This window comes from Toxotes jaculatrix, chromosome 7, assembly GCF_017976425.1.
Source record: "Toxotes jaculatrix isolate fToxJac2 chromosome 7, fToxJac2.pri, whole genome shotgun sequence".
NCBI lineage: Eukaryota > Metazoa > Chordata > Actinopteri > Toxotidae > Toxotes > Toxotes jaculatrix.
In genome coordinates, this window is record NC_054400.1 from 16,239,578 (window position 1) to 16,310,818 (window position 71,241).

The 71,241-nt window shown below is 41.3% G+C and overlaps 2 protein-coding genes across 6 annotated transcripts; one reads left to right on the forward strand and one right to left on the reverse strand.

The window, feature by feature from the left end:
- Nucleotides 1-8,875: 8,875 nt before the first annotated feature.
- On the forward strand, nt 8,876-33,451 carry LOC121184465 (ras GTPase-activating protein 1-like). The gene is made up of 25 exons (XM_041042125.1): nt 8,876-10,217; nt 21,602-21,754; nt 23,875-24,010; nt 24,949-25,019; nt 25,669-25,786; nt 25,985-26,016; nt 26,710-26,762; nt 26,936-27,086; nt 27,242-27,320; nt 27,740-27,863; nt 28,024-28,180; nt 28,343-28,430; nt 28,701-28,781; nt 29,438-29,595; nt 29,750-29,826; nt 29,973-30,145; nt 30,250-30,409; nt 30,585-30,727; nt 30,858-30,973; nt 31,105-31,191; nt 31,333-31,400; nt 31,498-31,586; nt 31,711-31,788; nt 32,159-32,293; nt 32,390-33,451. The coding sequence occupies exons 1-25, from the start codon at nt 9,679-9,681 to the stop codon at nt 32,471-32,473; spliced, it is 3,150 nt and encodes a 1,049-aa protein (XP_040898059.1). The 5' UTR covers nt 8,876-9,678; the 3' UTR covers nt 32,474-33,451.
- Nucleotides 33,452-33,581: 130 nt separating this feature from the next.
- Nucleotides 33,582-38,410, reverse strand: ccnh (cyclin H). Of its 5 annotated transcripts, none has more exons than XM_041042126.1 (10): nt 38,273-38,410; nt 38,025-38,149; nt 37,785-37,907; nt 37,616-37,689; nt 37,207-37,420; nt 36,904-37,067; nt 36,515-36,585; nt 36,277-36,382; nt 33,947-34,010; nt 33,582-33,819 (listed from the first exon to the last, which is right to left on the reverse strand). In XM_041042126.1, the coding sequence occupies exons 2-10, from the start codon at nt 38,139-38,141 to the stop codon at nt 33,793-33,795; spliced, it is 960 nt and encodes a 319-aa protein (XP_040898060.1). In that variant the 5' UTR covers nt 38,142-38,149; nt 38,273-38,410; the 3' UTR covers nt 33,582-33,792. The 5 variants fall into 5 exon arrangements, with proteins under 5 accessions (XP_040898060.1, XP_040898064.1, XP_040898065.1 ...); XM_041042130.1 differs by having other exon boundaries at nt 33,936-34,010; XM_041042131.1 differs by having other exon boundaries at nt 33,932-34,010.
- Between the last annotated feature and the right edge of the window lie 32,831 nt (nt 38,411-71,241).

Sequence of the window (71,241 nt, forward strand, 5' to 3'; positions counted from 1 at the left end):
ATATTTATTTATGTGTATCGTGTTGAGTACAAAATGTCTGAGAAGTGAAATGTGGCACATCAACACAGTACGTGTTTATGCATGCCAGGAGCGCCACTGTAACGACACTTACTGTTCCCCATATGTATAAAAATAATGTTATGAGCATGACATATGTGTTGGACAGGCGCAGAAACACAGACTGTTTTCCTGTCCCTTCCATGGGAGCACATGGTGCGCTGCTGTGACAGTCAGCATTGAACGTGTCTTTGGGGATGCTCTATTATTTACACTGTGCCTTCATGTGGCCCCGATGAGACACGACAGGAGCCACAGGAAGCTCATGAATTAAACAGAGGGGCCTAAAAGCACAGGGGGAGGGTACAGGGTGATGGGGAGGCCTGAGGAGACAGCAGAGCATTAGGGCTGCAGATTGCAACGCACATGTTGTCGTGGCCTGAGGGGCTGAGGAGAGGTGAGGCAGGGTGGAAGGGACATGCAGTGAAAGAAGGAGATGAGAGAGCAGAGGAAAAAAAGATTTTGTAGAAGAAGTAGAACGAAGATGCGACAGAGAAGGAGACACAGACAAGAGTTGAAAACAGCATACAGGAGTGACAGAAATTCTCTTAGGAGTTTGTAATGAAACCGACCCTGAGGAAGGAAATAGCTAAAAGAGCAGCAGCAGTCTTAATTTAGCTGGAGGGACATTAATCCCTTACTGATGCATATAAAATACAGGAGTGAAGATGATGTCATGCATTCAGTGGACAGTTAGTGGGGTGTGTGATGTCTCAGCTGTTGCTCAAATAGGCTGGGCAGCGAGTAGCTTCTGGTGTCAGCATGTCTGCATGTCCGGATAGATGGAATAACCTCATTTGGGCTGTGACTCATCACCTGATGCAGCAAACCAATACACACTAGCTGCGGGCAATAAAAGATTTAGGCAATACCCTTCTTGTTTTAGTGAAGTGATAAAATTTGACTAATGGGTTTTGAGGTCACATAATGTTGAATTCTGATGGAAGATGAATGTCCTGTTTGCTGTATATGTTTTTATCAGAATAGGGCGCATGTTGCATGTTTATAATCACGCTAAATGTTTCCATTTGTCTCAGGATTAACCCTATATGTGGATTAGCATGAGCTCCTGTAATATCTCAAATACAAAGGCTATTTGTAGGATAAGACCATGCTTTTATGTTTCTCTCTGTCTCTCTCTCTCTCTCTCTCTCTCTCTCTCTCTCTCTCTAACACACACGCTCACACACACTTGTGCATTTTATGAGTCTGATATTTGTAAGTAACTTTTTACAGGAAGTGCCTTTAATGACAAACCCTTTCATTGGCCCCCAAGGAGCTCCTGTCCATCTCTCATGGCAACCCCAGACGGGAAAAGGAACCGCCCAGTCCATTGGTGCCAGGGTGATATCATCTGATCATCAACCTCAAACATGGGCTCTGAGCCACACAGAGCATTTTCATATAGTGGAAGGTCTTCATCCTTCACTTTCCCCTTTTATATTCAGGGCATTTTATTCTGCAAATATTGATCCTGCAGAACAAGTGAAATTAGCTTGTCATATAAAATGGGAAGTTGTGGGCGTTATATATCAGAATGGGAGCCAAGTAAATTAGGCTTATTAACTTGAATCAGTAAAATCTTCTTTTTTTTTTTAAACCTCAAGCTGAATGTAGCTCCTCTTATTGATGCAGTCCATTAGTTGCAATAGTAGTCTGTCTGTGGAGTATCAGTTGTCATTCTACTTGTGCTTGAGTGCTCTTAATTCCCTCCAGAGCCCATCTGGACGAGCATTTTTTCAAAGACTATGACAAGGCACTACAATGCAAAATTCAGAGGCGACAGAGGCAGGCTGGGCATTTACACAATCATTTCAATAGTCTTCAGTTGACATCTATATTCACAAACATGTTGCAGCATTATTAGTCTAAGTAGTGAAGCAATGACATGCCAGCGCATTTACGTGAAGAAGTTTAATGACATAGATCGATAGAGTGTAAAATAATTAAAGAATCAAGTCTAAATACAGAAATGAACAGCAAAGGACTTGTGAGCTTTACCAAAACATGAACTGATATGTTCCATTTGATCCCTTTTTCTTTTCTAACACAGAGTCATAAAGAAACTAAACAAACTATGTGCTACAGGCTGCAGGGGAACACACTGGATTATGTATTCGCCATTCTCTTATCTAGCTGTCTGAAAAAAAAAACTGTGTATGTGAGAGTGAGAGAAAGACCGACACAAAAATAGACTGTGAATTTCTTTGTTGCATCTTTGTTCTATATATATTTTCAGAAGTGTTGACAGTTATTGAAGCAAGAAATAAAAGCTGTGACCACATCTCACCTCCTATTAAACACCAAGCCCTGGTGCAACACAGCTCTCCAGAGACAAGTTATGTTGTCTTTATTAGAAGACAAATAATGAGCAAGCGCGGTAGCACCAGAGTTAATTTTCCAGAAATATTACTGTGTCTAGAGCCCAGCTCATGTTCACATAGCTCAAGTAGTCAACTGTGGTGTTTATCACATTGCAAATTCTGCTCTCACTTCTTTTTTTCTCGTCTTTTTTTTAGTCAAAGCTGTCTTCACATCAGAAATTGAAAAACTGTGCATACAGAGAGCTTCTTCTCTCTAAACGTGTGACTGAGGGGGCCATGTGCTTGCCCCCTCCCTCATCTCACCACCACTCTGCCCATATGTGCATTCGAGTGGCAGCTGCAAACTCCCCCGCTTGCCCTCTGAAAAAAGAAAGTGAAAAACAGCCCTCTACACCACAGCAAAAGTAGGAGAGCTTTTCTGGTCAGACCGTGTCTGGCTTCCACTGGGAGTGAGAGCAGAAAAACAGGAAGAAAACAAAAAGAAAAGGAAAGAGAAAATGCTTTTTTTATTTGTAAGGGCTCTGCTGTCTGTATTTATTTGTAAAGACAGGAAGTCTCTTTTTTTGTATTTTCACTCTGTTTTGTAATTAAGTAAATGCATGAATCGCGTGCATGTGTGCACACACCATCACACGCACAACCTGCAGTTATCCGCTAATAAAGCGCCACAGTGGCCTCCCCATCTGCCTCCTCCAACTCCCTTTGGGAACTGCAGGAGGTGTACAGCAGCAGACTGTGCCTTATCCTGCTCAACACATTAGTAACTCACTGACACACGGAGACTGGGGGAGCACATATTGCACACATTGAGGCAACGCCACCGGAAGTCTCATTCAGCACCAATTAGAGTATTAGACGACAGGCAGGGTAACAAACCCAAGAGTGTGCTGCACACCCAGACACAAATATACAGCAGGCCTCATACCTCTGTCTCTTTCACACTCTCTCTTTTACATGCGCCACAACACTCAATGAAATGTCACCTCACACACACACACACACCAAATGTGCTCAGCAACAGAAGGACCTGCTGTCTCCTGCAGCATAATACCCATCTTGTGCGAAGGAGGAACTGATGTCATGTGGACTGTTAGTGTACAGAGAAAAGTATCTTAAAATCTTTGTCATAGCTCACAAAATTGGAACTAGAGACCGAAAGTTAAAACCAACGATATCATGGTGCACTCATAACATGAAACTTAAATAGTACAGATAAATTATACAAAACGTATTCCCAAACATAACTTATAATCAGCACAGTGTCTTGTGTGGGTTTGCTTGAATCATTACATGCAGCTTTAATGCACAAAATAGATTTTAACGTGAGCTAATGTACGTGTTGCACCACAGTATATTCTGGCATGATCTGAGACATGTTCTCAGAAACACACTTATCTTTTTCGAACGACTGCTTAAAGCTGAAATTCACATTGGTAATTCGCATATGACATTAAACTTTAAGCATCTGGTTAACATTGGACATGGCATGGGAAGGTTTCATAAATCCCATGAAAGTAGTGCTGCAGCACCAGGCCCCTGCTCCCGAGGACCTCTGCTCACGCTATCCATCCATGTGTCACTCACTCCCTCTTTTAAACTTTTATGTTAATCCGGTGAATTATTCACACAAGTCCTAATGTGCCTATGAGTATTCTCTGATTGAGTTGAGGAAGAGATGTGGGCTTGTGTGCTGATCCAGGAACTTGGAATATACTTGTTAATGTGTGTACTTCACCTCAGACACTCACCACTTTACCAGTTAAATTAGACACCAAGGGGTTATTTGGCTGACACACATTATGAACATTTTTCTGTAGAAGGTGTACGTATGATTGTGTGTGTGTGTGTGGTCTGACAGAAAGACAGACTGTAAGAGGAAGTCTACGTGCATTTGTAGCCTGCCACAGTCACTGACATGTTACAGTTTATATCTAATGTATGACTCTTACCTTCCACATCCTACCCACACAGGATGAAAGACGATTGCTACATACTCAAGCCGTGGTTGCTGAAGTCCCACCATGCCCACTCCATTCTCTCATAAATGGCTATGGGGATAAAAAAAATGTCTTGTTACTCAAACTAATGCAGACAAGAACCTATGACTACTTCATGACCAATTCACTCACATTTAGCAATGTAGGGTGGTTGTTTCCCTCACATTTCCAATAGCAAGGGAGCTTATTTTATGAATTACATTAAAAGGCATGATGTTTTTGCCTTACATCACAAGAAACATGTCAGGAAATGCAAAAAAAAAAAAAAGTAATTGTCTTCAAAGGCGTAGGAGGGTGGAGATCTTCCCATGTGCTGTCTTTGAGGGCAATGAAGTGTTATGATAATATGACAATGAATATGGATGAGAGCCCACAGTCAACACCCAGTCAGGCTCCCGTGGTACTCAAATCAGTGCCCATCCTCATATCTGACAACGCAGTTATGGTGAAACAGAGCAGAACAGCCAGGCTGCCCTGCCGTTCTCCTTCACACACTCTTCCTCCCCTCAGCAGTCTGTCAGCCCCCCCCCACCCTCCTGTGACACACATGCAGAGCTACAGAGCTGAAGACAAAGACATGAAGGTGTACAGACAAAATCACTGAATACACATGCTCATATGGATTGAATTCTTGAGGTTAGATTTTGGACGTGATCATTTAACCTATATGAAATCTCCTTTTTCATTCTATCACACGTTTACAGAGTCAGAGGTTGAGGTCAAACAGTGTACAGGATGGTCTCTCCACCTCTCAGCAGGTATGAAATTGGCCCTATCATATCTACTGTCTGCCTGGGAAAGAACGATTAGCCACATCCTGTCTACAATCTCATTAAACTCAGTCTGAGAGGATCCACAGGACACAGTCACACTGCCACACAGAGACAGAGAGATGCTTCCAGTCCTCGAGATTAGACCACCATGTAAGGCCAAACAAGGACTTGAGACTACTGGACCTAGCAGCAACGAGGCCTACTGCTCGCGGTACATGTTTGTGTGCATGTTTGTAACTGAATATTTGTGCATTTCATGTGGAGCGCCTCTTATGGCTGTATGTCAAGTCAATGTCAGCACTGAGATTTCACAGTTCACTGACCTTCTGTGTCACAGGACTTAAAGGAAGCCTGTGCTTTAGGGAAGAACAGAGGGATGGGCTCCCTGAGCGACCCATGGGAATGCAAGGTGTGCCTCCTCCTGAGTGGCAGTGTTGTGTTTTCACACCCTGGCCCATCCTCCTCTGTCACAATGCGTGTCGGGAGCCATTCGTCATGAGAGGAGCACTCAGAAAACAGTAAGAGTGAAGGAGAGGGCACTGATGGGCTGTCACTCACATTATATCAGAGGACACTGCCAATCAGCAAAGATTTGTATAAACCAAGGGGGACTGACAGCAGATGTGGTGCAGTTGTGCTTTGGCATCCTCATCTATCTATCTATCTATCTATCTATCTATCTATCTATCTATCTATCTATCTATCTATCTATCTATCTATCTATCTATCTGTCTCTCTGTCTCTCTGTCTGTCTGTGAAAAGAGACAAAGAGAACCCAGAGCTAAAGGTTAATAAATTTACTTTACTTTAGATAGAAAGTAAAACTCCAGTGAGCAAATGGAAGAGACATCCAGACATCCTTTTTTACAGTGCCAGTTGCTGTGAGGCGGATCAGTGTGGAGGTGGAGTGGCGATGGCAGCTGCCCCGAGGGCATGACTGGAGATGGTAGGCGGAGAACAGTGGCCCGCCGCTGTAGCTGCTCAATACCATGTAAGCTCTATCAGGTCAAGGTTAGCCTGTGGCTGACTTACTGGAGCTTACAAATCAGCTTCTCAGCCTGCGAAACGACATATGAATGTTTAAAGGGATATTTAAAGCTGACCCATCACAATTTACATAAAGGGGCAATTTCACTGCGCTCTGTCTAGATGCCACTGGTGTGATTTATCTTTGCTGAGTTTGCTGATGTCAACATGGCCTTTCACTTTTCACCTTTGCATCCCTTCCATTTTCTTTTAAAAAGATCATGTGTTCAAAGTTTAACTTTTTTCTTAAAAGCTGTTATCAAACTGTGTTCCAAAGGAAATATATAAAATGTGAAAATATGAACAAAACAAGTACTTAATATAATATGTGAAAAGCATATTATATTATGCATATTATATTATCACTGGGCCAGTAAATGTGAAGGCCCAGTGATAATATATATTTGTTTATGCATGACCGTGTGTCCACATTTTCTCTCATTGTTTAAGGATAGATTAGCTGAAAGCTGGAGCACACTTTTGTGTCACACTTATTTTGTTGTTCCTAAAACCAAGTCTACTAACGAAAGACATTAGCAGACATTTGCTATTGCCCCTCATGATGCTCTGCCAGGTCTGCACTGCAGCCATCTACACTTCTTGCTTGTTTCAGGATGTATTTTTGTCCTCAGTCTGGCCATTAGTTGTATTGTGGCCATATGTCTGACTTGGCCAGTCAAGCATTTCACTGTTTCGCTATAAAAAAAACCCTTCTTGGTTGCCTTGTCTGGACATTTAGGATCATTGTCCTGCTGCACTATTCTACGATTAGGCAACTATGTACTCAAATAAATACAGTCCCACAGTGTTCTCCCAAAATGAAGGTAAACCCCCCAAACAATCAACAACATATCACTGTCCTATTCTTTTCTGACTGCCTTGTAAGTGGCCTCTCAGTATCTGTGCCAGTCTGTATAACAGGATTCAATGGCTAAATGAGTTAAATTAAAATGAAATGCTCAGCGTAGCTGAAATTAACAGACAGACATTCTGTCACAGAGCCAGAGCTATATTCACACTGCTTCAGCAGTGTGTCAAAGTGGTAATTAAAAACTCCCACTAGACCATATGCATATTTCATTTAGTCATTTGCAGTCAGAAACAAAGAATGAATATTATGCAAACTGCCCAGCTGGGAAGACCGAATCATGCCAGTCCAGTAGATAGACAAACTTTATGCACATCACCCAAAGGGGAGCATCCTTGGATTATAGTAGAATAAGCAGCACAATAAGCCAAATTTTGATTTGTAACCTCTTGGATTAAAAAAAAACCACATTGCAAGTGAACCCTCTAACCTAATCATTTCTTCAGCTCCTATTTTCTTTTAATGTTAAAGTCATTACTCATTACTCAGACAACCATGGTTAGTTGCTTAAAAACAACAAATCAAAGGTGTCCAGATTTACTGTGAGTAGTATAGGTGTAGAAATATGCTAATAGTCCAGGTTGACTATCAAGGAGTGTGGTTTAGACAAACATCTGAAAGCCTATCTGTTGCAGGTCTGACCTACTGATAAAAATAAGCAGAACGCTGTATTTTATTTAATCTATCTTAAAATTAATCAGTATACAAGTCCATAGACTGTATAAAACATGGACGTACCACCCGTGACGTCACCCATTGGTTTCGGGGAGTCAGTTTTGTGACCAAACCATGGGCATTTGAGCTGCGCCATCTTGGATTTTAGTGGGAGTGTACTTTCCATATTTGGCGAAGAGGCGGTTACTCTACGGGTCAGCCGGCCGAGAACCCAGCCACTTAGCTCGGAGCAACCGAGTTAGCCTAAGGTTAATCAGCTAGGCTAACAAGCTAAGCGGCAGCTACACAGAGGTACATCCACCACAGGACAGTCCCTGAGTCCGACCCGACTAGCTCGACCCCGTGTAACTGCGACACACAGCGTACAACAGAGATCATAATGTTGCTGCTGTGTTTTAAACATGACTGTTTCAGATAGAGAGGTTTTAGGTGGAGCTGCAGGGTTTGGTGGAGTTGTGGGGTGAAGTTTATTTCTAGCCTCTTATTTAACTATAAAGTTAAAAGTCATAAGCCAGCGGCAAAATATGCTAATACATGCTAATTAGTGCAAACATCCAGGTAAAATAGTGAGAAATTTACTTACCGAAAAAACTGCAACACAGACTCCTTCGACGGTCGGTTAGTACAGTCTACATTACAACAAGCCATATAGTCACAAAAACCTATCCGAAAATTGGCAAACAAACACGGACACTGCAGCTCCTGTCAACCGTTGGAGGTAGCCGGAGGTTTCTGGATGTAGCCGCCTAGCCCAGCCGATGCTTTAGCAAAGAGCTAACTGCCAGTGCCTGTCTATGGGCTGTCACTCAACGTAACCACGCCCTAATTTATGTAAGAATTTTAAGCCTAAATAATACTAAAACGGTTGTGGTACAAAAAAATTCACCCCCCCCCCCCCCCACACACACACACACACACACACACCCACAGTGTTCATGGAAGTGGAAACTATCAATAGAGACCAAAAACAAAAAATGCACCAGCTTGTAAATATGTTTTTTTTTAGGCTGTAAATTTGGCTATTTTAACATGGGGGTCATTGCTCACTCCTTGAGCCAGCCCCCAGCGGCAGCCGAGGAACTGTAGCTTTTTGAACGCGGAAGTGATCCTCACTGCTGAAACCTACAACTCCCCCCTTGTACAAGTCCCATTTCTCAGAGTAGTGATTGAAGATGTCATGGATTGAACTAGTGCGGTGCCGCTCTGTGTTCACTTGGCTGTGTCTGCTCGGTGACTGGAGAGGAGTGGGAGAGGGAGGGGAGAAAGAGCAGAGCAGCAGCGGGCAAGCCACCAGCTCTGAAACCCAGAAAAAAACGCGAACTTAGCTTGTATACGCAAGAAAAATTTACTTTGGTTTACGAGATGGTCCGCACAGAGGAACGCACCGCTCCGGGGGTTTAGGCAGTACGTCTGGGTCGTGTGTGGACTCTACTCGAGACGACTGGAAACTCATAAGGAAAGAAAACAACAACACTGGAAAAAAGACGGGGATTACACACAACAGTGACAATAAAACAACACTCCCCGACAAGTGGTCTGTCTGGTGCCGAGGGTGAAGTCCGAACAAAAAACAGGAAATATTGGTGAATTGATTTTCTGTTTGAAACATTTTTGAATGCTAGTTTCCATATAACCTTTCTATGTGAACTTTAAACTCAGGAAACAATGAAGACATAGCAAGCAAGAACTCATCAAGTGTCTCGAAGCTGCTAGCCATCTCGCTAGCGTTAGCGTGGCTATCTTGCAGCGAGCGAATGCGAAGTAAAGCTAACGCCCGCTAGTGCAGCTAAGTAAGCTAAGTTAGCTTGTCGGCTAACGTTAGCTGGCTAGCTAAACGCGTTCTTGAGAAACTTTTGGTGTTGTTTCCCCAGAGCTCAAACACTGAAGGAGAATTGTAAGAACAGAGGGGAAGGGCAGGTTCCCTTCTGGACTTTTTCCCCTCTACGTATTTTCCGAATATGATGGCTGCGGAGGTCAGCAGTGAGGATACGGGCTCGGTCACGACAGGGACAGGGGTTGCAGGCGGAGGAGGCCCGGAGACGGCCGCTTTCCCCTTCTATCCCAAGCCAAGTAGAGTGCGAGTCACAGATTTGGGACAAGGACCCACTCCAACCCTCCGCCAACATTCAAACACATCGCCGGAGTCACTTCCCGACATGAGTATGATCTATCCCTTGTCTAGTGGGGGTAGTGGGGATATGACAGTGTTGTCCGCAACAGGGAGTGGCGGAGCAGGAGGTGGACATTCAGTTTTCCAAGGAACAAGCTCAGGGACCGTGGGCGGCTTGTGCTGCTCTCCCACTTCGGAGGGTCCAGCTAGTCGGATTTCACCCACATCAACCGGCCCGGATGGGCCCGCTGTCTTTCCCCCACTGCCACCACCTCCTCCTCCCCCTCCTGGCTGTGGGGGGCTCGGCGGCACTATGGATGAAAGCGACATGCAGGATTACGAGGAAGAAGAGGTGGTGTTCCCCCTCTCTGCACCTCCCACGAACCAGTGAGTATACTACCAGTAAAATAACATACGTATTGTTCGTTGACATCTAGAAATCAACATTTTCAAGCATCCTGTGCCGTGTGTTGGCTTCACTTCCTTCCTGCTGGTATACATTTGAGGTCTGATTGTCTAATGTTGACTCGTGCAGGTTCAATAGTAACTTGTTCTACTCAGAGCTATCATCAGTTATGAGCTACATTTACAGCCCACAAGCACTGCTCCATGTACCGTGGATTCTTAAAACCTAATAACGGAGCAGTTGTGGCCATGAAATAATCCCAGTTTAACAAAATTACTTGCTAGGATTCTTTTTTTAACAGTTGAAAAATTGTGATACAGTTTGGAAGAACCACAGTTACTCAGACACAGTTACTCAGAGTTGTATTGGTGGCAGAATGCAAATTTTGATCATACATTGAGTCTTTGCTTAAACAGTCAAAGTAAAATCAAGTTGTTGTTGAATTGAATTGAATTGTTAAACCCCTGTTCAAAATGACACTAGCAGGACAGTATCAATGCTTGTGCTATCAACACTGTAAACCCTAAAATGAGAAGTGATTCATTTAGAGTATGTGTGGCACTTTTTTCTTAACTGTATGTCTGTCACTTTATCCAACAATAATTGATCAAATGCAAAAAGTTTGTTGGATGTACAGAAGTGCATCTTAATCTACGTGGGAAGCAGTGTTTAAACAACTGACATGAGATGCAGCATGACCCAAGTAGTTAATCAGTATGGAAATAATAAACATAATGCTTTATTTGATGATTCCGTATTGAAAAAGCAAAACAGACCCATCCAACAAAATTTCTTCTCCAGCTCCTGGTGCTGTTATCATAATAGTAGCGGACAGCACAAATGCTCTAACAAAATTGAAAAGACTCAACATAAAAATTGCATGTATTTGCAATTCTTGTTGCAGTTCTTTTATTTGTTTTGCACAACTTAGAGGAGACCAAAGATACACGGCGCTCAGAACAGAGCCTAATTCATTGTAAATCTTGTGTCACCAAGAAGCTGTAGCATACAAATTCCTACATCATGTAGAAAAACCGAATGGGCTGTTGCATTCTCCTTAAGTGTTGCAGTTTTTTTTTCCAAGAATATGAGCATAGTCATCACCTTGTAGGGGGTTAATTAGTCTTTTCACCATAATAGAATTGGCCGATCAGTTTCATGGGGGAAAAAATTCTGCATGCCAGTTTTGCCATAACGGAATGCTCAGAGGAAGCAGGTAAAGTGATCTGTTTTGACGAAGAGTTGCAGATGACAGATGCTTATTTCGGTTTGGGTGAGGTCAGTTTGTGTCATCTGGACAAGCAGCATCTTTATCTGTGCCTTTCCTCTTGTATCAAAACCTGTTTGTGTCATTCCTGCATCATGGCCCTAATCACAATTACTCATGACTGTTTGGAGTTGAGCTTGAATCAAGGCACTGGGAAGCACCTGTTTAGAAAGGCCTGATATTTAGAGGGATTCAGAAATACTACTCTGCAAGGTAAGCAGGTGCTCTGGATTACATTTGTAACATAGAGCAAGGTTCATCATTTCTTTTATAGCTAACTTGTGACTGATAGTGTCACTCGGCAGCCCTATAAATTACCTGTTCATATATCACTGCATTAGTAACCTAATTATTTTCAGTGCACAATTGTTGTCTATCATGTAACATGGCTAATAGAAATGGGTTACAAAACAAATGTGATGGTTCTGATTTGCTGCACAATTTCATACTTACCACAACAAATTTATGATCCTTGGAATTAATCGTCATTATGTGTTAGAAAAATAATATTTTGTTTGTCATTAATGTGAAACAATGCTCAACGAGGGTATTTGTAAACCTTGTTTGACTGCAGCATGGAAAATGCATCCTAAGCATTGTATCTTAGAATTGCATCTCTAATTATAGGCATTTTTCTGAATTTATCAGGCATGCACACAAGCACATGTCCAAACCCGTGTGTGTGTGTGCTGGTGTTGTAATAACCTAAATACAGCCCTCCCATTTGTTACAGTCTCATTAGGGAACTGCTGAGCTTTGTCATTTCTGGCCCTCATACTGTGAGATATGGAAGTGACTGGGCCTGGAGTGTGGATTCAGCTCTTATTTTAGCAGCCACCCTATATCTCCCTGTCAGATTACAGGCGAAGGGGAAGGCCAGCATTTCACCAGTCTTGCCTGTACTGGTAATGAACAAGCCTAAATGGAATTAACTTCACTCGAATCCAAGTTCTTACATGTAGTACTTCTGTGGAAGTAGACGTTTTGCCAAGAGAATGTGGACTTCCTCATAGGTTGGCACTGCCATACCAGTTTATCAACTTGCAGGGTTGCCAGTGAGGCAGTGGAACAGTTGTCACTTGTGCATGAATGGCATTGATTTTCTTTGGTCTTGCTTGTTTCACAATGAGTGACTTGTAGTTAAATGTGTATTTGCCACATTCACTAACACACAACTTTACACACTGGTGAGAGTCAAAATGAATCACTCTCTCAGGCCTACTCTGATATTTTTTTTTATTTTACTAAGTTGTGCAAGAACGCAACACATGCTATATCCCCCTGTATTGGTTTGTGGTTTTGTGTGAATTGCTTGCAGTGGTGATGAATTCACCAGAAAGCCGGACCGCATTTCTTAAAAGTTTCTGGTTATTATTAGCCTGCAGTTTCCCAACAGCGTTGTGAAGCGTGTGACGGTGTATATCAAAATGAGATGTGCCCTTATGGCCTTTATGGACACAAATGTAGGAGGATATTGACACGTTTTTAAATTTACAACCATCAAAGATATGTACCTAGCACACATCTGGTTCAAAAAAAAAGACTGAGGTCAAATGTTGAATGTACATACTGTATATTTGTGTGCTTATTGTGAGAACACCTGCCTTTGGCAATATAAGCAATGCCTTAAACAGGCTCTCATAAGAGTTAGGCACACAGCCTTCATTCATCTTTTGTGTGGCAGTGGGTGACTTTAGAACAGACAAGCTACAAGGTGCAGGGGTATGTCACTCCTTCAGAATGTGTCACTGATCCACTGTGATAGACGGTGCTGTTATGTGGACCCTCTGCAAGGTTTCTGTCTTATCCAGTGGCGCTGTCCTGTAGATGATGCCTAATCTAATACACAGGGATTGAGGCAAAATGCATCACAGTCATGGACATAGCTGAATTTCTGGCCTGCAGACAAAATAGTGAACGAAATGGCCATAATTCATGACATAAAATTAGCTCATCTTGTGTCATGCCATTTATGTGAACATGCAGCCAATGTGTAATATAAGACATACATACGTTTTTTGGTTTTTTGTTTTAACTTTTTATTTCCACTGTGGTTATATAGCATTTGCCAGAGGCAGTAGTGGGTGTTCCATTCACAGCTGACTACCCACACCATCCTGAGTGATTCTGAATCTCACCCTGCCCTCTCAGCTCTGTAGCTAGCTGTGTATGCCTTCTGTAATCGGGCTCCAAGACTGATCTTGTATTCCTCTGAGTTATGTTAGCAGCCGGCAACGTGCATATTGGAAGAGTGATGGTGGATAACTTCCACACTGTTGAAAATGATCCCAGTGTGTTTTGCACAGTTACTGTGAAAGCTAAACGCAGCACGTTTGCAGAGTGCAGTAGAGTGAAAATGTCTGAGTAAGAGAGAGAGAGACACAATCAGCATTCACATTCATTCACACCTCTGTACGCCAGTGTGCCATTCATAAACAATGGCTCCACCCCTGCGATAAGGTTTCACATTGATGATAGCTTAACGAAGAGACAAGAGCAAAGATATCGGGTGGCTCCCACAGTGCACGTTCCTGCTGTCTTTAGAAGCCTGCGGCCCAATGCTTGAGCTTAAACAAACAGCTCGTTGGGAAATGAGTCGTTGATTTTGAGTTTCCACGAAGATTAGAGAGGATTTTAAGTCATAAAGGGTTTCCCTGAGGAGGTGGTGGTAGGAGGAAGGAGAAAAAAGGGAAAGAAAAGTTGGATTTGAAGATCAGTGGCTGAGTGAATGAGTTTACCAGATTTAGCAGTTGGCTGTGGAAACGTCACTGTAGCTGCAGTGTTAATTGAGCACCCATACTACATAATTTCCCCCTGTGTAGGGTGGCAGAGACAGTGGAATTCTGAAATGGCACAGGGATCATGTCACATAGCTTAACTAGGTTATTACCCGATGGAGCCCATTCCTTCCAGCCAAAATGTTACAGCACTTTTATAACAAAGCAGGGTTTTATTAATGGGATTGGATCAGTCATTAAACAGTTTTGATGACTGGTGAGCCCAGCAATTAGTATTAAGCCTGTAATTTCCTGTTGTACGTTTTGGGAAATTACTGAAACATTCCTTGCTTGAAAGCTATATAGACAATTGTAGCTTATATTAAACCACGTCTGCACCTTGTCACAAAGGATGCACATGCGTAGGTTTGGCTTACTAGACCCACATTGATCGAAATACCAGTCCCACTTTTATTAGTGTAAGATCTGTGTTGTGCATTGATAAGGGAAAGCCTATGGTTTCCATGCATTTTCAGTGTGTTACGCAATGTCCTGTCATGCCCTTCCAATACCCACACTGCCCTGCCTTTTCTCTGCTACATCCTGTTTTCAAGACTTCTGAGCCATTCATTGTGGCATTAACAGGATCCTCAGAAGCGTTTCAGTTGTGTTAGACAATACCAAGGATCTTTGATTTGAATGACTTTTCACATTAGCAAGGTGTGGTGAATGATAGGTTGGGGACCTATCATTGTTGTGTTGCAGTGCCAGGTTAGGCTTAAGTACTTTAAGTACTACAGATATGACTTCCTGCACAGCAAGTATAATCAAGGTATTTCTTTTATCAGCAATGTTACTGCATTGTTATTCGTCTGTGTAGGTTCTCATTCATCCAGGTCATCGTGTGCATTGTTACTCGTACAAAAGAACATTGCATTGAACATTGGTTGGTTAGCATTCAGACTGAGCAAGGATGAAGATGCATGGATTGCCCTTCCCCATCTCTCCATCTGTATGGTTTAGGTCTGCCCTTGTGTGCTGTCACTATCCTACCCTGACTTAGGGTAACAAGCTGTGGCACTCTACCATGTGTAATGCAAAACAAAACAAAACCAATTCACAGCTGCTGTCAGCCCTCCACAGCTCTCCACCTACTTTGTCTTTCCACTGTGGAAACTTGAGCATGCAAAAGTAAATGGTTATGGGATCACAATTTGCATAATAGTTGTTTGGCCAGTTGGTTAGTGCATAAACCCATACAGTATACATTAAAAGCTGAGGCGTTTGTTCAGTTACTGCTTGGTGTTTGGGTTGAAACCAGTTCGACATTTTCAGGGTGAACAATCTTTTGCATGTTTTGATCTTGAAGCATGGTTGAATTCAGGTGTATATAAAATATAAACTCTCTAAGGCCAGCACAGGTCACAAGGTTGTGTGGTTCGTTTCCACTAAGGCATGTTTGTGTATCTGAGTGTTGATGGGTAGCACATAAAGGTCCGTGTGTGTGCAGAGATGCCACTCCCTACCCTTGCTGTCCCACTGCTTCAAAAACCAATAGGCAGCATGCTCATGATGAGTGGCTTTATGAGAGAGAAAGAGCACAGAGTAAGAGAAGTAGAACGTCAGGAGGATGAAGTGGGAGCAAAGCCTACAGGGCTACAGTCTGCCTCAGTCTCTGAAAGATCAACTTGTGTAATTCTTCAGAAGAGAATAACAGATCCAGACATGGTCATTCAATTTTCTTGAAATTAGTTAGCACAACTAAATGCATGTGGGGTAACAGTCTGCATCTCCGGGTCCTCCTGTTCATCTTGCTTCAGTGGATGTTGCTCGTTGACCCTAGTGACGGGAGATGACTGTACCAGGGCGGCAGCAGGGTCTCATCATCATGCCTTGTATGGATTTAGAGCTTCCTTTGCTCTGCTTTCCACATTGGAGCTCACAGTTTTTGTCTGGCCAGCAGCAGTATCAGTGGAGTGGGTGCACCTTGTGAGACCACGGGACACAGGAGGGAGATGCAGCAGAGGGCGAACTCAGCGTAAGTGGGGCATCAAATCACCCCGCAACTTATACCTCGCCTCCTCAATAATGGCATGGCAACATGGCAACAACTCCACCTCATCAACAGTTTTTTTTTGTTTGGGGAATCCAATTTTATTGTAGATGTTTCAAAGTCTTGTTTGTCAAAAAGATAAATCACGTGCATTTGAATGTGTGCACTTTATTCTTGGAATATGATGCAGGAGGGTTTCTTCTGTGTGAGATCTTTCAGCCCATTGTGTTCATCTGACTTTATTGCGGGAAGTTCATTATAGATCTTTTTATGTTCTTGCTGTTTTGCTTGGAAAAGTGTTTACTGGATAGTCATATACTTCAGGAAATCAGAAAAGGTCATAGTACATGTTTAACTACATGGTAATATTTGATGTCAAGACACTCAATGGAGTACATTGAGTCTGTCTGAGAACGTTAGCAGGGTATTTACCGGGCATTCAGTCCGTGTGTAGAAAACATGCTGCACTCAGTAACCCCTATAGAAAGTTGGCAGCTCCACTGAGGCGCATAGCTAATGTACAGTAATGCAATGTTTCATTACTTTTTGATACTGATGAAGGCTGACAGTACGTCTGCGGAGATGTTTGAGTACAGCCACATCCATCAAGACAGAAGAAGATGGAGAGACATAAGCTGGAGAGAGCGAGCTCACAACAGAGCTTAATGAGAGACAGACTGACAGAGAGATGAGGTCCAACTCACTCAAGTCGCAGCAAGCTGTTTGTCAGATTTTTCTAGGATGTGGTAACACTAAAGCACGAAGTGCAGATTGGAGAATCACTGCTTACCTGAAACTGAATTTTAATATCAGCAAAAATGAATAATGTACTGTTTCAGCAGTCCATTAACTGAGGCTTATTAAATGGTTACGTCCTTGCAAAAATAGTCTGGGTTTCATTACTTTGTAAAAATAGTTATGCTTGAATGATTTAGGTCAGTGGAGTATATGGTGTCCTCATTTTGAGCACAAATTTTTTTTTGAAGGCTTGGTGTCCCTTTCAAACATTAGCTTGTCTCTGCTTCAGCATATGCGCTATTTTATAGCAATAATTCCACAGTGGGGTGACACACATCACCACAGAAAATTTAAATATCCTTTATTTTCCATACAGGATATAGACAAGACTTTTTCTTTATTTAGATCAGTCAGTTGAATGTTAATGTCAGTCATTTTCTTTATCCATTTATAGGTAATTGCCTAATTCCTCCTGTCAGGAGTATACAACATACTACCGTGTCTTTAAGTGTTCTCTAAAATACCCTAATCATGAGTTGAGTGCAGATTAATGGACCAAACAATGTGAACACTGTATGCTTTTTAGTCTCGAGTTCATTTATATTGCTGTGTAAAAACATGGCTGTTTGCAACAGCTGTTGCCCATTTAATTAAAAAGTCAATTGCGTTCATGTGTGAGATGTACTCATATTTTCTTACTGCAGTTACTGCACAAATTAGGCTAGTTGCGTTTCATTTGATTTGAACCACACTAACGAATTGCAGACTTAAAAAAAAAGCAACCATAAATATATAGATATTCAGGGATCCATGTAAAGTATTTTACTTTATTATTTTGTCTGAAAAATAGTCTCATTACATTCTAACTTGTATGCTCACAGGAACAGCTTGAAGGATTGTATTTGTCTCATGATGAAACAATTGAATTGGTGAACAGTAACTTTGTGGGTGACACATCTTACTCAGGCACGCAGCAGTTTCAAACATATTTTGATGTGGTGCCGCAAGTACTTTTGACTTGGTTAGTGTAGTAGCCATAGCCCTATGCTATGTATGTAAGTTGCCACAACACCATGCACTAGGATCAGTGGACTGTTAATTTATAAGTTTGTATTAGTAAGCCTGTTTTAGTTGACCGTGAAGGAACTGTATGCAGAGAGATAAATGCCTTATCCTGAGTTGACTGTCAGTAGAGCAGAGAACTAAAACGTCACTGTGCTGCTCGCTGGTCATGTACCGACATGACTGGGCATTCCTCAAACTGATAGTAGAACTGTATCCTATCACCACTGTTATAGCTTACGCTCATAGTTTGTTTATCATTGCACCCTTTCTTTCTGGTTTGCTCGGTCACATCATGGGCAGTGTTATTTAATGCAGATGACCTCAAGGCACTGTACAACAACAAATCCACATGGCTGAGGTTTCTATGGCAATGTAGAAATCATAGTGTACAGCTGTGAAGTAAATCAGGAACAGCAACATTACCCAAAAATATAGCAGAATACAGCAGTCTTGCCCAACATGTAACTAGGGATGGGAATTGATAAGATTTTTTCGATATCGGTGCTATTATCGATTCTACTTATTGGTCAGATTTTTTTGCACTTTAAATATTAATGTACTAAAGTTAACACGCAGATGTTAGACTTGGTGTCTTGGTTAGACTGTGTGGTGGATAGCTGTCTTAGTTTTACAGTAAACTTTGTATGTTACTATTTTTGTACTTTCTTATACTTTCATTTCTCATTCTTACTGTTACATGCAGCATATCAACATATGTGGTGTAACTGTTGTGAGATGTGTTGTGAGACACCACAAGCCCAGAGTGACATACAATGGATGTAATAAAAAACCCCTAGATTTGTAACTTGCACATCTGCTTGTATATACAGTATAAGCTGCTGTTTCCCGTACGTGTGTTGGTATTAGTAGGTGCTGTTGTTGTTGATGGGCCATATGTCTGTTTTCATAAGGAAAGCATGTAAGTTCGAAGCATGCCATCACAGGCTCCCAGAGTTCACTATGAAAGCACCACAAAGCTGCCAGCCTGACTTCATCTCCATGTCACAAGTTTGCTTTGGACTGGGTAGAGTGAGCAGACAGGGAACAAGGAAGGAGAGGGAGGCCGTTGTTACAAACTGCATCTTCCTGTCGATCATGATCCATGCTGTGTTTGTTGTGCCTTGCTTGTTTCCCAGTTGAAGGCTTGATTGGTTGCTCCCTCTGTTTAGTAGTTAAGAATAGCTTAAAGCCATGGAAACAGAAACTGGCCCTCACTGTGTTTTTTTTTTTTTTTTTTTTTTATGTTGTATTGCAGCTAGTTTGACCAAATGTTGCTTTTGTAGACGTTGTGGTTTGAGTAATTTAGTTCTACGACCTAGGGTCTCTCTCAGTCTCGTTCAGGATTATTTGCAGTGGGCGTTTGTATCCCAAATATCTTTTATTTGCTTTTAATGTCATTATACACAGGATATAATGGCTGCTGTGTGTTATGTGTTGGTGGGAGCCTAAACTACTTAAATCCTAGCTAGTTTGGCTTGTAGGATGGTGTGCCCATCCCTGCTGTCTGCCACTCCTCTTTTAGCAGTCATGTATCGTTCCCTCTGTTCTATTCCCCTTCAGTATTATTTCCCCCAGCTTCCACAGCCCCTTAAGAGCGGCTTGGCCTCTCCAGCTGCTCTCCATCACCCTCTTCAATTCTCTTATCACCCAAATCCCCCGAAAGCCCCCTCACAGACACTTAACTCTCCCTCTCCTCTTCAGCAGACCTTCTCCAGCTTTCTTTGTGATAGCAGACTTGATCATTTTTTCTTTGCAAGTAGAAACCTCTGCTCACCTAAACCAGATGGGAGCCCTTTAGGTCTCCTGTGAAAAGTGCTACTGCAGGACCTCATTCATCTTCTCACCGCTGGATGTTTTTCCAGTCACTGCCCTCCATTCTGAGAGGCACCAGTGGCCTAAATTTGGAAAAGCGTGTTAATTTTTTACCCCAGCTGGCAAGGCCCTGTCAAGTTCAGCCTCACCTGCTGAAATTTTAACCAGTGTTGTTCTTAAGGCTTCTGTTTAATTCAGAAAGAAGCCAGACTTTAATGGTGTGCTGGAAAATCAAAAATGAAAGCTTCTAGATTTAAGCTTTTAGGAGCCTTCCCTGTTCCATCTGTTTTAGAATACATGACCTGCTCATCCTGTCTGAGTTGTACTCTCATGAAAGTAGGTAGTAAAATTTGATGAAGCTTCATGTCTAATATTGATTTTGTTATCAATCAGTCTATCAATAATTAACATGCATTGTATTACATTACATCAGTGGCGTGCTGTGTCTTTTACAGATATAGATTAGAAAAATGGACTAGAGTAAAACATACCTTTTCATGACAGTAGTAGGAGCAAATTTCCCTGAAATTCAGGACCTGTCCTATCTCATGATTTTATCCTGCTTCTCTCTACTGCATCTTGCTGCACTCTGTCTACCAGGACATCTTCATCTTTCTGCATTTAACTTGACAGTGAACATATCAAATGTGCAGTATAGAGGGCAAATATCTAAGAAAAAAATCCCTTCTGTGTATTTTCTTGCCTCAAAATACTGTGTCAAACTTCTTAAACTTACTGCGCATCTTGCACAGAGAACCTTACACCTTGGTTAATGGAAAGGAAAAGCTATTAATATCATAACTGAAAAGCAGAGCAGAATAAAAAGCCCTGGGTATGATGTTACATGGTAAATATGTAAATTAAATGAATGTCTGTGAAAGCTTTCCTTGCAAAAGGAGTTATTAAAAGATGCTCCAGGATCCACACTAACCCTTTGTTGCCATGCATTTTGACTGAGATGATTAGTAAGACAACATACGGACAGCACAAGAACGCTGTTCCGAGATGGAAGGAGAGACGTTGCTTCGCTTTGGTATTGTTCTAATTGATATCTGTTTTTAGCTTTAACTGGTCAAGCACTGCTTGTTCTGCTTGTCCTGGCAGCACACCACTGCATTACATACATTTACTTGTTTACTTAACAAGTTAAGATCATGGCTAAAGTGGCAATTTTTTAAGTACAACACATGGCATCAAGTAAACTGATGAAGTCTCAGTTTTATACAGGTTTTTATTGGTTGTTGGTGATTGTTCTTTTAAAACTGGACTGTGAAGAACTCGGTGTTCTCCATTACAAAGGTTTTGTTGAGAGAGGCAATGTGTCTTCAAAGTGTTAAGTCATTCTCTTCAAAGTATCATCTGTTAGGCTCATTTATTCTGATTCATTAACTCACATCTTTCTCACATTATGTTTTACCTCAGGAGGCTGTTGGTTTTCTTGCCACAGTTCTTGCATTAGTTGAAAATGGTCTCTTTTTACTCTGAAACTTTGTGTAAACATCATGGTGCATTTACTGCTCTTCACTTTACATAACTTATCTAACAGTTCCTTTCAATTACTTCTAATAATTCAATTAGGTCTAAAGATTTAATAGAATTTCTATACATTAAGGTACCATTTGTGTACTTACTGAGGGGCCAAATGCAGTATCCACTTTTCTCCCCCTCCTAATTATTTCCTGCTTGTCTGTTTGTCTGCTTGTCTTTCTCCAGGTGGTACCATGGCAAGCTAGACCGAACCATTGCTGAGGAGCGGCTGCGCCAGGCCCGGACCCCTGGCAGCTACCTCATCAGGGAGAGTGACCGCCGGCCCGGTTCCTTTGTCCTGTCTTTCCTCAGCATGACCAACGTGGTCAACCACTTCAGGTACGACAGAGCACATGCAACAAGCAGAAATAACTTAATTAATCTCAGTGATAGGCCAATTCTGAAGCTGCATCAAGATCCTGCTTAAATGCCTTAGGGAGAAGTATGTTTTTGCATCAACATGTTCAGGTGGTTCATGTTTGAATTAGCTATTTTCAGAGGTATATCCTGAAAAGACCTGACTTTGCCTACACAAGGCCAGTAAAATTGTCCAGTTATCCATCGCTGCCATAATTTACAAGGAAACAACATGGGAGGGTCCTCTGTCTTATTTGTGTTCACCATACCACAGAAGTTACACAGACTTTGCTAATTTGTCTAGTGCGGTATTACTAACAGCCTACAGAGAGAGTGTTGTGGGTGGAAGTCTGGTGTGACATGAACGGTTTCACGTCTGTTCCCTATAGTCCTGTTAGTAGGTGAAATATACCATAACCTGTCATCTCACAATAAGCAGACAGCGTGCCACCCTCAATTAGAAAATAAGGATAGGGGAATTACAGAAGTTATTCATTATCTGCCAACCGAAAGGACAGAAAGCCACAAACATCAAAGGGCAACCTCAGAGATGACTGATACTGAAGTGAGAATGTTTAGGTTTGAAAAGTGGTTTCCGGTTGTCTGTTTTGCCATTACAGAAAGTTTCACTCTTTTTGTGTCACAGTAATTCAAACAAACAGTATGTCTGAGAACAATGTTTTTTATAGTGCGTATCAACTTGCACACTTAAATGTCTTCTGAAACCCGTGACTCTGTGTCTGTCTGTGCGTGTGACGCAGAAGACTTATCTTTCGTGCAATCTGAGTGGGTGGACCTGAAGTAAAAGAAAGAGGACAACATACTTGTCTAACAGCAATACCATGGGGTGTTTTACAACGTTACAGTCAATAAAACAAGACAGATGAGGCGTTACAATCTGTCCTCCCCCTCAGTGGATATGTTATATTCAGTATGAAGATACATAACCCTGCAGCTCACATAGAAAAGGTGAAGATATTCTCTTTCACAATAAGGTCAAAAATGTGGCAGTATGGCACTTCAAAAAACTAAACAAACTTTATTAGAGTGGCTTACTTTAAGATGGTGATATGATAAATAAGAGATCAGTCAGCAGTTTCCTGAAACAGCATTTTGCATTTACAAGCAGCACCAAAGTTTCAGCATTCCCTGTAGTGTTAACACTAACTGTAAGTGCTTAAAGACATTCGATGACTGTGTGGTAAAAGTCAGTGTATATCTGTCCAAAGGATTTTTGCTGATTTTGGCCACACTCTGCCACCCCTTTTCTCAAGTACACTGTCCCTCATTGACAAGCGGATATTTCTAAGGCTTGGTTTTCTTTTTAATGCACCTTCAAGTAAACTGGAATCTGTGCATTTTATAGCATTTCCTTCTGCTGCTCTACTGCTCACATTTGACCTGCTAGTCCTAATTTTAAAAGAAAAGGGTTTGTGCTCTGGGAAACTGCAGACATTTACTCCAGAAATGCATTTTATTTAATGAAGTGACAATGACATCATCCCTTTCACTCACATTGGTTTAGTGTGGACCCATGATGTCATTGATGCTGGAAGGAGGGAGCCTTTCTGTAAGGGAATTATGAACGTAAGGTTAATTGCGTGACACCTACACTTCAAAAGACTGATGACCTTAGATTGTGCTTGCAGCAAATGAGTAATAGCATAGTGCATTTGTTATAAACCCTCAATCAACTGATGAGCAGAGAATTAGGATTAGTCACTGTGCAACTGGATATGGTTCAGAGTCATAGTGATTTTCAGTTTTTTTTTTGTTTTTTTTTATCAAAGTCAGAAATGACAAATATCACAGTCCTGATAGTTGGATTCAACAGGACAGTCTCTTCTTCTCAGTGTCTGAAATCCTTGTTAGAGTGATGTTGGATTGTGGTGCAGATATTTATGAAACTAATTTTTTCATAGTTTATATGAGCTATGTTTCTTCTGCATTGTAGGCGCACTGATGAAAAACAGTGTGGTCCAAAATAGAAAATTTTACTGTCAGCAGAATAACATTTTCTGTTGCCTTCACTGCACAGTGATTTCCGTGTATTTAAAAATAACAGTGCTGTCATTTATCATCGTTGTATTTTCTCTCAAAAGGATAATCGCCATGTGTGGGGACTATTACATTGGTGGGCGGCGGTTCTCTTCTCTATCAGACCTGATTGGTTACTACAGCTATGTGTCTTGCCTGCTAAAAGGAGAGAAACTGCTATCGCCAGTGGCGCCCCCAGAGGTGAGACTGACTCCATGACTGGGAGCATACAGTAGATTCCAAATACTATGTTTTACGGGTCAGTTCCAGCATATTTGAAATTTTACAGCATTCCCCAGCAGTTTTACATTATTCTAGACTCCTTCAGTTGCTTGTGTGACATATTACTTAATATTTGCATTTTTTCCCCTTAGTTGTTCCTCAAAATAAATATTGTGAAATACACCTTGTATAAACACTATGAGATACTCCCAGTGGGTTAAGGGTGTTAGATTTGAGCTGAAATTGTGTAATATTAAAAATTATCTTTTTGTGTAATGTTTAAGACTATAAGTAGTGCGAGAAGCTTCTTGTTTTGATTTGTTTTTTTCTGCAGGTGGTACTGGGTTGTGACTGACTGATTGTGATTGCTTCTTTTAAAGTAGAAATCTTTATAGCTTGATAGTTGCATTTTGATGCAAAATGTGAAAGAATTTTACCCAGAGTTCTGGCAAAACTGAATTTGACCATTTTTAAATGTGGCAAAAGCATGCAAAATGTCTGATAATCAACAGGAAGGTATGCAAAGTGAAAACTGTTGTTTAGTAAAAGTACCTTTATGTATAGAATGTGAGGGTTGAAAAATAGTTGGGAAAAATAATAATCTTTTTGATTTAACTTGAAGTCAGCCTTGATTCTTTTATTCAGCCACTTGCTCTGTGTTCAAGGGAGTATTTTTCACGTCTTCCTTTCCCCCCTTTTTTCTTTTTCCCCGAGGCAGTATTCAGAACTGTTTAAGGCAAAGCTCAAGCTAATGCTCATTATTTTTTTTTTTTTTTAGCCGAGTGTGATATCTCCCAGAGGGAGTTGTAGTAGAATACTTGATTTTGTGAAATAATTGGGGGATTTAACATCAATGTGGTTTTGCAAGGTCGAGGCTAAGAATGAGATTTTTATTCTTTGCTTGCATGTTTCCACAGCCTGTAGAAGACAGGAGAAGAGTCAGGGCCATACTTCCATACACCAAAGTGCCAGATACTGATGAGATCAGGTGAGTATCTGTATATCTGTGCAAAAGAGACTTTTCTCATATGTGTAGTAAAGCGTTATAGTATCTGACCAGCTGCTTTCCTAAGTGTTCTCATAAATATGATCAGATCAGACAAGCACTGATGATTTCTGGACTTAAAATAAAGTATTTGACTGTATTGCTCCAAAAGAGCTGTCTAGTTTCCCTGGTATTTATTTATTTTTTTGGGCATGTCATAGGCCTGGTCTTCCCTTCACAGCAGCCCGGAAAGCACATCATCTGACTTGTTAATGAAAAACAGTCTTGTCCCTGTTATTAAGCTGCAGTAGGCACACTTAAAGATGATCCCAGCTATCCCTGATTTCCTGAATCTGATAAACATCTGTCTGAAGTCAGCCTCAACCCTGTGTCTGCTAGCTAGCCACAGGCTTAATAGAGTAGATCGACATGCAGTTCTTACCTCCAATGTTATAATTCAGAGGGGACCCCTGCTGGTAATGCTTTGGTACTGCAATCAAGACTGAATAACATTTGACAATTTCTGCAGTAGGAAAATGTTTAGATAATATAGCTTTAGATCCACTGCACATCATCAAGATGGCAGTGCCTTGACAGAGCTTACAGTGCATTTTACCCATTTCTTTTTTGCCTTTACTTAATGTGCCCTCAGCTTCCTAAAAGGGGACATGTTTATTGTTCACAATGAACTGGATGATGGCTGGATGTGGGTGACCAACGTTCGCACAGAGGAGCAAGGCCTCATTGTGGAGGATCTGGTGGAAGAGGTGGTAAGTACAGCACAAGATGGAAAGACTGTGTCAGGTTTTTAGATGTGTTCAAAGTTGATCTGGAATCTTTGAACTCTCTGTGTTGTGGATAAAAAAAAAAGGACCTGATATGAGGTGAAATGTTGTGACAGAGAAACTGCAGTCATTGATGCATTACACTTGGTGCCTTGACAGATTTCTGCTTCTGTTATTTTTCAGGGGCGGGAGGAGGATCCACATGAGGGAAAAGTGTAAGTTGCATTGCACTGACCTCTCTAATGTCTGATCAGTGGGGACATTTCAAAACATGATATCGTTCACATGCATAAAGATGAACCTCAGTTACAATTCACTATGGTACCGTGTAGTATATTACATATTTATTGTGTCAAAATGGTTACTTGGTTCCTTGATACTTTCATACAACATATCATTACAGGATGATATTCACCCTTATAGCCAGCTACTTTGCTTACCCCCATGCACACAGACTAGATTGCTCTGTCCTTAAGAGATCAATTTTGTTTTTATATTTACTTTCCAAAACAGAAAAGCATGACAGCACAGTGTAAACCATATGAATCATGATTGTCTCCTTACTGTCCTTCAGCATTGGCAAATTTTCAAGTTTGACTTAATAACTTTATCATGAGAAAGAAAAGTGAGCATGCCAAATGTCCAGGACCCTCTGTAAGAAGAAGTCATAAATTAAATTATGGAGCACATATGATACATCTGCATACAGCTGTGATTAATTTTACAAACACTGCATAGTCATTTTGCTCTGACGAATGTCCCCAGCAGAGATGTCATTTATTAAAGATTTCAGCGTTGGAAGATGGTGGTGTTGTAGCAGGCGCTGTTGAACATCTGCATTTTGTGGCTTGAGCTAATTCAGTTGGGTTTCTCTTTTGCTTCTGTTTCCCTTGTTGGATCTCCTACAGCTGGTATCACGGAAAGATCACCAAGCAAGAGGCCTACAACCTGCTGATGACAGGTACCATCCCTCTTTGCCTTTCATTAGGCCAAAGTTATTAATCATACGTGACGTTATTGTGGGGTTTTTTTTTTGTCAGAAATAAGTTCTGAACGTCAGAATCCATTTATCACAGTACAATGCTGAGCATGCATTAAACCTTTCTCCCTCTCTCCATCCCTCTCGTTTTATAGTCGGCCAGGTGTGCAGTTTTCTTGTCCGGCCATCAGACAACACACCTGGAGACTACTCCCTCTTTTTTCGCACCAGTGAGAACATTCAAAGGTTTAAAATCTCCCCCACCCCCAACAATCAGTACATGATGGGGGGGAGGTACTACAACAGGTATGCTGTGGCAGTTGATACAACAGAATAACACAAGGCAAAAAACATTATATTAAAGAGTTGTTGCATTTTTAAAGTTGTAACCAGCACGTATTGTGTATTTAGAGTTACAGTCACTGACGTGCTGCGTCTCGTTTGCTCTCGCTCTCTCTCAGTGTTGATGACATAATCGACCATTACAAGAAGGAACAGATTGTTGAGGGCTACAACCTGAAAGAACCAGTTTCAGTGCAGGTATGTACGGTTTTATAGTAGCATTGTTGAGCCTGTGAGATTCTGTATTTTTGCTTTAATGAGATCACAATTTAAGGGGTTTGAGAAGATTTAATTGTTCACATTGCTCATACCCTTACTGGCAAAGTATCCAAACGTTGTTGTCAAACGTTGTGTCAACACTTACCAGTTCGGACAAAGAGGAAAAGCTGGAGCAAATGCTGCTGATTTATACCTTGAGGAAAATATATCGCGCTAGACATTTTCTTTTTTGTTTTCTTCAAAATCAAGACATTCTAAAATGCCTCTGGCGCAGCAGATATATTAAAAAAAATAAATTTAGTTTAAGGTAGCCCCTTGAGTGTAATTGATTTTGCTTTTGTGGGTATGAGGGCGTTTTTTTTTTTTAATTCATTTATATTATTTATTTATTTTTTTAGCACCAGGAACAAGTACTTACTGACACAGTGGATGGGAGAGAAATTTATAACACTATCAGACGGAAAACAAAAGACGCTTTCTACAAAAACATTGTCAAGAAAGGCTACCTCCTGTTCAACAAAGGTACATGTAACATCTATCTTGAAACACATTTATTTTCATTAAAATCTTTCAGTAGCCTCTTTTAATATCGTGAATTATCTGATCTCAGTCTTTTCTTGTGGTCAGGTCGGTCAGGATCTACCATTATAACAAACTTTTTTCTGGTGCATCTCACCTTCAGGTAAAGGCAAACGGTGGAAGAACCTTTACTTTATCCTGGAAGGTAACGACGCCCAGCTCATCTACTTTGAGAGCGAGAAGAGAGCCACCAAACCAAAAGGGCTGATCGACCTAAGTGTGTGCTCCGTGTATGGTGTGCACGACAGTCTGTTTGGCAGGTGAGATGTCAAAATATTGTTCCTCATCTTATTTAGTTAAGTCGGCGGGACGAACTGTCACTGAGCTCACTTAAGCGGACACCACATGGAAGAAAGTTATTTTAATGAGGTATCATATGGTACAAGCCATTTAAAATCTCTTGTTCTCTTTTACTTTTTCAGGCCAAACTGTTTCCAGATTGTTGTCCAGCACTTTAGTGAGGAACAATACATATTTTACTTTGCGGGAGAGGTCCCAGAGCATGCACAGGTAATAGGAGAGTCAGCGCTTCCTTATCACTGATAACTGTCTCATCAAACAGGGTAGAAGCATATGCATATCTATTTTGTCCAGATGCTGAGTCAAAAAAAACCCCCAAAAAACTAAAACTGCATGTTCTGTCTCCAATATTCATATAATAAAATATAATAAAAACATGTTTACTAACTGGTTCTTTATCGGATACAGAGGACTTTTGGGTAGACAGAGCTGATGTCAACTGTGTCTTACAAATGCTCTGACCGTGCTCTGTTTTCACAGGACTGGATGAAATGCCTTCAAACCTTCTGCAGTAACTTAAGGAAAACCACTCAGACCACCTCCAACAAGAGGCTTAGACAGGTACATATATCATCAGCCAGGGTGTGTTCATGTAGACAGAGTTAAGCAGTAGATGATCACATCCAACAAGCCAGTAAAAGGATATTTAAGCACTCAGGTGTAAGACTACAATTATTGACTAATTGTGAAATTAAAATTTGAAGTTCAGAACAGATTAGAATTAAGCATAAATGTAATAGATGGCTGCATGATTAGAAAGACATTCTCAGGTTCATTATGGGAAAAAGCTAAGTTCATTTATCAAAAAGTGACATCTTATCCCAGCTGGCTTGACACACATTTAGCACTACAGTTGTTAAGCCTTGTTACAGCATAATAATACCATAAGAACCCACACTTGGCTTGACTCAAATTTTTGTTTTGACGCCTTCATGCCTAGCCATCCTGCATCTTTAATTTTAGATGGGTTGTGTAGTCAGTTACATGAATTTTATTTTACTTTTTAAGGCTTATTTTTAGTTGACATCTTCCATAGGCAGCTTTTTAACCAAACCAGTAATTATTAGCATTTGTCAGGTAAGGAAAAAAAATATATGTAAAGGCTGTGCTTATATTATTTTTGAAATGTTTTTAAGTTAAGAACATTGTTTGTTTTGTGTTTACAACCCATCCCTGCATATGATTTGTGGGCTGAAAATCCCTTCATTTTCTGTCAGGTGAGCAGCCTAGTGCTGTATGTGGAGGAGGCCCACAAGCTGCCGGTGAAGTATTTCACCAACCCTTACTGTAACATCTACCTGAACAGCGTCCAGGTGGCTAAGACGCACCCTAGGGAGGGGCTGAACCCCGTCTTCACTGAGGAGTTCATCTTTGAGTGAGTGCTTGCATATTTTCTTCTGTTTGATTCTTCCACTGTTCTCCCTCTCTGTTTGAACCAGTGTACATTTCCAGCTACCTATCTTTGCTCAGAATTAATAGTCTCTCTACTTGTTTACAGATTTATAAAATGTATTTATTTGTTGTTTCAGTGACTTGTCAAGTGAAATCAACAGATTTGAAATCAGCCTGAGCAACAAAACAAAAAAGAGCAAAGAGAGTGACATCTGTAAGTACTTCTGTAAAATTGAAAGCAATTATAGTCTCTCTGAGTCTCTGCGTTCATCTCATCTCTTTTTGTTTCATTTCAAAACTCACATCCCTCACACCTTTTCTCCTTGTCTTCCTCCACACCTCAATCTCTCTCCCTCTCAGTGTTCATGCGTTGCCAGCTCAGCCGTCTGCAAAAGGGCCAGATGATTGATGAGTGGTTCCCTCTCAGCTCCCACGTGCCTCTGAAGGGCATCGAGCCGGGCTCCTTACGTGTACGCGCCCGCTACTCCATGGAAAAGATCATGCCCGAAGAGGAGTACAGCGAGTTCAAAGAGGTCCGATACACCAAAAAGTGGTTTTATTTGTGGCGTCCATTAACTTTTCTGCTCCGTTGTTCACTTAAAATGACAATGATGTCATTGTTGTGTGTCCTCTGCAGATGATCTTGCAGAAAGAGTTCCACGTCATCTACGCTCTGGCCCACGTGTGTGGTCAGGACCGCACCTTACTGGCAAGCCTCCTCCTGCGGATCTTCAGACACGAGAACGCCGAAGCACCCCTACTCAGGACACTCAATGACAGAGAGATTAGCATGGAGGGTAAAAAAAAAAAAAAAACATACACAAAAGAAAGGCCTCGTAATATGAAGAAGGTGTATGACTGACAGCCCTACTGCATAGCAGCACCTCAGCCTACAGTGCTTTGCAAGGCTCGGTGAACTGTACAACCCTGTGCTCATTTGACTAACCTCCTCTGCTTGTGCACTGTTACCAGATGAGGCCACAACATTGTTCAGAGCGACCACGCTGGCCAGCACTCTGATGGAGCAGTACATGAAGGCCACAGCCACACCCTTCGTCCACCATGCTCTCAAAGACACCATCCTCAGGATCATGGAGAGCAAACAGTCCTGTGAGGTAAAGACCTACAAAGGCCTTCCCCATCTCATGCTCACAGCACAGCACCGTCTTTAAGCTATGAATCCATCCTCATGTTTATCTGTTTTCCATCCTCTCTCTGTCTCTTTCCATCTGTCCTTGTTTAAAGTTAAACCCTTCCAAACTGGAAAAGAATGAGGATGTGAACCTGAATCTGACTCATCTCCTCAACATCCTGTCTGAGCTGGTGGAGAAGATCTTCATGGCTGCTGAGATCCTACCACCGTAAGCATATATACCCAGCTGTCCAGTTTTGTCAGTAAATCATTTGAGTTAGTGCTTAAAACAGAAATACAACTCTAAACTCCAAAAGACCCAAATAATCCATCATTGTCTCTCTGCGACGACCCATCCAGGACGCTGAGGTTCATCTACGGTTGTCTGCAGAAGTCTGTGCAGCAGAAATGGCCCACCAACACCACCATGCGGACAAGAGTTGTAAGGTAAACAAACACCTAAGAACAATGTGGGGCACACGACTTTTCTTTTGAGAGTTTAAAAGCACTTGGTATATCTTTGTCCTGCATTTAATTTTTGCATGTTAAACATTGTTTTTTTCTTAACCGTGTCTGTTCTTTTTCCAGTGGCTTTGTCTTTCTAAGACTGATCTGTCCTGCCATCCTCAACCCCAGAATGTTCAACATCATTGCTGGTGAGCATCCATTGAAAACTACACACGAAACACACAAATCCCGTTTGCCATGTGAAAAGTTACAATTTGTAATTTACACTGCGATCTCTTCTCGCAGACCCTCCGTCTTCAACAGCAGGCAGGACCCTCACACTGGTGGCTAAGTCTGTCCAAAACCTGGCCAACCTTGTTGAATTTGGTGCTAAGGTCTGAATTCCCTCCTGAAAACAGTAGTTTTCAGTAGAAAGCTTTGTTTTCATAGTGGAGCTGTTAGCAAAGCACTTTTTGAGCGCTGCTGGTGTTTCACAGCTGTCTCTCTGTACTCAAACAGGAACCCTACATGGAGGGCGTGAACCCTTTCATCAAAAACAACAAACTTAGGATGATCATGTTTCTGGATGAGTTAGGGGTGAGTCACATTTGTAGCTTTTTGGTTGAATTATGTAGAGCTGAAAAGATTAGTTGATTAATGGACTGACAGAAAATGAACCGTAACCATTTTGATAGTGGTTTCAGTAACTTTACAAGAAATAATACAAAACTTAATGTAGTTTTATCTTCTTAAAAGTGGGGATTTTGTCCTTTTGCTTGTCATTAAAGAGGATTGTCATTACAGTGGATTCTCGATAGCAAATTACTGTTTTCTTACATTTTGCAACATTAATCAAGAAAATAATAAGCTATTTAATGGATAATCGTAATTGCTAGTTGCAGCTATAAGACCCTAACTGCTGATTCTGTTTCACAAGCTTAGAAAAATCATGTGCCTCTGTTACTAGAATGTCCCTGAACTCCCTGAAGCCACAGAGCACTTTAGGACAGACCTGTCCCGGGACCTGGCTGCACTGCACGAGCTCTGTGCCACACACTCAGACGAGCTCCGGACGCTGAGCAATGAGAGGGGAGCACAGCAGGTCAGAGGCCGATGATGTCACAGCTGAGCACGCTCAGAAACATTTATGCTGTCGTGTTTCAGAAGATTGATCTGATTCCTCTTTCCTCTCCTGCAGCATGTGTTGAAAAAGCTGCTGGCCATCACAGAGCTCCTCCAGCAGAAGCAGGCTCAGTATGCCATGTCCAACAGCAACAGGTAGTACTGCACTCCTCCCCTCCACCCATCTTCCCATCCTTCCGTCAAGTCTCCTCCATCCACCGGAGTGCAGCGCAGAGGAGACCTAGCATGCTCTACCCTCATCACCATGGCAACCCCTCCACCCTCCACTTTCCATCATGTCCTCCCTCTGATAGTCCCGCCCATCCCCACCCACCCGCCCATCTTGTCCCGTTCACCACAAGAGAGCTATGCAACAACAGCGGCTGAGTACAACAAGTGATGCCGTACTTAAAAAAACAAAAAGAAAAAAAAAAACTTGCGCCAGTGACTGACAGCTGTATGCACAGGAAAAAAATATTTTTCCTTCATAAACTGTGTTCATGATTCTGACTTGGGTACATTTCATTCCCTTCACCATGAGGGCCAAATATAAAGATTTCAAGAGGTTTCTTTGTACCCACTATGTGTTTTGATAGCACAGGTTGCCAAAGTGTACCCCCACCCCCCGTTCTGGCTCTATATGAGGAAACTGACATGAAGAAGCTAGTTCTCTCAGTCCCCTTTTTCTGGTAACTGGATTATGAGCGATAATGCTTTTTATACTGTAATTAGTGACTGATTTATTTTAAGGTTGTGACAATATCCGCAAAGTGCTGAAACTAGCATTTCTGTCCATTTGTTTTGTTTTGTTTTTTTCTCTTATCTCTTTCTATGGTTTCTAGATTGGAACAAAGTCTTTCAGAAAAGTATGGTTATTTTATATTAAGAATAAATTCTCTTGCTGGAATCATGAGTATATAAGAGAGATGAGCTGAATTTTTGTTTTCTTCCGATTGTACCAGCTATATTTTTTTGATTATTTGGTTAAGTCTTTTTTTTGAAACTTCTGGATGCCAGACAAGACACATAATCAGAGAAACCAAGTAAAATGAAAGTGTTTACAGCAGTAAATTTTTTTGGAATAGTACAGACTGTATCAGACATGCATGCACTTATTAAACAGTTTTTGTAAAGTAGATTATGGAGTCTTTCATTGTCCCCTGAAAAGGTGGAGAAATGTATGATCGTAGCATTATGTGGCTTTGTAACTATTAAGGAGTATTTCACCATTCTATCTTTAATCCACAGAGACATGAAAACACAATATGTAGAAAAATATCTTTATTCTTACTGCAGAACAAAGGCAACTCCAAGACTGACTGCAGTGTCATGTAGAAAATTAAATATGACAAGCACACTTGCTAGCTGTTTATGACACACTGTTGTGTTTTCTGGAAAGGCTTGGTCACTGACGGTTCAATACTGGAATTAAGTAGTATAATAACTTAAAACTTGACTGATTCCACAACCACATAGTGCTCATATCAGGTCTTCATCTGTCCATTCCTGGAATTAAACAAGAGTTTAGAGGATTTAGTATGGATTTATATATAATATAAATATATATTTAAAAAAAAACAAAAAGTTGACAAAAGTTTGCCTGAATGTCAGCCTGTACCTACTAGAGTCTCACCTCTTCTGCCAAACGTGGCTCTTTTGCTACATGGCCATCTTCTTCATATCCTCGCTTCCGTTTGCTGCAATGCAAAGATATTTTTACTATGAGAAGTTGAATGTAAAATTAGCTTTGTAAAGAAATCTGTGAATCACAAGTTGTCTTTGCAAGCCGTAATTGTTGGTGAACTCTGTTCCATATCCTCAGTGTTTATGTAACCCAACCCTTTGAAATCCATTACCAGCACTCACTTAGTTAATGAGTGTGACATGTAGTATCCGCTACACCTTCATGACCACCATTGGTAGTTGTAGTTTCCTGTGTCTCATCATTTTTAAATCGCTGTGACTTCATTTAGACTAGTTTACACCATGTGGGAATAGTTACATACAGACTGATAGTCCTGGAGTCAGAAGCATTTTAATAAACTGAGTGATTTGTAAGCATGTGCCTTTCACAAACAATTTCACTTTATCTTACAGGACAGAGTGCACCATCATGTCACTGGCTGCTGCCATCCAGGTAATGTGAGTTTTACGGATTTCCACCTGAGAATCAAAGTGTGGTAGTCGGACCACACAGCCAGCCAGCCAAAGTGAGGCCTCATCCCGTGAGGTGCACGACCGAAGACTAAAGTCAGTTTGTATTTATAAGCATGTGGCCTAGATTCCTAGCAGTTCAAACGCAATATGGCTGTTCTCCATGGGAAAACCACTTGCTGCATATCTGAATACTGTCCTTCCAAAGCCCTTCCCAAAATGCTTCAGACGCTGACAGCGTTTTGAACTGATAAAACTTTTGGCAAGACGCCTTTTCACGAAAGACCTGGAAGAGATGATTTCTATGAAGATGGACCTGAGATACAGTCAACCGCAGAGATGTCTAAACTTCTTTTATCCTGGTTACGCCTGCCTCTCCCTCAGAAGTTTGAACCGGTAACGGTTGGTGACTGACACGGAGCCAGGGTAATGGCTGCACTCTGATCAGCCACTGCTATCCTTGGACAAAACTTGCGAGGACATTAAAAAGGGCAGGCAATCCAAAGCAGTGAAGTAGCGTTTTCTGCCGTCATCAGGGAATTTAAACATAGCACCTCTCTCCAAGACGACACAAGCCTTAATTCCCTCTCTTCACGTCATCCTCTCGCTCACGTCACCTGAGTTTACCAGAAGCTCTTCCTTCAAACCATTTCCACCATCTTTGTGTATGAACTACCACGCAGCACTGGAACCACTTGTTACATTTTTATATGCTGCTTTGTTTGTTGATATATACTTAGGCTTGCATAGAAGTAAAAGGTGTTTGTGTATGACATAGCTGAACAGAGCTGAGGGATAGTCTAAGAGTTTGTAGGAGATATATCTGTAACCTTTCCTGTGCATGTGTTAACCTTGAACGGATCCTGCTGTAGCGTGTGGGCCTACATATATGCTGCTCTAACAAATATCACCTGAACTCCCCTCTTTGCCTTGGGATGTGAACGAAAGCTTTCATGCATTTGCAGTCTCTCTTGCTCTCCCGCCGTCACGGGTGGTGTTCCAGTGCACCTCTGCACCGACTGTTTTCATGTAGATTCATCCTTAGCAGTCATGCCATGCACAGATTGATCAACTTCTAGGTCGCAGGGGTTGGCCTTGCGTGCCTCCTGATGATTCAAGCAGCTGCAAAGTCTGAATCTGTGCCTGTCATAGCTCAAGAGTTTACCAGACTGTTTACTGTAGCTGCACTTAAGATACCACGGACCTCACCAACCTCACCAAGTGTTAACGGACAACTGGCGACAGATTGCGCGACAACGAACGAGCCTACAAGTCTCCTTATCAGCTATGCGTCATGGTATGGATGATGTAGGTAGGAATTTGGCATGCTGTTGTACTTCCTCTCTGTATTTCATACAGCTGATGATGATGTGTTCCTTTTTATTTTTCTACCTGATACTGAACCTTGAACCTTTTGCATCTTAGATACGACAACCTGGCTAAAATAAAACTGTTACTACATATGACAGTGGAATCCTGGAGTTGATCACTTGGGTGTGGGGTGTAAAAAAATTAAATCTATGATTTTAAAAGTAACAGCAAAATTTATATTATCACACTGAAACTTGTAAAATGTACCTAAAAATTACATCACCAGTTACATCTAAATATGAGGCGTAGATAAAGGCCTTATGGTGATCATCTGTTTATGGTTTTAAGTGTAAGATTTCTGAGCTCCACAATAAAGTCACATATTCTGACTTTTAATATGACAATTTATAGTGTTACAATATATCATGTGTTCTGATTATCAGAAATCTCTTAAGTATCCCGTAAAACAAACAGGAGCAGGTCACTTCATCTCCTTACTTGCTCGAACTGGCAAATTCAACATGAATCCTCTCCAGCCTCTGTTTGTAAACATTCACTTCCTCCGGTTTGGGCAGTTCATACTTCTTCAGGAGGGTTTTCATCCCTGGATGGACAGAGACAGCATTTATTTAAATCTCACATAAAACCCTTACTGTGTATCATAAAGCAGTGAAAGGCAAGACGGAACTCAATATCACCATCCTGTGGCCTCAGACTGAAGGTGCAATTTACTCACTTCTCATGGAGTCGTACATCTTTGAGAGAGCCTCTCTGTCCTCTTTCAGTCCCAGGCATTCAGTCAGGTAGCTGGGAATTCGAAAACAACAAAGGGGATTGTTTTCCACTGACACATTTCTTTTTGCTTTGATTTAAAGGCTGTACATATAAATGAAGCCAGTTCTCTAAACAGCAAGCCAATTCTTGCGAGTCTTTGCCTTTCCACACATAAAATTTCCATTTCAAAATATCACTGACACTTTGGTGTAATATAAAGACAAAATACTTCCTTATATATTATTATAGTACATACTACATAATAATAGATATCACAGTATTTCAAAATCTACCTTTTTAAATTCAAACTGACCACTGTTACATGTTTTCACTTGAGAACAAATGACCCACCTCTCCATGCTGAGACCGGCCCTCGAAGCACTGTTCAGAATAGCTGTCAGAGCGATCTGAGAGGGGGGAAACAGCAACCCTGCATCAGTCATAGCCGCCTGTGTCAGAAAGTCATCTGCACTCTTCCTCAGTGACTCTGGGTTCTCCAGGGTGGGGTATCTAGTCTGAGGGATGAAATTCATTAAAAGGCATTAATTCATTGAGACAAGACAAATATTCTGAAGCTGTACGTGAGCTAGATTAGCGCCCCAACAGTGTATGCATTAAAGAGTAACATTTAAAGCTCTTCAGGGGTCTGCAAACCTTGAGGTCAATAAGCAGGCCCTCCATGGGTCTGTAAGGATTGTGGACCACCAGGTGGAAATTGAGCTGTTGGATTAGCAGCAGTTCATACTCCAGGATTTGCTCCAGAACCCTTTCCTGTCCTGCTGGGGTCTCCTGCAGAAGGTTGCCCACAAACTGGGTGCTGGACACATTGAACTCATCCACCTTACAGGACAGGTATGCACAAGTGAGCCTGAAAGGAGAAGGTGACTTTAAAATAGGTTGTATAGACTGTTAAGAAAAAAGCCAGAACAACATATTTTTTCAGCCTTTATGGATATGTACACATACCGTATGCAGCAGTCTGATTGTAAAGGATGTAAAGCAAAATCAATCTTTTCTAATCTCTGTCCACTGTCCACTTCTTACCGCTATCAGTGCAACTCACATGATAATCCGAGGGTGGTACTCCATAATAGAGTTGTTCAGGTAGAATCTTCTTAAGTACATAATGGCTGTACCCTGCAACAGGTGAGATACAGATGGTTCTCACGTACTCAGGCACTAAGCTCATATTGTTCTGATGAGCATGAAAAGAAAGCACATTCTGTACATACCACCACAGACTTGGGCATCACAGGCTTAAAAGCATTGCAGAAATCCAGCAGCCTCCTCTCATAGTGTCTAAATAAAACGTCCTCCTCGTGACGCTCCAGGAAGATGGACTCGCTCACTCCAGGCTGAACAGCACACACACAGAGAGAGAGAGAGACAGGAGGAGAAGGAGGTGAAGTAAACTGTCACACAGTGACCTGTCGTCCTTCTTTGCTATTAGTTTTTATGTGCTATGTACTCACCCTCCCACCTTCCAGTATCTTGTTACGAAATTTCTGATTGGCCTTGAATCTCATGTGCTCAACTTCATCTTCGCTTTTAAAAATCCAGTATTTTCTCTGTGAGCTGTTGTGGAACATGACTGCTTCTGTAAGAAAGGGGCAGAAATTTGTCCAACACAAGGCGGACAAACAAGAACAACGACAGAAAAAATAAGACTTGGTTTGTGGCTCACAGTGTAACCGATTCGCGTTAACATCAATTAACTTACTTTTTGTGTCTAAATATACGTTAGTCCATCCACGACAGTGAGCTAAGTGATTTCTAAAGACATAAAAACTAGCAATAACAAAGTTGTTGGTGCGCGTCGCCACTTTTCTACGTCACCGTCGCCCCCTTCTGATGATTACCGTAATTTGAGGTAAAATGCGCAAAAGAAACGTACTTGACGGTAAGGCTCTCTCTCTCTCTCTCTCTCTCACACACACACACACACACAATGCCTGAAAAACCAGAGCACGTTTTAGTTTGTCATCTCATAATTATTAAGCTTTAAAATAAATGATATCTCACTTTTGCCCGTGATCTTACGTTAATTTTTGAATAGGTAGCTAGCCCCAACACTATTACAGCCTATAGACATTATTGCAGATTTTTGCACAACAAATTTAAGTGATATTTACCTGATACTTCATGTATTTACTTTTTATTGAAATGTGTCACCGTGGACCATCCCACTAAACATTAGACGTCTGATGGACGTGCAGATCGTGTCTATATTGCGTCCGTCGGTCCATGACCAGTTCTGGACATTTACACGACGTGCAAACTAGGTCCGATATTTGGACGTCTAACCACGACCCCACTTGGACGTCAATATGCAGTGCAACATTTGTGCGTCGGACTCGGTAACTTTTTTTGGACATCACGTGTACGTTTAAGACAGGTGCAGGAAATTGACATTATTAATCAATGTATTTTTTTTAATATCAACATTGTTGTTATCAACATGATTAATGAATATGATTATAGATTATTTGTGATTAAACATTATTTGTTTGTAATTATTTATTTATTATTTGTTTATGTTTTTATTCATATATTTATTTGGAAATGCAACTTGTTGGAAATTAGGCTTCAGAAAATAAATTCATGGTACACGAGCCTTGATTTTATAACTCTAATGATTTCAACCAGTTAGCGCCACTCTGATTGGCTGAGGCAGAACGTCGTCATAAGCCAACCAGTAAACGGCACCCTGATTGGCCGAGGCAACACGCCAAGCTTTTGGCGCGATTCTTCGAATTTCATCAACCGTCTTTCCGTCTCTGATTTCATCTCTGTGGAAGTAAGTGGCCGTTCGTCCCTGTTCAGCGTACACCAAAACCACCGTTTTCCACTAAGTTGAAAGTAAGTTGGTCATGTTTGTTCATTTTATGTTAATTTATGTATTCATAGTGTTAGCTGTTCTAGCTTTGTTGTTTTAAACTACCTAAAACTGCTGTGGCTACAATTGGCATTGCATGTCATCGTATCAGCTAACGTTAGCTAAACATTGGCCATAGTTTAAATGGAATTGGAATTACTTTTGAAAACGACTGTGCCTAAAAATATTCACGTTAGCTGAAGCATTAACGTAAACAAGCACTGTTAAGTCGCTAAGTCACTGCTCACTAACCAGAGCTAGGCTGGTAGCTAGCCTAAGCTAAATTCGCTAAGCTAGCGAAAAGAACAAGCTGCGAACTTTATATCTAGCGGCTCTCTCATGGCAGGGAATATGCTTTTTACATGCTAGCGAGCCACGAAGATATAGGCAGGTGGTGATAGATGTATTTATCTAATATTGGTAGTGGATGCACAGGCAACATATTTTTGCTTACAAATATGGGGACTTGGTGTACGTGTGCTGTCTTTAAAGGTTAAAAGTAATATTTAAAGTTCATAAGTTAAAAGTGTTAAAAAGTATAAAAATGTAAAATGTGTATTTTCCTTTGGTTCATGGAAATTGTATCAGAGTGAGTGTTCTGTACTTTTCTTAGTTCTGGGAAACGGCGACAGAGTGAACGCTCTTTCTGTTAATGTTACACTTTGCATCTTGGCCGCTTCTTCCGTTTCTTCAGTCAGTAAGTTTGGTCAGTAACACAGAGATGGGCTCGTAAAGTTGAATGTGGTTGCACACGTTTCAGCCAGGGAACGTACAGTCTGTAAGTATTGTGTGTGTGTAGTTTTCAAAGTGGTATGTTTATTGTGTTGTGTTGTTAGCATTGTTTAGTGGAGTTTGTTTGCTAGCCGCATTACATTTTGCGTAATGTCCTGTTGTTTAATGTAAATGTAAATTGTGTATTTATGTAGTCACCTTATTTTTGCGTAAGGGTACGCGTGGTGAGAGCAGTACAGTATGACTGCAGATTTCCTTTACATATTTCTAATATTTTTTCTTTTTCTGCTCGTGCAGTTGGATTTTTGAAATTTGATGACACAGAGGACAGAGGATGAAGCAAAGGACCGCAAAGAAGTGGAGGTGGAGGATACACAGCAGTCACTCAGGACTGATTATCCATTGTGGAGAATGTTGTCACAGCTTTTGTGCATTGTCTTCTTTTCTGTATTCAGTATAATTGGTTCTGGTTGGATTTTACCTCAAAACACATTGTTTAGCACTTTAATTTTTATTGTTTTAAATTTTCTATTGTTGTTTTGTGATACAGACTCAAACAAGGTGGGCTGTGTAATTTATTTTTATTATTTTTATATTTATTTATTTGCATTTTTCTATTACTGGTAGATATTGGCTATCACTTTCATTTAGTTTTGGCAGACAATCAAAAGTAAAGCATATTGGCTTCAACTGATGAACACTGAAGTAATGTCCTCATGCAAGCCATGAAATTCATGTTCCTTGTTTTTACTGGTAGTTGGCAGGAAATTCCACAGAAGTCAAAAAATTTTGTGCCAGTGATTGACAAAAATAAAAATGGAAATAAATGAGTCGGGGTTGAATTGTGATTTATTGTAAACCTCTGTGTATAACTGTAGTCCCATGTGTTTCCAAAAGGTGGAGGACCCGTTTCCTGTACCAGTTAATTTTCCTGTAGCTTCGTTGGCTCGGCAACAGGTTTAAACTGGAAATGCATCACACCTTTGTATGCGTTTCCAGTTGTCACCTGCTGCTGAGACAATCAAATGAAGCTATAGCAAAATGAATTGGAACAGTGTGCCACCTTCTGAAATGGGACTACAGCCGTGCACAGAAGCAGTACAAAAACGATGTCTAAAATGAGTTTAAATTTGACGTAGAAAAGACGTCCACAACGACCACATTTGGACTACAATTAGCCCTTATTCAGAGGTCCTGTGGACGTCAATACTGGACGTTCGGTAGACGTCGGAAAAAAGACGTCTTCTGGCGTCACAGTCTGCACCTTCAGGGGACCAAAATTGGACGTGCAAAAACGACGTCGAAAAAACGTCCTTTGGACGTGTCTTTGCGGAGTATATAGGTTGAGAGACTTCCTGTGCCAAAAAAAAATTTAAAATAGACAATAGATGGGAAATAGATACAATATCAAGATTTATCCACAAAGCCAGAACTGCTTGTTGTGTTTCACTACGTGTCCATAATCGACTAGTTTTCAGGATTTCCCCTAGATTCGATTTTTTTTTTTTGCAATGTTCGCTGCATTTTATTTATTTATTTTTTTAATTTCCCACCCCCAGCCTGACTACCTGGATAAAACTTCAGAATAACTGAGCTGGTTCATGACCATGCGGTTCAAATGCTTGGGTTTGGACCATTTTAGATGAAAGAGCAGAACAGAAATTGAATCACACAGTATGTTTAAGGGAGCCACTCAACCCCCCACCAGTGTTTCCGTATACCGTAATTTGCATAAACATGAGTAATTTATGAATAATAAATGCCCTTGCATTCAGTGGGAGCCTTTAATTTGCATATCACCGCAGCTACAGTTTTATTTCTCTTAGTGCGGTGTTATCATGAAGCCCTTCGAGCCTGCATAAACCAGAATCAAAGAAATAATGCTTTAACAGGTATGTGCTGGGGACTGTTTTATTATCTTAATCTCTTTCTCTACAGGCGGAAAAGATTTGAACTTTTATGTCTGAGCTGTGTCTGTGATAGGCTTGTGTAACGCTATACGTTCAGTGTGCGCCAGACTTACATCTACAGTATCCATCGCTCGGTCTTGCCCTGTAAATTGCATAAACATGAAGTGCCGATGCATTATTGATGAGACCATTGCAACGTTTACTGTATGTGCGCGCGCTGATAGGGCGTATAATGCTTGCGTGCGTGAGTGACCGCATGTACGTCTGTGTTGTCAGTCTAACTAAACAGCTTTGCTTGTGCTATTTCGCATATTTCTGCAAAAATAGACTGATTCTATTTATTTTTTCTTTTATTGATGTGAATTTTCTATTTATATATTTTTGGCTGTAATGAGATTAAGCGCAGGCTGCAGTACAGAAGAAATGCTTGGATGCTGCTATTGACACTGAGGCAGCAAGTAAAACTGTCTTTTGTCTGTGTGTGAATGTGTGTGAGGGGTTTTCAAGAGAGAGAGAGAGAGACACACAGAGATTGTTAGGTTAGGCGTGTGTGTGTGTGAGTGTGTCACTGTGAGTAAAGATTGTGCCTATATAATCTGACAGGCAGTGTTTTATGGGAAATCATACTTGGGGTCCTTTTTTTTTTTTTTTTTTTGTGGCGTGCACCAGATCAGCTGAATGATCTTTGAGCCTCCCTGATCAAGTTAGTCTCATCCTCCTTGAGTAAGTTTGCACATCTGTCTGTTATATTTCCGCTGCATATGAAAACCTTTCCAGGCACAGTGAAACGATTGCAATTCCTGGACACAAAGTCAGCTAAAATTCAACCGCTGCCGGACAGATTTATGCTGTGTGAAGCATCACCTTGGCTGTACACAGCTTTGTAAACTATTCATGATGATGATAATGCTGAGGAGGAGGTGGAGGAGGAAGAGGAGAAGCTGGAGGAGGATAATCCCCACCCCCGTGGCCCACCTCCCCAGTCTCATCTACGAAGTTACTTTCTTGTATTGAAAGGAAAGAAATTTGGAAATAACCTTGACAACGATGCAAATGATTTCTCTGACCAATGAGCTCGCTTAATCTCTTTTTCGCCTTCTCTGATATCCCTCGTTTTTGCAGCAGCGTTCAATCCATTTCAGCTTCACACACCAACAAATGCAATTAAATCCTCCTTCAAACTCCCCGTATGTTGCATATTAATTATTCTGCCCTTCATCCCGCACAAACGCCCCCCCTCCCACCCCTCCTCCAAACTGTCCTGCGGTTGCTGTGGCAACCAGGGGTGGCAGCGCTGATGTCAAAGACTCCAAGGACACTCATGCCGGCGCTGGGTCAGGTGATATGCTGCTGCTGGGCACCGACTAACACCCAAGAACAAAATGGCCGCCACCCCCCCCTCTTTTTTTTCTGTTTTGTCTTGCCGCATGGCAGACTCTCTCTTTGAGCTTTAAACAATAAGAGGAAGTGCACCCGTGCATTGCCTGATACCTTTTTGTATTGATGATATGTGTGATATGGATGATGGGGGGGTATTCTCACCGTGATTGGTCTGACCAAAACGCATCACAGAGCTGAGCTGTCTGAGCCCCTCAGAGATCAGCTGCCTGTCTGGAGAATTTCGAAAATCTGTCTGCCTATTTAAAGTGCGTTCACATTTGTGTTTGAATGTGTACCTACATTGGTTTCCTCAGGTTGGCATTAAGCAAGCCCAGGGTTTTCGTTCCCCTCCCCTCCCCCTCTGCCCCTCTCCAGACACTCAACGCTCCCCCCCCCCCCAACCCGTGTCTCTAATTGAGCTTTGTGTCTACCTCCATCTCCATTCAAATCCAGACTCATTTGCATACTGCCGCCGCGCGCGGACAGCTCCCCAGCTGTACAGTACAGAACTAAATGAGGAACACAGACCCACTTTACGTGACGTGAATAGTAAACAGCGAGGAGAATCATTTTCCTGTTTCCTGAAAATACAGCTACCTGAGAGATGAGGGACAGAGAGGAGGGAGGACGGTTGTATCAAATCAGTGCAGCCACAGCTAGGAGGGCATTACCAGTCTGAGAGGCAGAGTTTATTTATTTTTTTTTTTTTTAACATAAAACAAGACATTGCATAAGGTGTCATATACAATAATTTGACAAAAAAGTAGCTAGTTGTGCTGTGAAATGAATTTGTTGATGAAAGCCAGTTGTACAGAATTGTCAGTATTCAGACATCAGTTTTTTTTTGTTTTTTTTTGAGGGGGGGAAATTCAGCTTTAAGTTCACAAACACGCAAACATTCTGCAGGAAAACACAGGAATTTCCCAGCTTTTTTTTTTGTTAGGTACCCGTTTGACATGATAATTGCTCACGTTTTGCTCACATATTGCCAGGTTTAATTTGGACCCAGCTGCCCCTTGGCTGTTCTCTCGCTTCAGTCCTGTCGTGGCCTGATCCTGTACTCTCTTGCACTTCAGCGGTGAGACTTGCTCTGCATCGAGGAATTTTAGGGGGACATTTTGCTTGAGTGCATAGAGACACGTAATTATGTTGTATTTTTGATGCACTCCAACCACACTTAACAGAATGTGTTAAGCACACCCTTAATGGGAACCTTAAAACCCCAAGGCCAATTTTCATTTCTAGCATATTGGTAGGGATTTGTGACATTTCAACTCATTTCAGGATTCAATCAAAGCCATAGCTCTAGGGAGAGCAGAAATGGCATGCTCTTTATGGCAAATCCAACTGTCCTTGGTTTGCTATATGCATACAACTTCTTCCTCCACAGTCAGACCAGTGAGAATTGGATGAAATTTGATGACCCATTTTAACTTTACCTTGAAGACAAATGCAAACAGTGCAAAAAATGTGTCTGATTTCTCCCTCAGTGAGTTTAGATGGAAGTGTTTTATTTAGAAAACAAAGCAATTTGTGCTCATTTGTAAACGGCTGCCAGGATTTAAATCACAGAGGAGTGGAAAACACACATCGTGCTCCATCATTCTGAGCGCATCAGCTTTGAGTGAAATGTAGAGAAGGACAAATAGAATGATGTGAAAGTGCAGCCATTCTGGGGAGAATCCCATCCTTCACCGTACGAAGCTCCAACAAGTCCTCCAAATGACCCTTTACATCAAAGTGCAGTGTCCTCACCTTTCTAAATAGCCAGGCCATTTGGATAAAATGGGCACATGTAGTGTGCTGGTGGAGTAATGTATGGCCCATCTATTGTTCTCTGGAGTGTGTTTGTGTATTTGGGCTGTATGTTGTCTTGTACAATTGTGTGGCAGATTTTCACTTTCAAAGTGATTTTTTTTCACTTTCAAAATGTTTAATTTATTTTATCATATTTATATAATTTGTGTCAGACCTACCAGGCAAAAGTTCTGTTTGCAATTGAAATGGTTTAAATGTTTCCTTTAAAATACATGCTTTAATTATTTTATTTTATTTTATATTTTTTACAAACATATATTAATTAGTTTATAAATTAGGTACCACAAAAAATCAGCTACATTTTTAATAGGTGTGTACATCACTGAAGCAAAGATATATATAAATTGTGTGTGTGTGTGTGTGTTTGTGAGAGAGAGAGAGCGATTCGTAGTCTGAATTTGCTCACAGTGAGGGGGTCATGCATCTTAATCTAATTAAGAACTAGATGAATGAATATAAATGAAGAATTATTAGCTTCAAAATGGGGGGAGGGGAGCCATGTTTGATCAAGTCAGGTTGCCCAACAACCCAAACCATTTATTTAAAAAAAAAAAAAAAAAAAAAGCCCTCTAAGATTTAATAATCAGGTTGTCTGCATTAAAATGCAAAGGAGGCTGTCAGGCTGCACCTGAAGGACAGAAAAAATTAGGCAGGGTAATTTCTCGGCTTACAGGTGAATTGCTGACCTTCTGCAGTGAGTGCTTGTCAAAATCAACACTCAAACACTGCAAACCAGCCAAAACAAGCTTTTAAAATGTAGCTCGTAAAAATCAGAGTGAATAAAATTAAACCCCCGCATGTGCATACAGTGTATTTTTCTCATTTTGAGTTTTGTTAATTGAGCATGCTTCAGTGGGTCTAAAACGCAGTCATTATGAATTTAACACAATGTTCATTTTCAATTTTCTTCTCAGACAGGTTCACAGTTTGCGTGCCTCGTTTATTCCAGGAAACAAAACCAAATATAATGACAGACAGATACAATAACAGACAAAGGAAAAATGTCACAATACTTTTTTTTTTCTTATAAACATAACATCCAGCTTGGAACAATAATCATACTCAAATACATATTTTAAATGAATAATGTTTTTATTCATATGTTCTCTAACTATAATCACAGACCTTTTATCAAAACATATTTCTCAAATATTAACCACTAGAAGGGATATTTTCTGACGCTTTTCATGGCTTCTCTAATTGACAGTGTGAAAGCTGGGTGTTGTCTGTTGAAGTGCTCCTGCTATAATCACTGGCACCCTCCCCTCTTTTGTTTTCCTAATTGCCGCCATCCCTTTTGTTAGAGAGCATTCTTATAAGTGCATCAATCCCTGCTGGAGAGCACTGAAGGCTTCCTGTGGACTTCCTGTGGACTTCAACAAAAAGCCCTGTCAGGTGGATCAGCCATTAGTCACCAGTCTACATTGTCTCTGACAAATCTGACGTTTAAAGTACATGCATAATTCCAAAGCACTCTGTGCTCCACAAATTGCACACATTTTATCCTGGAAATGTCATAAACGTTGAGTTCAACTTTTTTTTTTTTCTTTTTATAGAAAACATGTTAATAAAAAACGTTGATTTGGTTCTTTGCTCTGTTAAATCAGGGTTGAACTAATGAACGGCAAAGGAATTTATATAAATAAATAAATAAATGTAATGGTTAAAAATGATTATTTTTATCATATGGTGCTGTGATGGCTGTGGCCATTTTATTCTGAAGTATATTTCAGAACTGTAATTCTAAATTCATGTAGATCTCAGCTTGTGCTAAGAAATAGCATTTATGGTTATCCTGATCAGTCGATGGATGTGAATTCATAACCAACATAACCACCACAACAACAGCAAATAATAAAAATACTAATAATACTAATACTAATAATAATAATAATATTTTTTTGCAGTCACTGGAAACACAGGTTAAACCTTTGTGTGTTTTATCGACTTCAGTGTAATCTGTAATAGATTTTGCCACAATGCCCTGATTAAATAATGCCCTCTTGTGGTCTTTGTGTGAGGAATATTAAGGGGAAGCAAATATATAATTAATATAATCAGCAGTGCAAATACATTTTTTTAAATGTGCTTGCTTGTTTTACGTAATCTCTAAATATATTACTATACATCACACTTTGAATTATGCTGATACTTTCATTTCCTCTTTTAATTTTGTTTGTTGGGAGGTTCTCTTAAGAGAAACCCCAAACACACAACTACATGCGATGTGCGCACGCACACATACACACTCACACACAAACATGCAAGCACACACACTCAGTCACTTGTGTGGATGATGTGAATTACTCTTTCCTTTCACTAGATGGGGTAAGAGCATCATTTACTGGGTTTTGAAGTGGAGAAGATGTTGTCCCACTGTACCTTTGCAAATAACTGTTTCTTGATAAAACTGCACTTCATTTCTCTTTAGATTTTCTAGAAATTTAGGGCTTCTGTGAGGTCTGAACTTATGCCACCACAGCAAGTTGTGCATGTGTTAAGTGTCTGAAGGAGGTGTTTGAAATGTTTTTTCTTTTTTTCCACAAATGTGTTTATGAGCATGGCTGGGGTGTCAGAGCTATACCATAGTACCTAAATACAAAGAAAAAAAGAATAACTTAACAAAAAACAAAAAAACAGAGCATATACCGTGTGTGTGTGTGTGTGTGTGTGTGTGTGTGTGTGTGTTGGATCAGTGTTTTGCAAGCTCAATGTGAAGCCTCTACTGCAGTTTGAACAGGCCTGATGTGGGTGTTTGTATGTCACCAGTGTTTGTATTAAAGAAAATAACTTTCCAAAAAAAAAATTTTCCTGAAGTACAATATTTTTTAATTGATTTTAGATTTCATTTCTTTTCTTTTCCCCCCTATATTCAGACTCTCAAAATTGTGTTTCTCTGCAACCCCCCCCTCGCAACTACTTTCATTTCAAAGTAGCATATCATTAGCTCATGGTTGTGTTATGGCCCGCTGTTGTTCGTCCCGGCCCAGCTCCTCAGTGTGTCTGAATTGGCATGGGAAAGAGAAGGGGAGAGCTTAACTGTGAGGCTCTGTGGAGATGACAAGTAGCTCCTTGATTAACCCATAGGCTGGTTGAGCGGACCCACACTTTGCCTGTGTTCTTTATTCATTTCCCTTGTCCTTTTCTTTCAGAAAGAGACCCAATAGGGCCCAGCAGGTGAATGTAAAGAAACGCGAGAGGACTCCCCTCCGATCAGCCTTTCAGACCCAGACAAAGGGCCGGCCCACCTCTTGTACAGCTGCATTAAAACCCTGATTAAAGCTCTTCCTGTTAGCGATTGATTGAGGATGCAAAGCTAAAACCAACAAAAACCCACACTGCTGAGGCCTGATAATGACTGGGCCCCACCTACAAAGCGCAGGCTTCAAATGATTAGTGGGGTTTTGTTTTCTTAGTAGGTGTGTGAGTGTGTGTTTGTGAGTGAGTGTGTGTGAGTTGGAGAAAGAGAGGGGTGAGGGAGGTTGTCTAACCATACCAGGAGGTCTTCAGACAGATAGCTCTAATTAATCAACAGGCTGTCTGAAAAAAAAAACCAAAAAGAGCCTTCTTTCGTTCTTTCTTACTTTCTTTCTTTCTTTCTTTCTTTCTTTTTCTCTCTGTGTTTCTATGACAGTGTGAATGTTTACTCCGTGTGCAAGTGCATATGTATGTTATGTGTCAATAGCATGATAAGCAGGCTTAATAAAACCGTAGTTTTGCTTAAAATTGCCTGAAATTTAATAAATACAAAGATATGATTTTATATACATTTTATAATATGCATCAAGTGTCACATGTCCCACCAGTATTAAAATATTTGAAAAATTAATTTGATTTTCCCTGTTTTTACCCACCACGTGCTTAAATATCATCTTATAATAATGATGAAAAAAAACTTTATTAAAAAACATGTTATGAACCGAATTGCTGTTCTTTTTGTTTTTTAATTTTCTGTTTATAAATAAAAAATTATTTGAAGTGGTCAGTGTGTTACACTGTACCCGACGTGCTTCAATCACCAATACCATTACAAGTAGTAAAAGAATAAAAAATCCTCTCCCATGTGCTTGAGGTCTGTTAAAACGTTCACATGCTTATCATAATCATGTTTTGAAGTGTGGGTTTTTAAACACTCTTGTCATTGTTATGTAAACAGCCTTTTTTTGCATGTTAATCCTTTTATGAGAGAACGTTAGGGAGATGCATGACGACATGGGAAATGATTTGTGGAGAAGGCGCTGAGAAGACTTTAACAATATGCGTGGATGTGTGTGTGTGTGTGTGTAGAGAGAGAGCGGGAGAGAGAGAGGTTCTTCAAGAATCCATAAATATTGCATTTCTTTGTTTGAAGGATGTTTGACACATTTTCATGTTTCCTCAACAAATTCCACTGTCATATTTTTCCTTTTGTCAGTCATCTTCCAAACAGCAGATCCTGACAATTATCCCAGAGAAACTCCTGATCAAAACCACCTTATTCTGTCTGCTGCTCAGCTCCATCACACACTGATTCTGCATCACTCTCTTCTTCCTCTCGCTCAATCTTTATTTGATTCCAGCTCTATATATTACACTACTCATCAGTTCAAATGCAAAAATTACATTTACAAAGTGTTTGTGTCATCTATATTTCACACACTTTGTAATCTCTATTTGTTGATGCACGGTATGGTTATTGCAGTGTTGCTGCAGAGTGATTGTTGAAAGGCTTCCCTCTGTTCTGTACTGTAAACGAAGCAGCTAATTCACAGTTTCAACAGAGGAGGGCAATATGCATTTGGCTTAATGTGAGCCACATTTAATGATGGAGTTGTCAGTAGAAATAATGTCAATAATGCTTTGGAAAAATGTTATTAAAAATAGTTTTGCATAATTATGGATGAGGTTTATTTTCAAGAATGGTCAGTTAGGTGTGAATTGATTTGGAGAATTTTATTTTTTTTTTGCATCAACATAATGTCAAATAACACAAATAACAATCTTTTATTTATTGATTAACATTTCAAGTCATGGCCAATTTTCAGAATGATTTAGTTACTTTTTTTATAAGTTAAACTGTGGAATTTCCTACAAAAAAATGACAAATTCACACACTCAAAAGAATTAGAGAAACCTTTTTATTCCGACAATCCAGGAGTGTTTGAATCGCGGGAGAGTGAAAAATAGAGACAGACAGGTAGAGAAGGGCACTGAGGAGGCCCTCAGGCTACAGTGAGGGTCCTGGGCAGATTGGCTCTGGGGCTCAGCAGCTACCCTCACATCCCACACATTTTTCAGAATAGGGTTAGCGTACCACACTTTGCCTACACTTACACTGTGCCCTCATGAAAACACACACACGCACACACTCGTTTAGACCCAGACATCCGCCTACACCCACTGTAAGCCTTATAGCCTTTATAACATCTCCTCTGTGCACCTCTTCCTCCCACTCCACTGTTATTAGCCTCAGACAATGAGACTACCTGACTCCACCTCCTGGCATGTATATGAGTCAGCACAACTTGCAAGTCTCAGTTATTTTCAAGAGCATAATTGGTTTGTGTGTATGGGGGGCAACAAAGTGCCACGGCAGAATCAGAGAATTCGTGCAGGAGAAAGACATTAGTAAGATATTAGTAAAATGTCTAAGACAGTGAAGTCATCAGAGATTCTTTAGGAATCGTGCAACAACAAAGATCTCCAATATAGCACACTTTAAAATAAAGTTATAGGAGTTTTGCTTTTCTTCTTGCAACTTGAAGCCTTTGCAGCCCCACCTGAGCTCTGTGATTTTTTTTTATTTCATATATGGTCAGGGAGTCTTATTTAGTCTTACATGAGGCAAGCGTGGCCTCAGGCACATAAAAAGAGAAAATTCAACTTCCAACACAGAGTATATCTCCCTTTCATTTGCACCTTGTACATCTCTTTGCTCTTTGGAACCTTTTTGCTTATAGAAATGGACAGGCAGAGAGCAGGATAAGAGCAGGGGTCTGTTGATAAATCCATCCTGGTTTGTAGACGGACTCTAACAATGTCGACACCAAACCCTGGGAGTGAAAAGATATGAAACACTGTTTGTGAGAACCACCGCTGTTCTGCATTCAGCCTGCTGATTTATTATAGATAATGCACAGTGTTACTCTCTGGCTACATGTGTGCTTTTTACGTAAATATGTGGCAGGTCAGAAACGAATGACCACAAGAATCTCAAAGTGCGCATGATGAGTGACATAAGAACTGTCAATTTTGATCTCATCTTATCTGTAACGTCCAAAAAGATGCTCTCTATTTCTATTTCTGGCATTTTTTAGGCATTTCTTTTTGAGGAAAAATTAAATCCATTGTTTCACATGCATGTTTATTTAAATGAAGATGTCCACTTCAAATTTTTACATTGTTCTGATTTGTGTGCTTTCTTGGACAAATATGCAAATCACTGTGGAGTCATGATGGTGAGAAAACACTTTGGCAGGTGTATTTCCATGCCCTACAATAACCACAGAGACTGGCAGTCTCGACACAACCCCTGTCCTAAGCTCTAACCCCAGCTCTTGTCCTTGCCCGCACCAACCCACCCTCAACAAACTGTGGTCCTCGGCAGCACAAACAACAGCACGTTGTCACACACTCGACCCTCGGTGACAGCACTGGGTCATGGAGGCCGATGACGGGCTGTGTGTACCATCAAACGCACATGTCAGTGTGAAGGACTGCCAGATTGTCAGTAACTCTTCTCATCCAACCCTAAAATATCTCATAGTCCAACCCCCCTCCTCACACACACACACACACACACTCAAACAGACTGGCTCTGTATCCTGATCTGTCTGACCCCAGTGGATGTGGATCAGTGCAGAAGCACTGACAACTCAAGCTCTGGCATGCCAACACGTCTGGTGTCGATGAAGTGATGCTTTGAATTAAAAGTATGTTTGACGCTAAAGAGGAGCTAACCTGATTTGACTGGCTAACGTGATTTGAGTGGGCTCAGACAGAGACAGAGTGCCACAGTGTGTGTAGCGAAATGGATCTCTGCCAGCCAGATCTGCTTATTCAGTCGATAATGGAAGCAAATGCAACCAAATGAACCCCGAGGTTCAGCATGGAGCTAATCTGAAATGTTAACAGTTGCCCTTGCATTGATTCTATTCTGGGTTTTATCACTACGGTTATCTAATGGCCTCTGCTAAATGCTCTTGAGCATTACAAGCATTTAGTGTGGTGATCACTGATAAGCTGATTCTGATGTGTTCACTGATTTTTTTTGTCATTATAATCCAGTAAAGGAAAAAGTAGAGGAAATAAATGAAGTGTAATCCAAATGAAATTATATATAAGTGTTTTTTGTTTAATGGTTTGTATTTTTAGTCCCATCTCTGTTGCCATATTTGATAAACACTGGATATATCCACTCCTAAAACAGTGTTTTCTCGCTCGCTCATTCTGTGGCTAATTTTGTTGTAAGAAAAGCGTTTGATGAGAGAGGCCGGGCTTCTGGGGTGTTTTCAGAGGTGAGAGAGTGTCAGAAATGGTGAGATACAAAGTGCAGAAGCGTTGATTGGGCCAAGGTGGGTTTCTCTGGAGATCTGGGAAAAAAAGATTTGACTATTTGAATGCCCATTTGTATCTATGTCTATGAAGTACCAGCTGCTGTGTGTATTTCTCTTAGCAGTGCTTTCTCTGTGGTGTCATTGTTTGTGTAGGAAAAAGCAGGGTCTTTTACTTTGTATGTAAAGACGGTGAGGTGCAGTACTTGCACCCCCTCACTCATCTACCCACCACCCATCCTCAAAGAGCATTAATCATTGGTTCTCAAAGACACCGTCTCTGTGAGCAGCAGTCATTCACCCCAGAATGACGAGACACACATGAAAGCAAGGGACGGGGGGGGGGGTGTTGTATGTCGTCAATATAAGGTATAGAGAACCATCTTGCATGGGGAAGAGGATTTCCCCTCTCATTAAAGATCAACTGTTCGGCTCTCAACTAACGAGAACTCCTTCTTGAAAGCAAACAACGCTCACACCATAAAACGGAGAAGAGGTTGTCCATAATAGGCGGAAACTCCATATTGTCAGCTCCACAGCTCTTCTTGTTGTGTTTGTCAGAACAAGTTGTGGCTCGGCACTGTTTCTGTGAGGTCATAGGTCATGTGTGGTCTCGGGAGGGAAGTGGACCAAAGCTGGGCCATCTTCTGCTCGTCTCAGAAATACCTTCATGATTTCCAAGCGTGAGGCCTTACTCCTGAAGATCCACCCCTGCTGGGCATCTAATCCTGCCTAAAAGAACCAGGAAGATGGCTTCTCTGCTCCATCTCTGACCTTTGGGTCCTCCAACACCTCCCAGTATGTGAGGGGATTAGCAAAGCCGCCCTTGAGCATCCCTGCTGTCTCAGTATGGAGCTGACCCTGCAACCCTGTGGCCAGGTGGAGATCCGCAATGGGTGGATACCTAGTACTGAATTAGCGTCTCTCTTCCTCTCTAAATGAGGTGTCCTGAAGGGCGCCAGGTAAGACAGGTCACGAGAGGTCGGCAAACCCCTGTGGTCTGACACAAAAAGAGGCAGAGGATCACCTGCCGCTTGCCAGATCAAATGAGGGCTTAAATAGGGGGCTCCTCTCTTGTCAAATCTCTCTCCATGAATACTCAGGAAGGCCAGAGACTACTGTATAGCCTCCCCCAGTCTTGGCCTCCTGTAGACCTGAGACCCTGTTGACTGCTAACACCCCTGTACTTCAGCCCAGGTCCCCTCACAGTAGCCATCAAGCTCTTAATTCCTACTCTCAGCCCATCACTAAGTACTGTGTGCATAATGGACCTATAATCAACCCCTGGCCAATGGAGCCTTTTCTCTCAGCGTGTCTGCACTCATGTTGAGCTCGCATGTCGAGTTGCAATGAGATGCTAATTAGACTTCATATCTACAGGGCTAATCTGTGTGTTCACATTCAGGTGCTTTTAATCCACTCCATAGCCGAGCAGCTTGCTAATTTGCAGGTAGAATTACCATAGTGGTCAGGGGAAAAGGGGAAAATTATCTTATGAAATAATGTAGACATGTTTAAAGGGAGCTGTTCTGATATAACACGACGCTGTAATTTTTAAGCGCATATACAGTGCATTCTGTGGCCGTAAGGTTAATGGTCAGATGCTGTTCTCTGTACGAAATAACCTCATCAAACTGCACCACATGACAGGGTAAGTGAGGGGTGTGGCGATCTAGGTACCCAACACAATGTCCCTTGTCAGTCAGACTCATTCTTAGGGGTGAAGAGGGGCAAGGGAGGGTGCGATGGAGGCAGCCACAGGCCCTTGGGTCTCTGCGATTGGCCTTAATCCGCCAGCTAATAAGTTCAGAGAGGGGCCATATGCTGCGGTGCAATGTGTGGGGAGGGGAGTGTTGCCTCATGTTACTTACACCAGGCCGGCGCTTTCTCAGGTACCGCCCTCCCACGGTCTGTTCCTTTGTACTGGGGGATCAGCCCTCTCCACGCTGTGAATGGTCCGAATTGATTAAACCCCACCGTATAATTGTCAGCAAATCCCAGCGAATCATTTCCCATCCATTTGAAAAGTACAATGTGCGTTTCTCTTTTTCTCCTAGCCTCCTTTCTTCCTCGCCATCCCCACCCCTCTGTGTCCCCTCCCGTTTTCTTCTTCTTTTTTTTTAAGGTCTCAGGTTTGTCCCTGCATGCCACTCTTGGTCTCCTGAGAGAGAAAGCAGAGGTAGGAGGAGGAAGAGGATAAGAGGAAGCAGGGGTGAGGAGGCATAGGGTATGCTTGGCTGGACAGTTGGCTGTAGATGAAAGTAGGCAAAGGGGAGACAAGTTTTAATTTGTGGCCCAAGCCAGAGAGTGGGGTGCTGATCTGAGCTGGTATCTGCCTGGCACAGCCAGGGACAAGTCTGGTCGCAGCATCAGGTCAAAGCCAGCCAGTCAGGGTCTGAAGGAGGTAGAAGAAGTAGCACAGGTATCTCCGTACTAAATGTCAAGTTTGTTACTTTTTTTTTCCACACTGTCCTCCCAAGAAATACACCAGCCATTTCAAGTGGTGAAAGCCCTCTAGCATGGCAGACATTATGTAAGCAACAAAGTCCACATAGGCGAGGATGGATGGATTGGTCAGGAAAACACTGGTTTTGAACTGGATTTGTTTCCTCTTTACTTCCACGCATTAACATTGTCTCTTTTTAAACCACACTCACAGTCGTTCTCAATTAATGAATCATGACAGCAAAGTGAACCTCTACAAAGTAGTCATTTTAACCCAAATCATGATGTTTCCTCACCATTGACAAAGCTAATAAAATATCATAGCATGGACTTGCAAAAGTTTTGTCTTCCTGCCAATGGTGTCAGATCAGAAAAGGCCTCTATGTGTTACATGTTACATGCAGTTACAAGTGGTGTATTTTGTTCGGACAATTTTGTTGGCTTTTCTGTTTTTCAGTGTATGTTAACTTATGGGTGAAAACATTTTGTTGTTTTCTTTTACACTATCTCATCTTTCTTTTTTTAAAGATAGGATAGCAGAATTATTCTGGCCAATGACCAATCAACCCCTCTGACACTTGTCCTTCCTCCAATCAGTCCCCTATTATGAGTGAACATGTTCAACACCCATTCATCGATCTGAGAGGTCCCTCGACGGAGGTTCAAAACTCTCTGACCTCAGTCATTTAACCCTTGACATCAGCGACTGGCTGAGTGTCCCAGTCTGGGGATTCACTTTATTTCAGCTTGCCTGTGGCAAACCGAACACACATTTTGCTTTGGATGAGGAATTTTGAAATTTGCTATTGAAAATCACATTATGTTTAAATGGCCCCCCCCCCCAAAAAATCACCAAATTTTATTTATATTTGTTTAAGAAGCAAATTGAAGTATTGCCTCAAACTTTGTTAATTTTCAACCACTTGTGGCAATTCAGATTTTTTAAAACAAACACGGTTTTCTAAAGAAGTTGTTTTCTCTGACAAAATAAGATAAACATTTCTGGTGTTTTCAACTGCATGTCATGGTCTTCACTGGTGGATGGAGTTTGTTCAGTTGTCTGGAAAAAACTAAGAAGACTTTGAATTCAATTTCTTTTGTAAAACAACAATTTCCAAGGTCAAGAATGAACTTCCACGTTCAGTACTAGCTCTATTTGTGTGTGTGTGTGTGTTTTATTTTTTATGGCCATTTGAACTTGAAATTCAGTTCAAAAAGGTGTTTGTGTATCCTTATTTGAGTATCAACTAGAGCAAAATGTCACCTACCATGATGGATCACGGTTTATCTCACATTGTTCCCTATCCAGATCCCCGGGAGATCCTCTCTACTTTTGGGGTCATCTACATACAAGCAGGCCCTGTCACAAATCTCGTAACCTGACATTGATCTTCAGCTTTGATGCTTGGCTTTCATTACTGGCTGAAGGGCGTTGTTTGTGAGAGTGATCTTCATGTAAAGTGCCCATAAACGATCACAGGCCATGCAGGCAGAGTTATGATCATGGGGGTTACAAGGAGACGTGGGACAATGCAGCATCTCATCTATACCCACATAAACAGGACAGTCGTGTAGGTTTGAGGTTTGTATGCGGTCATGTCGGTGGTGATGATGACGGTGATGATGAAGAGGAGGAGGTGGAGAAATATGAGGAGGCTGGAATAAGGTGGAGAAGGGCAGCGAGTAAGCTGTTATGCAAGAGGTTGCAGTTATGATGCTTTTGGATGGATAATAGAACCCAACCGAGTCGCTGCTAATTCATATGAAAACTACGATGCAAATACTCATATGGATACAAAACACATATTAACATGCTAATCCTGGATGTAGCTCATGGCCAGGAAATGCTGCACCTCTGGCCCCTTATTTCCATGCAGAGTAGTTAACCTTGAGCTCAACACTGGAAAATGCAATCCTCAAAGACTGTCCCTCTAAAGACCCCATCTAGAGAGTTAATTATCGTTTCCCACTCACAGTTCTGCATTGTTAATGACTTGCCGTGCATATTTTTGCCCCCTTTTAAACTAAAATGCTTTCTATCATGGTGCTTTATGTTGGCAGGTGTTGAACTGGGAATTCGATGACTACAATGTGGTCTTATTCTCACTCTGTGCTAAAACTCAATGCGTTTGCCTCTAACTGCAACATCACGGTATATCAAGGTCAGTGGTAGTTCCTGTTGTCATTAACTCAACTGGTGTGATGCTATTGTTGCACAGAGGGCATTAACACATGCAAGTGCAGTGCAGTCCCGATTATTTGCTATCACTGTTGTTGGTTTTCCAAGTTTTTTTTAGCTTTTTGGTCAAGGTTAGCAGCTCATCACGTTCCAGGGTCATTAATCCTTCACTTGTCCAAGCCTAATTCCTTAATGATGTCCACTAACTAGCGCAGGAGTCCATCAGCAAGAATCTCCTGGGAATGAGGTCGCTGTGTTTGGTTCGTGAACTCTGACCTCTAGTGACCACAGTGGTCTGACCTGCACATGTGCTCTTGTACCAGTGATGGTCATCAATGGGACCTTGTCAAGGGCCTTGAGCAAACAGGTTAGGCCCATTGTCTGTAAATAGGATGACCAGCTGGCTCACTGCCCATCACTATAATTATGTGACCCGTGAAGAAGGAGTAACACAGGACCTAGTTTACAGGGGGCTCAAATGGTAATGATACTTGTATAAAGGAATCACTTGAATATATTTATATATATATATTTGCTTATTTAGCTATTTAGCATAGTTTATAATATTTCACGAAACACACCATTGTTCTCAAAGAACAAAAAAATATTTCACCATTTTTAAGGCTGAGTCTGAAAATTGAATTCTAGTGTCCTACAAATCAAGCTATATATAACATTCTGTAACATCTAGGGGTTAAAAATAGCATTTTAAAAAAAAAAGATAAAACAGTGTGAGTGTGGGGGTTAAGTCCAGCATTGCTTAATGCCAATCATTCCCTTGTTAACCCCCTACTCCAACAAATTGCCCCCCTACCATTGCTCAGTAACCACTTTGCCTGTGTCCACCCGGTGTGGCACCCCCCTCCCCCCCGACCCCTTGGAGGGCTGACCATATCCTCATTTGACCTGCATCTCCCATATGGATAGAGGCAGTGGACAGATTGGGAAGAGACACTGCCGGAAGGTCAGGGGTTAAATGACCAGGACTGTTTACAAGGCAGTGGGGAGTTCAAGCAGCAGACACTTGTCCAGTCTTTGTCATCATACTGTTAATGACTCCATTAAAGACTGTAATCTATTTTAATTGTTGCTGTTTGACAATTAATTTAAAGGATAAAACAGACTAATAGTCCAAATTATGAAGTCTTTCACTATCAGTTTTTAATGTAAAAATAAATAGAAACGTAAGAAAAAAAAATACATGCTGAATAATTTTTTCAGTTTAGTGAATAAGTTGTGTCCAGTCCAAATCTAAGCCTTCCACAGCTTAGCTTCTATATATCTTCTCATAGGGTTATGAATCTGATTAACACAGGGTTTGCTTTTATTTGGACACCCTGTGTTTACATAAAAAGGCCCAGTGGGACCAGCCCTGGAGGTCAGGGGGTCGAACCTTGGTTGTCAGAGAGCCTTGTGACATTTCTTTCCCACGTTTCCCAGCCCCCATTGTCCGCGGTGAGGAGCCCCTGTTAACGTTTGGCCCTGGGAGGTAGTGTGGCGTGAGAGGGAGGCCTAGGGGCATTGGACCCTCAGCGGGTCCCTGGGAAACGGGCGTAACCAGGCGGGGCTGAGGCGAGCGGGGACAGCATGGGGTCATTTTCCGGCTTGCTGCCCCTCTAAAGGGCTTTGGAGCACAGTATTGGCCCCTGGAGGAGTGCTGGTGTGGAAGACGGTACAAAGGGCTTTGTGTGTGTGAGTGTGTGCATAGAGTGAGTGTGTGTGCGTGAGAGGGAGAGAGAGAGAGATAAAGAAAGAGAGATGTGTGACTGACTACACACCTCAGCAGGTTTGTGGTAGTATCAAAATGATTATTTTATGTGTTGTCCATAAATTCTGCTCTCTGATTTTATTAAGAACTAATTGTGATAATGGGCAGGAAGTTGAATAATACCACGGTGATGTTAGCAGAACAAAAGCAGCAACCGGTGTTATAAAAGAAAACTGACCAAGCTGTGTGAAAACAAAACATGGGACGACGATTCACTAACACAGCTGCTGACCAGTAGAGTAGAAAATAAAAAATAAATAAATAATAAAATAAAAACAAAGACAAATTAAAATAAAGAAATGAAGTTAAAGTGTCTTGAATAATAAACTGGATTAACGTTCTGTATGTGAGAACTGATTTCAAAGGTCACAGGATAAAATATTTGCAGTGCAAGACAGAATTACAGTTCTATGAATGATCATTTCTCTAATGAAACATGACTTATTAACTGATTTAATCACTGTAGTTGGACTGTTGGTGTTTCTATCATTCCGATAAGAAAACTGGAACATTTCCCTGCAAACTGCTCACAAAGCAAAGACAAAACACCTCGAATGTCCTGTAGAATATTCTGATTATAATTCATTTACACTTCTTCTGTGTTTGTTTCAGTTGCATTTAGTAAATATGCCATATGTTTATTTATATAACAGCATGATCTTGCAATATTAACACACAAATTCCTTCTTCCTTACACCTTTCCTCACTAAGTAGATGTGCATTTACATTTTGCCTCTTGTAGTCCTAGGATGTCATTTGAAGCTAACACACTGAGCTATTGAATAATAAATAGACATCAGCAAAATGAATAAATAAAACATATCATCCTGCCATTATCACCTTTTTCTCTGTCTACATGGCAGAAAAAAAATATAACCCACATTCCTACTTATAATAAGGTCATCCTTTTTTAATGTTAGCCTGCTCATATCTTCAGGGTCTCTGACAGGTTTTCAGGAGTCTGTTTTTGCCGTAGAATCGACGTGTACAGTAATGTGAGACTAGGGCTTTGTTGATCTGAGAGGGGTGCGCGCTCGCTAGTTTTGAGAGATGATGGTAGAGAAAGACCCCCTCCACCCTAACACACACTCACACACACACGCTCAGACACACACACACACGCACACCACCACTTCTGCTGTTTCTGTGGAGTGCAAAGCAAGAAGCAGCTGAGGATCTTGAGGGAGAAACGGTCTCTGGTGTACAGTGCACAGAGAGGATCTGTGCCATTTCTCTCCTCTTGGTGCAGCTTACATGTGTGGTGATGAATGGCAGCCATTTTGTTTTTATGCATTAAAGATTCCTTGTACCACCTTCACATTTTTTTAGGTCATCCCTAAGGAGCATGATGGATTTCAATAAAACTTGCACACCTTGAACTTTGATTTTTTTTTTCTTTAAGAAGTTGTTTTATATTTTCTTGTTAATAATAATTGCTTATTCATTAACTGCATTTAATTTGTGTGTTTTTCTTTCCCTTCCTGACACATATAATGATAAAGCCAGTCTGCTCAAGCTTGAGTGGGGGGAAAAAAAGGAAGAAAAACATTGGCAGAGATGGCAATTTTTACACATGGTGAAAAATGGAGAGGCACGGTTTGTTTGTCTCCAATAGACCATGCTAGCTCCTGAGTGCTATATATAAAAGTTTCAGTAAAATGTCTATTCATCCCATTGTAAGTTTACCTGGGCTGAACGTATTACCAGTAGAATATCAGCCACAAGAACTAGCCTGATAGAATCTCTCCACTCTTCCAAATCGCAGACAAAACATTGCAATCCAGTGGCTGATTGCAGCTATTTTCTTGCTTCTCTCTTTAGCAGAATTGTTTCCTGGCCCTTACGAATTGAGTTTATCAGGTGTTGAACAATGGAATAGGGATGGTTTATCAGGTGTTAAACAACAGAATGGAATATTGTGGAAAAGGTCACAACTTTTTTTTTTTTTTTCAAAACTCAGAACCAAACTTTGTTTCAATTTCACTGTGGGAGGAGGGCACTAAACCTTTAGATCTAAAAAAAAAAAGAAAAAAAAAGAAAAAGAAATCCTGGGTGCTTTGGATGCACTACAGCATTTCCACACATCTTTTGTCGAATAGCCCTGATGCGTGGGAGAGTGCCATTTTATTTTCAAATGTATTTATTCATGGATCTGACATTTTAAACAACCTCTGCGTGCCTGCACAGTTACAAAGCAAGCTAATTTTCTACCATATTCCATAGGTTTATGACTTTATCACGTTCCATAGACTGTTAGATCTGAGAGCTATTCACTTGCTGTCTTTCTCTCTTCACCTCCTGCACTCCCAAAGCCTGAACCTGAACTTGGGAGTGCAGGCGTAGATTTATATGCATGCCCCTCCTTTGATGACAGGGTAAATATTCACACAGACAGCCAAGGTGCCCCCGTCATTACCCATGTGCTGTGTGTTTGCCCACCAGTTAAATTCTTAGGGGGATTGTTTGGTGAGATGAATGGGGCCAAAGTGCTGAAGGACATATCAGAGTTCAGCAAACAAAACCTCCCCTGATTGGCTCAGCAACAGCTCGGTCCAGTGGGCAAAGTTAGCAGCGAGGAGGTGAGAGCGGGGAAAAAAAGAGCCGTTGTAGGGTTTTGCCTGTCAATTAAGGCTGCTGTGAATGGCTTGGAGGTGGAGAGCGCCGGGTTGTGCTTGCCGTCTCCCTGGTCCTGTTGGATCTGTGGAGATAGCTGAGGTGCCGTTCACCTCAAATAGGAAAAACCCTGTCAATATTCATCTATTTAATAACCCTGAATGTGCTGCTCACTGTGCCTTTTGAAGACGGTGGGGTCTGCATTTCCCTTTGATGTACTTTCATTGTCAGACTCTCTATCTAAAATCTTCGAAGATGACATTTTCTCTTTTTTCATTCATTCAATCCAACCTCAAAGGTTTCAAGCAGTATTTCTCTAGTCCAAGATGCTTTGTTGTATATAGGGGGGTGGGGGTGGGGGGGCATTCAAGTTGGCTGTAGTTCCCCACTAGGATTTCCATCACTGGGTAATGGAACACCAGGAGATTTAGGCAAGGATGTTACTGACTAAATATATATTTTTATATGTGCCTTGCCTACTAAAGCATAGACCTCTGTGTCTACATTGCTCCAATTTGGTTCCTTTTTCTGATGTCAGAAACAAAAAGATTCATTGAGGCACATTTGCAAACATGCCAATATGAACATACTCTCTTTGCACGCACACATACACACATACAAACCTGGGTATTGACAGCTTATTTGTGTACTTACCTTAATTGCATCACAGCTCTGTCGCTAGCCATCACTACAACATTGTAAGGCAATGTTTATTCCTTCTAAGCAAGATCTTCACCACCCACTCACTGTAGCAGGCACACTACAGATCTAGGTCTCAATTTGTTCACCAAAACCATTGGAATCGGTTTGTTGGGCAATATAATTATTGCCAAACAATGCAACTATTAATATGATTAGTGTTGGGGCATGAAACTTCACCAGACTCTACTCTAGCAAACACAATATGCATACCGACCATAGAGAAGTAGCCAGATTCTGTTTCTGTTTTCAGTGAAAAGTTTGACTTCTAAAAGCTGGAATCTGTTATTTGGCCCAAATAATAAGTAGAAATTGAGAAGATGACTGTCCTCGATGTGCTAAATAACGTGGCAAATTACTGTAAGTGGTTAAGGCTGTATAGAGTGGCAGCTGTCAGGAGTTGACGAAGTTAATAGACTTTTGTACATTGATTAGAAATCCACAGGCCCGTCACAGAATTCAAAAACAGTTGACCAAAAATCTTTTCTAACAGTTTTTATTATTATCACCACATCATCACTGACTTAACACTAGCAGTAGAATAGAGGGCAAACTCAGCCTGAATCTTATAATGTCGGTCAAGGCTGACTGTCAGTTTTCTTCCAGGTTGTGTCACCCTAGCTTTGCTTTTTTTATTCCCTTAAAAGCTTTTTTCCTGCGTTTTATAGAAGAGGGCACAGCTGCACGGGCAGTAGTGTCTTTTTTTCCGCTGGTATAGCTTCAAGCTTTTCATTCAAAGAGAGGAGATTCTCTTACTGTTTAGGTTGATGCAGCATTCATATCTGATTTTGTTTTGTAAATTTACAATCAATAGACTCATTGGGTTTTTTTTCAGTCTATCGATAACTTTGTTGTTGTTACTGCATAAAGGCCTCAAAATACAAAGGTCCTGCTTGACGTTAAAGGTCCTGGTTATATTCATGATACATGTGACATGTCACAAAGGCAGCATTACTAAAGCACTTTCTGTATTATGAAGTTGCTCCTTCATGCAATGGATACAATAAACACACTGCAAGACTGAAGGAAATACATGAAATTATATCATTTATTTTACAGCTATCATATGAATCACATATTGAGGTGAGACTTAAGTTGTAGCAGCTGCAGCTGCTTCCAACAATCACAAATTGAACATCACATTGTACGAAAGCTTAACAGGAGGGTTTTCTTATAGCAATCCACTTGAAAACTTTGTTAGAATTAGTGGCAAACTATTTTTTTCAGTGAGGGAAATCACTGAGTTCGCCTTGTAAAGTGACGACAAAGGCAGAGCAATCCAAACTAATCTTACCATTGTGCAGCTTTAATGCTACTAAATCATTCAGTATATGTTATTTGAACCATTTACTGTAGCCATTGAACAAAATGTCAGACTCAAGTCAGTGAATCAAGGAACAGGTTTAGATTGAAAAAAAAAATTCTGAGTTTAGTTAAACTTTACCACAATACATGTACTTCAACATGTTATCAGTGTAGTGTAAACCACTGTATATGTAATGTTTTGATGAAAATATAAAGTGTAATACTTTGGGCATGTAAAAAAGGTTAGTGGACCACTGGAGCTGTGGTTTGTACACGCATGTTTTTCACTTACATTTACTGTCACTTACAGAAACTGTACTCCAGCCAAAAAAAAAAAAGAGCTAGGTAATTATCTGTGCCAGCAGCTTATTTTGACCCATAGTTACCTTTTATTGTTAGATATTATAACGCATTAGAAGTAAGTTGGTGTTTCTTTTAACCATGGCTGTTCCACAGCCTTAACTGTGTTTATTATTTCAACCATGATGACAAAGTTCATCTAACCTAAAGGAGGTACTTATTCTAACCCAAACCATGATCTTTACCTAAACATAACTACTTAGTTTTTTGTCATTAAACCTAATCAAACCGTGACCGTCCCATAAGCTTAACCTCGTGTTTATTATTGTAACCATGAAGATGAAGGTCGGGTACACCTGCTGCCGTAGGCGTGCTATTTCAGGAGTTGCTCCTATGAGCCGGATCCGAGGATAGGACAAATGACCTATATAGTTGTTCAGGTTGGAGGACTTGTTGCAAAGGAAGGTTGTTATACAGCTTTCTTTAACTCCTCCCCCCCTTGACCTTTAGCTTCAAAATATCCAATAAACATACAAAGTGTGTTTATTGGGATGCTAAGAAGCCTGAAAAACTCAAAGTAGAGCCCTGAGCCAAGGCAGTTATGATACAGAGTCTATCTAGTACTAGTGCAAGCAGTGTCCCTGTGAAATGAATAGCGTGGACTTTCCCGCACTATAAAGTATCTTTCAAGGTCTGTCTGGAGGAGGACATAACTATAGAGCCCACACTCCCGAGTGCGCAGCTGTAATGTCTAACAACTTCCTCCATTTTTCCTTCTCATATTCGGCTAATTTGAGTCTTCCCGTCTCTCAGTGGTGCTGTGTGCTCTATACATCTTCACCCACCATTCCCTCACATTTTCACTCTGTGCACTCTCACTCTAGAGGACCTATACACTGGCAGATAAGAGGAAATGAAGTCTCGTCGGCACAATTTGAAGCGCTGCTTTGAAGCTGAATGTGAAATAGCAGCGCCGCTCCTCTCTGCTCCTCTCCGGCTGGTAAAATAAGGGCCCTCTCGTTAAAAGCACTTTACCTGTGCTCCCTCTATGGATCATTGATCTCATTAAACAGATTTGGGGTTACATTCAAATCACAATTACTCCAAGCACTAACTGTTAATGGGCACAAGGGTTGAAAGAGTAAGAGAAATGTTTCTGACATTTCTTTTTATATCCCTTTGAGCTGGGATGAGAACACATCAAAAGGTGTAAGGTGAAGCATAAACCAACCTAAACCTGAATGGGGATTGATTTCAAAGATGTGCAATTTTGAACTGTACCTGAAATCACAGCCAAAAAATTTAAACTTTACGTTAGATTTTAATCTTATGGTCTGCTGGGAACAGTTACTTACATAATGATTATATGTTTAAAATATAGAGCTGAATTTTCTCTCCAGACTGAACTAGTAACTGGAGTACATTCTTGCCCTTACGTGACTTTTCGGTACTTACTGAGTGAGTTTTTTTGTACTTGAATATGCAACACACATTACTGTGTGTGTGTGTGTGTGTGTGTGTGTGTGTGTGTGTGTGTGTGTGTGTGTGTGTGTGTGTGTGTGTGTGTGTGTGTGTGTGTGTGTGTGTGTGTGTGTGTGTGTGTTTGTCAGGGGAGTGTTGTATGTGTCCTACACTGTTGAGAACACCCCCTGGGTCCTACTGCACAATGCCAAGAAGAGTGCAGGCAAGATACTTTCATCTGCTCACCACAGAGATCCTGCTGTGTGTGTGTGTGTGTGTGTGTGTGTTTGAGGGCATACGTGCACGTGTGTTTGTGTATATGGTGTTAGTCTGAATGGTACAGGAGGGAGATATGTCACCTTAGGGCACAGCGAAAGGAAGCATTACTTTTTTTGTATGCAGATGCAGTAACTATTCCTAATTTGACATTTGATTATTTAGATTTCACATTATTTAAATGACTGTTTGCACTTTACAATAGGTGTCTTGATTTGTCTTGATAAAGACAAACCTCTTTAAAACTGACAGGTTCATTGCTTCCTCTGAGAATTCCCTTTAGTCAGTAACCTGCTGACTGCCACGGGGAAAGAGACTGATATAACGTTTTTTATTAATGGCCAAAAGAAAACAGAATGTGAATATTTTCTTTGTATTTCAGAGAAATTGAATATGCAGTAAGCAACCAATTTTGCATTTTGTGTGTATTTGTGAGCATGCGTGTGGTTGCACCTCTCTGCTACTGTGCTGCACGTGGTTCTGTATACTGTATGTGTGAGGGCCTCTCCTGGTGACTGCCTAGGGCAATAGCACAGGATGTAATCCCATGTATGCCTCCAGTCTCTTAGCTGCCTGCATAGATGTGGAGGAACGTTTTAGCCCCTGCAGTGTGCCGTAGGGCACAAGTGCTCACCCTCCTGTACTGCTAACAGACAGCAGCTGCCTGGTGCAGTTCCAACACAGTTTCCTCCTAGCTCTCACCATTTGTGTGCAACTCTTTCTACACTATGTATCTGTGGGGTACAGTTCAATTTGCAGCAGTGAGAGATGGTTTAAGGAGGGAGAAATTGACTTTTGACAGCCATTATATTAAAGTATGCTCACTTTCACAAATTTGTATCAGTTTCCGGAGGTGAAGAGCACTCTCTTGCCAGGAAATCACATCATCTACTTAATGTATAGCCTCATCTTGATTGGCACTTGGTTGTGCAAGAGCTAAAGAAATGTAGTAAGTAAAACATGCTTATGGAGAAGCTAAATGTCGTGCATTGATAGAAAACTGCAGACATCCTTAGCGCTCAATTCAGGCTCCGTGACAGGCAATCAAATTTCATTTGACAAATGAATTCAAGGAAACTGTCACTGGCATGAATAGCTTTATTCAGCAGGTGCATAGAAATAATATCACTTAAAATAAACATCAAGGGAATTTATCCAAGCTTTTTCTGTGTTCTTAAAATACTTGAAGCAGATTTTCTGGTAAGAAAAACTACAGCTACACTATTTTTATGTGAAAATATGCCAGTTATTTTGGCCTAAATCACAAAGTGGGACTGCATCAGTGGAATAATCACATTCTCCCTGACTGAGACCCTGTAGGTTTGCCCTAAATGCACTCTGCTGATGGGTATTGATGCTTTACCACCTATTGGAAGTAATGAATAGAAACTCAAGCCTTCTCATTATAAATATTAGCACATGAGCACACTCTTCATCAAAAAAATCCCACATCTCTTATCATTTTTGAATCGAGTGGAATAAAAAGTGATTACATGGTTGGACTGCTGAACACTAGCGTTGTGTTTGCTGTAATCTGTAATGTGATCAACATCCAGAAACATTTTACTACACATGGTTTCTAGTTTCTGAAGCTGAAATTTTGCAGTTCAATATGCTGAGCTAATTTTTATTACTCATCTTTTTTTTGATTGAATGGCAGAAATCCTTTCGTCCTTTGCATGATCAGTGTTATATAATCATCCACTACTGCCAAGGTGTATCTGTAGGTGTATCTGCTGAATTAATAAGAATTGCATTTCACTTGATATTATCGTAGGTACTTTTACCGTTTGCTGTGAAACCTGTCGTAACCTTATTTCTTTTCTGTCTGTGTCCTTATCCTTTCAACTGGTTTATTATTAGCATGGCCTGACCTCCTGTGGTGTTTATCGAGAGTTCTGATCAGGTTGTCTAGGAAGGCTGGAGGAGTGACAGGTGGGCTTGATGATAACTATCCATCCGCCCCCTTCCAGCTCACCATGGTGCAAGTCTCAACCACTGATCTCATCTCTGATGTCCACGGCTGCAACAGAACACAGCAGAAAGGTGGATCAATAGGTGTCATAATCGATAGGTGAGAATGAGGAATCCCTGAAAGGTCAGCGTGGATCGATTCCCACATTATTGCGCTGCAACATCTCAGCTGTTGCATGTTGGTCATTAAGTATTAAACCCCGCAGGATGCCAGGACCCCTGTCTGCTTTTAGTAACATCAACTAAACCTAATTATTAGATCCACTCTGGCTGGAGGAGCAGATGACAACATTTTCTTCATCTTTGTGTGATGTGTTATGTTACGATATCTGCCTGGGCCTCACACCCCTGACCTGTCTCTCTGTGAGACAGTTCCTCGTTAGGAGAAAGTCAGCTCGCCCCCTGCTGCATATAGCCGCTGCCATACAACCATCATTAAGGTGTGACAGTGCTGTATGTGGCCACTGTGCCACAAGGTTTTCCGACCAGCATTCTTGAGCACCAAGAGGCTATGCTGGAGCTGTATGAGGTCCACATCACGAATCCTATACCACTCAGGTTAGAACAGTCCTGGTCCACCGTAGAGCTCAGCAAGACATCCACCTGAGCTTTCTCTCAGCTCTTGAGGGGAAGAGGACAGGAGCACCCAGTTGAGCCAAATCTGATTTTCACCTCTGTCTATACTGGTGTGAAGCACTGATGGAGTTTTGACTGTCTTGAGAAATGCAGTGTCATGTGGGTGACAGAATGGATGTCAGGAGTCAGCTTCGGTAAGATACTGTCTCTCATGGAATGCTGTCATTCTGTATTTTCAAGACATGAGTGACATAAAATACAATTTAAAAAAATCAAATTTACATGTACATTTTTTCCAAAAAGCCTTGTGCATTATGTATAGCAAATTACGTACATCCTTGACAAACTGCAAGTCAGTGTGGAAATTAAATTAAAATAATCAACAATACAAATTGAACAAATTGAAGACCTGATACTGACATGCATGTTCAGTGCTGGAAAAAAAAAAATCAGGGCCGTGGATACAAGCTACACAGGTTTCTTTTTACCCCCTTAACCCATTTTGTCCAGCACTTCTTTTCTGAAATGACATTAGCATAAATCTCCAGCCCACGGAGGTAATGATGGCGTGAAATTATGGCTGCCTCAGCAGACCTTGTTCCCCTCTCTGCTCTCCCTCCCTCTGGGTCCAAGGCCTCAGCCTTCGACTGAGACCATCTCCCATGCCTTCTTTCTTTCCTTCCTCTCCCTCTCTCTTCTCCTTTACATCCCTGTTCCATTCAAAGGGAATGTGTTACTGAATTTGAAATTGAGTGCCCTTCTTTCAAGGACCACAGCTAATGAGACGTTTTGCCTTGAAATCCAGGCTGGATGGCGGGAGACCCTGATGGGCGAGGCCTGGAGATGATAGCCACCCAGTACGTCAGGTGTAAGGCTGTCCGGATCTCTCACCACTGAGAGGGGGTAAAGGTGGTTCCTATAGGAGTGAGAAATAAGGATAAGCCTTGAATGAGCACACTTCTCTGGGTCACCTGGGGCTGCCATTGTGAGTCCAAGAGCTGACCTGAAATAGTATACCTGTGTGATCTGCATCTATGTGCAAAGAGAAGACCGACACCAGTCAGGCCTCCCCCTTTTGCATACATGTATTAGGAGCTACATTGTAAAAAAAAAAAAAAAAAAGAAGCCCATAAGGGTCTGGGGAGAGATGGGAGGTGACAATTAGATTGAGGTGGAAGAAAGTACACTGGAGTGGGTCAGAGTGAGTTGAGGAAGGATGGAGTGTGGTGAGATGGAGAAGAGAGTCAAAGAGATGGAAAAGGGGTCGGGCCCATAGAAACAGGTATACTTAACAGTTTGCGGTCCGGGGATCATCTGAGAGACGCTGCATGGGTGCAATGATGAAAGGAATCGAGAGCTTTGCGTCCTAGGGGTTCTCCCATTAATCAGAGGCCCCGAGGAGAGAACCTTGCAGCCTATGGGCCCCTGGCCGCTGCTAGCCACTGTCATGCTAATGAAAGAGGCTCAGGGTGTGAATGGAGAGGCTAGCTTGTTACCAGCGTGCTAATTAATGCATGCGGCAGGGGTGTGTGTGTGAGCGAGGGTTTTATGCATTTTAATGAGGTGTCTGTATACGTGTGAGAGTGTGTATACATGTCAGGATGACAGGGATTTGAAGCATGGAGTGAGACGGATGTGCGACCAGGTTTAAAAATAGGGGCTCAAGAGTGCAGAAAACAGCAGATGCATCCGGGAGTAGTGTAGAAATAACATGTTGCGAATTACCTGGTCGAGACTCTAACTGTGTAATAAGATGTTTTTTTCAGTTTCAAAGTACAGTTGAACACACACAGGGGATACTACAGACCCTGGACTGGCTGTGAGCCCTGACAAAAGTGCAAAATAGATTCTGTGTATTTTATTATTTAAAACTGATCACTTTTACATTGATCAGATTCTATCCTTTAATAGATCATTAATATGATCTATTAAAAGATAGATGTAGTACTTCCACTTTCACTTGACTAAATGTTTTGCGGGATATTTGTACTTTTACTTAGGTACTAAGCTTCAGTGCTTCCTCCACCACTGACTTTCTCAAGACTAGCTGCATCACACTGACTGCTGTTTATCAGTGCTCTTGTCTTGTCATGTCCCAGACTATATGACAAAAAATTATCCTTGGAGATCTGTGAAGGGTGTCACCCCAGACAGTCCTCTCTGTCTAACCCGCGTTCCCACGGACAGATAGATGGGGGGGGCGGGGGGGTGGAAGTTGTGGATGGCCATAGGCACAGCATATGGCTCTAGGCCGCAGCATTGTCTGAGCTGTTTGGGTAAGATGAAAAAAAAAAAGCATTGTTGCACGTGTCAGTCAGACAAGACGCAGGGGCGTGTGTCAGGGCAAAGAGAGAGCCATCCAAGTCCGTGACCTTTCAATTTGCTGGTGGCCTCTCCCACAGACCTCTGTGTTGGCTGTACATGCCCCACTCTGTGATTTGGGACTCTATCAATCTCATCGCTATTGACAGGGGACATGTTTGCTAGATTCAATTTGACTGATGCAACCCAGGAGGAAAATCCATAAGTAGAGATTTGTTATAAAATGCTTTACTGACACATCTGAAAATGTTCTTTCTACAATTGGGGCCTGAGATAAATTAGGTTAAATGCTCTGAGGTTGTGGTCTGTGAGAGAATAACTACTATGCCTGAAATGTGAAATTGTCATCTTTGAAGAATTAAAATGATTTTCTAGAGCATCAACATGAATATCTCAGTGGACGTGACCCAGTACAGATATGATACACTAATGAAATATGCTCTACTTATTTCCATCAATCAACTTTTATGCATTTCTTTTAACAGCCTCTTCAAGTATGGTCTATGCAGTTTAAGATCTCATGC

Bases quoted from the DNA above. Each gene is read 5' to 3' on its own strand.
- LOC121184465 (XM_041042125.1), top strand. From the start codon at position 9,679: ATGATGGCTGCGGAGGTCAGCAGTGAGGATACGGGCTCGGTCACGACA. The intron at 25,020-25,668 runs GTGAGTATCTGT...ATGTGCCCTCAG, and splicing joins CCAGATACTGATGAGATCAG to CTTCCTAAAAGGGGACATGT. The intron at 29,827-29,972 runs GTAAGTACTTCT...TCTCCCTCTCAG, and splicing joins GAGCAAAGAGAGTGACATCT to TGTTCATGCGTTGCCAGCTC.
- ccnh (XM_041042126.1), bottom strand. From the start codon at position 38,141: ATGTTCCACAACAGCTCACAGAGAAAATACTGGATTTTTAAAAGCGAA. The intron at 37,908-38,024 runs GTGAGTACATAG...TGTGCTGTTCAG, and splicing joins AGATACTGGAAGGTGGGAGG to CCTGGAGTGAGCGAGTCCAT. The intron at 37,421-37,615 runs GTGAGTTGCACT...TTCTCCTTTCAG, and splicing joins TACCACCCTCGGATTATCAT to GCTCACTTGTGCATACCTGT.